Source organism: Malania oleifera, chromosome 4 (genome assembly GCF_029873635.1).
Source record: "Malania oleifera isolate guangnan ecotype guangnan chromosome 4, ASM2987363v1, whole genome shotgun sequence".
Lineage (NCBI taxonomy): Eukaryota > Viridiplantae > Streptophyta > Magnoliopsida > Santalales > Ximeniaceae > Malania > Malania oleifera.
Window position 1 is genome coordinate 116,315,499 of NC_080420.1, and position 72,089 is coordinate 116,387,587.

General features: G+C 35.5%; 3 protein-coding genes across 5 annotated transcripts; 2 read left to right on the forward strand and 1 right to left on the reverse strand.

Moving 5' to 3' along the window:
* The first annotated feature begins 2,353 nt into the window (after positions 1 to 2,353).
* On the forward strand, positions 2,354 to 6,201 carry LOC131154060 (zinc finger protein GAI-ASSOCIATED FACTOR 1-like). Its single transcript, XM_058106555.1, has 3 exons — positions 2,354 to 2,883; positions 3,707 to 4,103; positions 5,021 to 6,201. The coding sequence occupies exons 1-3, from the start codon at positions 2,688 to 2,690 to the stop codon at positions 5,919 to 5,921; spliced, it is 1,494 nt and encodes a 497-aa protein (XP_057962538.1). The 5' UTR covers positions 2,354 to 2,687; the 3' UTR covers positions 5,922 to 6,201.
* A 10,201-nt stretch (positions 6,202 to 16,402) lies between these two features.
* On the forward strand, positions 16,403 to 23,331 carry LOC131154227 (psbP domain-containing protein 7, chloroplastic). The gene is made up of 3 exons (XM_058106862.1): positions 16,403 to 16,806; positions 17,931 to 18,156; positions 22,853 to 23,331. The coding sequence occupies exons 1-3, from the start codon at positions 16,458 to 16,460 to the stop codon at positions 23,163 to 23,165; spliced, it is 888 nt and encodes a 295-aa protein (XP_057962845.1). The 5' UTR covers positions 16,403 to 16,457; the 3' UTR covers positions 23,166 to 23,331.
* A 75-nt stretch (positions 23,332 to 23,406) lies between these two features.
* LOC131154226 (E3 ubiquitin-protein ligase JMJ24) lies at positions 23,407 to 56,543 on the reverse strand. 3 transcript variants are annotated; one of them, XM_058106861.1, is made up of 14 exons: positions 56,195 to 56,543; positions 55,168 to 55,752; positions 36,468 to 36,610; positions 36,288 to 36,387; positions 36,027 to 36,159; positions 33,941 to 33,995; positions 32,881 to 33,571; positions 32,364 to 32,693; positions 31,420 to 31,845; positions 31,255 to 31,327; positions 30,493 to 30,578; positions 24,259 to 24,378; positions 24,024 to 24,094; positions 23,407 to 23,719 (listed from the first exon to the last, which is right to left on the reverse strand). In XM_058106861.1, exons 2-14 carry the CDS (start codon positions 55,699 to 55,701, stop codon positions 23,620 to 23,622), a joined length of 2,862 nt encoding a protein of 953 aa, XP_057962844.1. In that variant the 5' UTR covers positions 55,702 to 55,752; positions 56,195 to 56,543; the 3' UTR covers positions 23,407 to 23,619. The 3 variants fall into 3 exon arrangements, 2 of the variants coding, with proteins under 2 accessions (XP_057962844.1, XP_057962843.1); XM_058106860.1 differs by having other exon boundaries at positions 55,168 to 55,772; positions 56,195 to 56,498; XR_009136393.1 differs by lacking the exons at positions 23,407 to 23,719; positions 24,024 to 24,094 and adding an exon at positions 24,488 to 24,563 and having other exon boundaries at positions 24,260 to 24,378; positions 56,195 to 56,498.
* Positions 56,544 to 72,089: the final 15,546 nt, after the last annotated feature.

Consider the following 72,089-nt stretch of genomic DNA (forward strand, 5'->3'; position numbering starts at 1 on the left):
CCTCTCAATGCGTTAGAGAGCATTTGTCTCATCCAAGTACTTCACTTATGCATGCTAAAAGAGGAAACTTCCTCCAAGTGATGAGCATGAGACTTGAAAAAATTAAAAGGAGTTTTTGTTCATCATAGAAAGGCTAGAAAACCCATAGCTTTTTCCATGTGCACTTGTGCATAAAATTTGTATAGAATACTCTCATAATCCTTTCTTCTTTTTTTTTCTTTTTTTTTTTCTTTTGTAATCTCATTAGGAATTTAAAAAATATTAAGAAAAAAATGAAACTAAGAAGGATTTCACTTTTTCATATTTGGTTAAAAAGGAAAGTGAGAAAATATATACCAAATCAATGAACAGAATTTTAAATTTTGCCCAACCGGATTAGCTCAAGTGGTAAGGGCAACTTATGACTTTCAGAACCCTAAGGTCATGAGTTTGATTCCTGCTTAAGAGTTTATCCTGGTAAATTATTAGGCGTGTGTTAATGGGCAGGTGGCTTTCACCCTCCCCCCTCCCCCCTACGGCGGGATTTGGTGTCGCACCATAGTGTTCATAGTGGCACGATGGTGGTTAGAGTTCTTGAGTTATCAAATAAATAAAGAAATAAATAAACAAGATTTTAATTTTACACATCCTTAACATTTGATTTTTCTTAATTTTTAATGATATTAGAACAATTTTTCATTTTTAATGGTATTTGATGTAGAGAGACAATGTAGTGAAAAATAAATTTCCTTCTTATTTTCCTTTTCTTTCCTTTTCCCAAGTAAAATTCTTGATCCAAACTAACCCTTGGGGTAATAGAAATATGTAATATGTTTGAGAATGAGATTTTGTTTGGTTTGCAAAATAAAATAGATTATGAATATGCAGGTCTTAGTATAGAAATATATATATATATATATATATATATATATATATATATATATATATGTATGTATATGCATATGATATAATATAAAATTTACAAAAAAAAAATATCTCATCTAAATAGAAATTTCAGGTTATCAAAAAAAGTGTTTAAAAGAAATATTATTTTCATTGTAAAGCAAATGTCTATGTAAAAATTTTGTTAATGAATGATATAGAACGGATAACGAAAGACAATTCTTCAATTTCATTAGGCGGTTGATGTTTATTCCTATTTATACTCTATATCGAATGAAAAAGGATAACTTTTTTATATGACTGAATATTTTATAAACATTTTCAACCTATTCTATATTTGTAAACTGAACTTAATCTAATAGAACATGTAGTGATGATTTATAATGTTTAGTACAAGAAATTTAATCCCATCACTAAAATTAGTTTTCATTTTTTTCAAATGAAAAAAAAATACCTTGCCTAGTTTATGTATCATTAATCTCAATCTAAGAATTAATTAGGAAATATTGACCATGATGACTAATAATAAGAAATTAAGAATGAGTTATATTCAAAATTTTCATTTATATGCCCAAACACCATTTCGAAAAGCCCTTTGTATTAATTTATGGACTATCAGAATTTTATTCTCCAAAAATATTTCATACAAATTATTCTTAATTCACCACTTAATTTGCCTGAAAATTTACATTTATTTTATCCAAAAAAAAAATTTTAATATTTTTCTAACACATTCCCCTATGCCAATTGATTAAACTTTTTTATAATTAATGCATGTTTGATGCAATCAAAATATTGGATAGGTTAGTTAGAGGAGACGAGTCCTTAATTAGTCCATGCACATGGATTAGAGCTGGTTGGTTGGATCGAACATCTCTCCTCCCCCGCCAACCCTAGGGACCGAAAGGCCAACTTAATTAATTATGTTGACTAAGGCATCTAATAAGTACAAAAACAAAACAAAAATTAAATTAAATAAAACTCCACTTATTTCTTTATTTGTTTCTTGCAAATGACAGCGATGAAACATAAAAGAGAACACTAGTCAAATACTGTCCAATCCGATCCTATCTTGTAAAATCTTAATAATTTACAAAACAAATATACCCTTTAATCGGAAAAAAAAAACTCTTCTTGAGCTTGTTAAATATATTACATATTATTAGTTTTATCAATACTTTTTTAACAATTGTTTGAGCATTAATTGCAAGTCCTTCTTCCCTAAGTAACCAGCTAGTTAATACAAATGCACACAAACTTATCCTTTCTAAGCTAATTAGTGTATTTTTTTTTTTTTTAAAAAAGCATTAAACCCTGAAGACTTTTGGATCATTAAATATTGCACTTGGAAGAGGGAAAAGAAAATGGCATTCTTTTAGATACCCATCAAAGCAAAGGGCATATAAATCATTTAACACCAACCAAACAGCCCTCTCCAAAGACAAAAGTACTCAAAATAGATATAAAATACAAATTAAGCCAAAGGGGACCAGGCTCTCTAATGTGCTCTTCTTGGGGCAGGAACACATCGACTCTCTCTTCCTTCCTTACCACAAATGAAGGAGAATTTTCTGGTCTTTGTCTTCCTCTAGCTACACCAAACCCCAGCTTTTCTCTTCTTTCTCCACAAAAAATAAAAGAAAAGAAAAGAAGATCCCATTGGGAAAGCAATTAAGCACCCAGAGGCCGCAACCAGCTCCAGAAGAAACAACATTAGAGTACTCTGAAAAGAAGAGAAGTTGAAGAAAGAAAGACAAAAGTCTCTTTATCCTTTTGTATATATCTCTATATAGCTAGCTCCTTCCATGTCAAACATCTCAGGGGATGCTGGCAGCCTCTCCTCAGGCACTACTACTGGTCCAGTAGATGAAGTTCAGCAGAAAATAAATTTGCATCATCATCATCATCATCTTCATCTTCAGTATGGCTTCAATGGATCCAGTACTACTGAGCCTCCACCAGCTACTAATAAGAAGAAGAGAAGTCAACCTGGAACTCCAGGTAATTCAATTTTGGACTCACTTAGCTTCTTCAATTTAATTAATATATAATTTCTAAACTATAGTTATTATTGTTATTATTATTCTTGTTATTGTTCTTATTGTTTCCTCTTTTAAAGTACTTTTTGAGTTGATTTCTTGCATTTAAAATGTTTCCCGGACCGACCGATCGCCTTTGGTTATTCGATCTGATGCATTCCGAGTTAATCCTAGTTAGTTTTTATGTGATTAACTGATCTGGCATTGTTTCGAAAAAATGTGTTTTAGTCATTTTTTTTTTAAGCTTTTTACTCAATGATGGATTTCATTTTTTGTCAATTCTCTTTTTTTTTTTCCCCAACTAATAACCTCTAAATTACTAATAATGGATTACATTGAATTAATGGGTATATGACTTAATTGAATGGACACAAAGCTGATGTTTGATTCAATTCAAGCAACTCTTAGTGAATTTTTCCACTTAAACTTGGTTTTCTAAGAGAAAATCTTTTGAGCCAAAATGGGTTTTTCAAAAGGAGAATTATTGATGTGTAAATTGTTGTGAAGACTCAATTATTGGATGGGATTTACAATAATTGCAGTACTGTCGTAGTACTGTTAGCTTCCCCTATTCCCCCCCCCCCCCTCTCCTACCCTCCCTCTCTTTCTTGTTTTTTAACTATTTGAAGTAATTAAGTATTTCGTAATATACATTAAACTTAATTTGTACTTAAACATTTTCTCGGTCTCTATTTAATCCCATTAATTCATTAAATTAAAATTGTTAATTAGTGTTTTCTCCACATAATGAATATTCATGTGTGTGTATATACATGTATGTACAGATCCAAATGCGGAGGTTATTGCTCTGTCACCGAAAACCCTAATGGCGACAAACCGGTTTGTGTGTGAGATTTGCAACAAAGGATTCCAAAGGGACCAAAACCTACAATTGCACCGGAGAGGCCACAATTTGCCATGGAAGCTGAGGCAAAGGTCAAGCACCGATATCCGGAAGAGAGTGTACGTCTGCCCAGAGCCCTCGTGCGTCCACCACAACCCGGCCCGGGCTCTCGGCGACCTCACCGGAATAAAGAAGCACTTCTGCCGGAAGCACGGGGAGAAGAAGTGGAAATGTGAGAAGTGTTCCAAGAAGTATGCAGTGCAGTCGGATTGGAAAGCTCATGCAAAGACTTGTGGTACTAGGGAATACAAATGTGACTGTGGAACCATCTTCTCCAGGTTCGTACATTACTATAATCAAATAATTATTGTACCTACATTATGATTCAACTTCTTAATTATTCAATCTTTGTAGAATTTTTTTTAACTTGATTAGCTATATAGTACATTCGATCAATTTTATAATTTATACACACACACACACACATATATATATATATATATATACATACATACATATAGACCCACACACACATATAGTCTTGACAGTATTAATTTAAAGAGTATGTAAAAAAGTTACGTACAAATTTAAAAGTGAGAGTTCCGATAACGAAAGTAGTCTTTTTGAATATAAAGGAAATACCATGTACAATAATTTTAGTTATTGTCCTGACTTCTTTTTATTTCGTATCGTTATGTACTAGTTTTGTGTACTGGGTATCGTTACGTATATTTTTAAATTTTTATTTTAAAATTTCTCCAAATTTTAGGGGTTTTTTAATTTTTATTTTAGAAAAAATATTACTTTAGTGGAAAATATTAGGAAACCCATATATTACCATTCCTTGTGGCCCTAGCTAGCTAGCTAGTTTGACTATAAGCTCTTATATGTTAGAATTATAAATAGACCCAATTTGAGTCATGATTATGTGAGAATAATTTATTATTATGGTCATAATAATAATTATTATCTTTCATTATATTTTTATTCACAATGCATTAATTTATTAATCATAGTCTTAAATTAGGTTCAGCCCCAGGACTTATGTTCCTCCTTCACTACCTACGATTCACACACCATAGCGTTCATATGGTCAACTAAAGCACAGTATTATAACTTTAACTTAATTAATCATTTTATTTAATTAATTAATTATATTCTAAGTCCAATTAGAAGATTAATCAAGTCCTTAAGTAGTTAAATATGCTAATTAACCTACTAATTAATTAATCAGTACTGTTTCACCTTTGTGCAGAAGAGATAGCTTCATCACTCACAGAGCCTTCTGTGATGCCCTAGCTGAAGAAAACCACAAAATGAAGCAAGGAATAATCATGGCCAACATGGGACCAAACCCACAATGCCAACCGTCATCCGGGCTGATGCCACTGCCGCCGTCAATGCCTTCTAGCTCGAACATCAACGCCAACGTACCGGCTGGGATGCAGTGGCCGGCCGCATGCTCACTGGGGTTCAGCCACCCAGTCGTCGACACCAAAATCCCCCTCGGTTCCCTCTCCCATGGACTCATGTCATTGCCACCAAAAACCCTAAATCCAGCCGGACACGGCGGCCTGTTCTCCTGCCACTCCGGGACCCTTTTCGGGGCTCCGAGAAGCAACACCGGCAGCGGCTCGCCGCACATGTCAGCCACAGCATTGCTGCAGAAGGCGGCGCAAATGGGTGCAACTGCAAACAGTGGAATGGGCTCAGTACCCTTCATGCAGAAGGGTAATTTTGTGACTGGCATGGCTCCATCAACGTTCAACCCTTGCAGTCTATATGACCAATCCCAGCTGCTCCCGCTCGCAGGCGGAGACACTATGGCCGGAATGTTCCCCATAGTAACATTTAACGACATTATCCAAAACAATGACCTCTTGATGAAAGACCCTAAGCATGATCACATTCTGGATGGAGACAACAGTACTACTATGGTATCGAACCCTCAGCCAGGATTAATCGGTGGGGCGGCGGCAAACGAGAGCGTTGGCGTCGGAAACCGAACAACAGTAGATTTCTTGGGGATTGGGGGAATGAGGGCCAGGGCGAATTTGAATCATGAGCAGAAGCAAGAAATAGGGTTTGAAGGTGAGGTTGGGGAGTGGAGAAATGGAAAATCAGCAATGGAGATGAAACCCATGTGGGAGGTCTGATCGATAAGAAAAAAGATCAGAATCTAGTACTGTTAATGTTAGATTAAAGTTGATTAATGTAATAAAAGAAGGAGGTGTTAATTTTGGGGGGCATGCACAGAAAATAAGCAACGTACTGAGTTAAGATTCTTTTGACTTTAAGATCGAATGATCCGTGCACAGATTCAGTTTTACGTAGAGATATATGTGTGATTATTCAAAAGAATCAGATTGGGTACTTTAATTTTATCAGTGTATATAATTTTGAAGAAGCAAAAATACATATAATAAAGCATTGATCCATGCATGGTTAGTGCATCTTAATATTATTATTTTATTAATTTTCTACCTTGAAATAAGTTATGTATCTATATTTAAATAGGTCATTCATTCATGTATTTCATAAATTCATGAGATTAATTATGTGAGTGTAGCTTAAATCTAGGTGTGTACTTATTCAATATATATACATTTTATTTATTTAGTACATGGAGAATGTAAGGTCATTTTGGGCCTACAAATAAACTCTTAAAGCATTAGCACCATACGCTAATTTCTTTACATTATTCTCATCTTGTCATCCTTCTTTCAAGTCTAAAGAGTTTGACAAACAAAGAAATGTGTTCTTTTTTTTTTTTTTTTTTTTTTTTGCAGCTTTGGGCTCTTCCATTTGTGCAGAATTGGAGAGAATCGTAAGATTTAAATCAGACTATGGTATCGTGGGGGAGACAAGTCTTGAAGAGTTATGTTGTACCGGTTCGTGGACTAAGTCAAAAACCGTAGAGGGCTTGAATCTCTTTAAGGAGAATAAGATATCCATGTCTCAATCTATTTGTGAATTGTATTTATATTTAAATTTTTAGTTGTGTTTAAGTTTGTTTTTTTTATTTTATATTAAAATTCCTATCATTTTTTAAGGAGAATTCAAAATATGGAGCCTATAATTGAGAAACCGAATGAAAATAATGAAAATCTCAACAAGCTTTCTCAGTTTAAAAGAGCTTACTTCAAGAGAAGAAAAGGCAAAGTACTCTTTTACTTTAGTCTCCTCAAAGGTTATTCTTATGATTGGATGTTTAAATTAAGCATTGAGAATAACAATATAGCGTCTTCAAGTTCTGTTTATATGATTTCTTCATTAAATTTTTGGCATGCTTGTTTATGTCATATTAATAGTACATATGTAGGAATCATGAGTGGTTTGGAATTAATTCCAAATGTTGATAAGGATTTTGATAAATGTGAATCATGTAATAAAGCTAAAATAACAAGAGGGTCTCATAAAAGCATTGAAAAAAATACCGAATTATTATACTTTACTCACATATTTGTGTGAATTTGAAGGAATTTTAACTCGTGGAGGAAATAGATATTTTATCACTTTTATTGATTATTTTTCAAAATTTACACATGTTTATTTCTTGAAAAATAAAAGTGATGCTTTTGAAATATTTAAAACTTTCCTCCTGAGTTGAAAATCAATTTGATAGAAAAATTAAGAGAATTAGAAGTGATAAAGATCGTGAGTATGAATCATTGGAATTCAATTTATTTGTAGAATCATTGAGAATTATCCATGAAGTTACTTCATCCTATTCATCCACTTAAAATGACATATCTAAGAGGAAAAATAGAAGTTTAATAAATTTGACTAATGTCATGCTAATAGAATTTCGTGCACCTCCTAATCTTTGGGGAGAAGCAGTTTTAATTGCTTGTCATGTATTAAATAAAGTGTCACACAAAAAGATCAAATTAATTAGTTACGCCTTTTGAACTTTGGAGAGGGCATAAGCCTAATTTAGGTTACCTTTGTAACACCCCGAACCCACCAAGTGGGCTCAAGGTGTTATGTGACCATTCATCCATCTCTGATACCATAAATAACATCCAAGCAACTAAATATAAATAAACATCCTCAAATAAATACCAGAATACTAATTTATACAACCAAAAAGAGTATATCCATTCCACTGTATTACATAACTGGTGCTATAAAACATAAGCAAAATACATCTGGGTTCTACAACCACTCACTCTAAGCTATACTATCACCCCACTCTAAAGCTCGCTAGGCTCGATCACGAGACAATACTAAAAAATGAGTTGTATATTGGGGTGAGACACTTCTCAGTAAGGATAGAATAAATTATTATTAGTATGTGGTAACATAAGTTTTAGTGTATACAAAATATAATCGTTTGTTAATTAACAGCAACAGTAAGGACACTTGTAACTATACGCACACACATTCAACATCAATCATACCACAAAATCTGCATACACATATACCACAGTACATCCATAATTACCATACATTCAATCCACATTCATGCACTCACACCCACAAATGAAAATGCACATTTACTTCATAACCCGTGATTCTCAGGGCACCCTCCTCATCGTCCCCCCCCCCCCCCCCCCGGGACCCCCATGTTCTTACTCACACACTTCCACAGTTACAACACACAAGACCCTATTCATAGTAAAACAGTAAAACGACCTCCTTGTGTCTACCAACATCTTACCCCATCTATATAAATGACAATATAACGACCTCCTCAAATTCTATCAACATTATATTACGATTTATAACAGATACAAAATAACGAACTCCTCACTCCTGCCAACGTTATATTGTCATTTACATGAATAACAGTACAATACCACAATATATTAGTTAAATGCACCACTACAATCACAATCAATTTATTATAAAAAGGTTAATCTCATGCCACACGATTTAAGCATTAAACTACACTTACTAAACTAAGATGATCAACCCTACTCACTTTGATCCCTTACAAAACACTTTTTTTTTTTCAACTAAAGGAGGGCGGCACTTCCAATTATATATTGATATACCCTCACTTTTGGCGGTAGAATACCATGGTTACATGACAAGCATTAGGAGACTGCAGATAAAAAAGACATTAAAGGCCTCCCAAAAATAACACCAACAACTAACCAAAATAGGACTACAAATTCAAACAAAACTAAATAAGAAACAAATCTAAACAGACCTAGAAAAAACAAAAATAATAAAATAAACTAAAATCAAAAAATCTAAAATAACCAAACAAAAATCAAGAGGATGAACTAATGATGAAGGGAAGTGAAACCCAACCTATCCATCCAAAGAATACCCTTCAGAGAACGTGGTAAAAGATGTTGTTCTTCGTAGATAACATTGTTTCCTATTTTTCCTTCTCTAACGAGAAAATCAGTCGCACTATTGTCTTCCCTATATTGATGGATCACCATGAAATTCACTCCTTCTAGTTTCGCCACAAGATCCTCCCAAAAATCCCAAAGATACCACAAGGTATATCTACCTTTCCAAAACCAATCAACTACAATTCTTGAGTCACCTTCAATAATCACATTAAAATAATGAAGTCATTTGCATAAACAAATTCCTTCCAAGATTGCTTTTAATTTCGCACTATTGTTCATACAATTGCTGAAATAGCTTGAAAAACCCGCTTTCATCATGCCATGGTAGTCCCGAATGATTCATCCACCTCTTGAAGTACCCGGATTGCCCCTATAACTCTCGTCACGTACAATTAAGTTTTATCCACCCTGCTGGGGGTTCAACCCACGAAATAATTTTTTCAGGCCTGGCGCAAACTCCCTGATGCTGAATTTGAAACTCTTTCAAAATCGTAATGTTCGATATCTTCAATTTTCGAAAAGAATTAGAACTCTCAGTTAAAAGAACTAACCTAGTATCAAACACTTCTCCACATCTGATCCACACTTTGGTCAACTCCTTCCATTCTTGCTTTTCATATTCGATTCCAAAGGCACCACGTAATCAAACACAGAATCAGACCAATTAAAATACCTTTAATAGATGATTTTTGAGCATAATGGAATTAGTTTGCAATTTTATTTTTTCAGGGAAGGAACCGTTGGAAAGGAATCCTCAACACCACACTAACCCGATGCCAAATCTCTAAAGCCACCTAGCCTAAAGAAAGAATGTGATCAGTGTTTTCTTGGCTTCTCTGCACACAACAATCACAAGTCGAAGTTATCGATATTCCTTTTACCTGAATTCTATCATCTACTGCCGAGCATCTAAATCAGGTTTTTCATAAACACATTGAGATTCTTCTAGGCAATAGAGAATGCCAAAACCACTCATTCCACTCAAAATTATCACTTCTGCTCCTCACTGCCTCCCATGCCATTTTTGTAGAGAAATTGTCGTTAGGGGCAGGCTTTTAGATGAATATATCCTGACCACTTTTACTAGCTGGCACATTATGCAAGATTTCCATTGTTCTGTCGGCCCCCAACCAATTCCATCAATAAATCAGAGTTATAGTTGTTATTCAGCTAGTAATCTTTAATACACAGCTTCTTGTTCAAAATATCCTCAATGCGCACCGCTAACGGGCCTGATGTAAGCCATCTATCGAACCAAAAAGAAGAATTTCCACCTCTCACCAAAATTTTAACATTATCCATAACTTTTAGAATGGTGGCCATCACTAATTTTTAGAACCGAGAATCATTTGGTCTCCCCTTCTTTATTAATAAATGATCATTTCTGCAATATTTAACCCTGAAAAAACCTGACCATAGTTTGTTAGAAGTGAGCAGTCTAAAGGCAAATTTCATGAGAAGCAATTTTTGGACTTCTTTAAGATCTCTCGAGCCCATACCCCCTTCTGAGGTGGGTTTACAAATTTTCTCCCAAGAGTGCCAATGAATCTTTTTTTTACCGTTCACTTCTCTCTATAAAAAATTAGTAAGAAGAGAGTTGATGCGAGAAAATGTGACCTGTGAAACATTAATAACCGACATCAAATGTATCGGCATGCTAGACAACGCATGTCTTAATAAAATCAATCTTCCACCTTGCGAGAGCAACTTAAATTTCCACCCTACAATTTTCTTCCTAATTTTCTCCACAAGAGGCTCCAAGATCCTAGAAGACAATTTTCCAAAAATCAAAGGCGCACCCAAATACGTAATTGGAAATTTACCTTCCATGAAACCTGTAATTCTCAATAACCCATGTTTCCAGGCAGAAGTAATGTATTTCAAAAGGAATAATGCAGACTTTGTCTTACTGACTTTTTGACCCGACCACTTCTCATACATCTCCAAAGTGTAAACCAAATTTCTAATAGACCTTTTTCCCACCATTTGCAAAAATAAGAATATCATCCACATAAAGCAAAATCAAAACCAAAGGGGCCCCAATCGGATGATTAAATTGTCCAATACGACCTGTCTCATAGTTTTTCCTAGACAACCTTATCAAAAACCTCCTCCATTATGATGAATAAATAAGGAGAAAGTGGATCCCCTTGCCTCAAGCCTCTAGTCGATTAAAAAAACTTTTTAAAAGTTTCATTCATCATAATGGAAAACCACAGGGACTCTACACAATTTTTTATGAGCTTGCAAAACCTCTTATAGAAACCAAAAGTCTTAAAAACCTCCAGAAGAAAATTCCAATTCACTCTATCATAAGCCTTAGCCATATCTAGTTTTACCATCACATTGCCGCCAGTCATTTTTTGTGCAAAGAATGAATCATTTCCTGTGCAAGCGTAATATTCTCAAAAATACTATGCCCGGGAATAAAAGCACCTTGCTCATGGGAGACCAACTTATCAACAATCTCAATTAACCTAAAAACAATAATCTTGGAAAAAATTTTGTAAGCCATAGAGCACAAACTAATATGACGAAATTTATCAAAGCTAAAAGGATTGTCCACCTTCGAAATTAAAACAATAAACGAAGAGGAAAAGAACCTGAAAAGAGGAGTGCCCTGAAAAAAATTCTTTGTCGCATCCAAGACATCTTTCTTAACAATGTCCAAGTAAGAAATATAAAATTCAGAGCCAAACCCATCTGGTCCTAGACTGCTTTCTTTGGGAATAGAAAACAGCGTTCTTTTAACTTCTTCTTCTTTTGGATCGGCGTAGAGAAAATTATTATCAGTATCTGAAATATGTCTTTAAATTAACTCGAAAAAATCACAAGGTTCAACCATTGAAGCCTCTGAGAGAAATTTCTAAAAAATAAAAAAACAACGGCTTCATTATGAATTCCTTCCGCACCATCCAAAATCCTCTTGTCTTTCAGAATGATGCAGTCTATACGGCCCTTATTCGACCTCTAATTGATAACTGAATGGAAGAATTTAGAGTTTTGATCCCCCTCAATCAACCATTTTTTTTTTTCGCAATTTGTCCTAGGTGAGATGCTTCCCTATTCTCCCACACCTGAATCTCCAACTTAGTAGTCAAGTAATCGGCTTCGACCTCCTCAGAAAAACCTAATTGCAGCTAATTTTCTAGAGATTCCATCATTTCCTCGAGAGCTTGTAGGTTTTCTTCCACTCTCCCAAAGACATTTTTATTCCATGCAAGTAAAGCAACTTTAGTTCTCTTAAGACAAATAGTAAGTTTCAAAAGACCCAAGGTTGAGTCATTCCTTATCCAAGCATCTTTAACGCACGACAAAAACAAATCATGCGAACTCCACATATTAAGGAACCGAAATGGGGTAAGGTCATACAAAGAGAATGACGTATTCGTATACACCACCATAGGACTATGATCTAAGGACTTTCGACTTAGATATTTGAATTTAGTTGAACCATATAGGATGGAAAAAGATTTATTAATAAGAACTCGATCAAGCTTAGCCCAACTATGAGCCACCCCTTCATAGTCATTGCACCATGACATACGAGAGCCCATGTTTGATAAATCAAAAAGACCACAATGATGTAAACAGTCATTAAACTCCATCATAGGTAAGAGCGGTCTTGGATTTTCACCAATTCTTTCCACATCCGTTCGAATAACATTAAAATCACCCAAGACCAACCAAGGGAAATCCGATTGGCACACCTCCAGTTGCTGCCATAATTCCCTTCTTTCAACATAAGAACATTTGGCATAGACAAAACTCACCAAAATCCTTTGGTCGTTCCTGAAGAACCACCTGGAGACCATCTAAGTCATGATTGAAATCACCTCAAAGGCATTCATATTCTTCCAAAATAGCCATAATTTATCGCCCTAATTTTCATTAGATATAAAATGGTGATAATTCAGAAAATTACCCAGCATTACCATCCGTTCCTCAGTCGTAAAAGGTTTTGAAATAGTAAACAAACCAACATTAAACTTATTGATCAGCATCTTTAACCTACCTATAGACTTTCCCAACCCTCTAATATTCTAAAAAAAAATTGTATCAGTCATAAATTTAATTTATGTGGTCTGATGTGAACCCTCTGAGATCTCCTCACAGATTTTTCCTTTCGATTTTGGTGTTTTCCAAAGTCCATCACTGCCCTGTATGAGAGTCATACATTTTTTTTTTTTCCCATTCAACACTGAAATTTCACCTTCCTCCCTCTTGGACGAATAACCCAGAGCCAATTCCCCCTGATGCAAACCATGGTTCCCACCTTCAGTCTGTTTAATACTGTCTGCATGATCCACTTTCTCTTGAGACATAGGTTTACCAAATGAAACTTGAGCCTCATCATCACACCCAACTTCCTCACACTCCTCTTCATCACTTTTTGTTGAACATTCATTCATATTATTTTCCAAGCCTCTCTATGGTACATCAGATTTTTGAATTGCATAATCCCATTTTTCTTGAGTCGCAGGAATTTTCAGTAATACAGGGCACCTATCCTTGGTCGTCTTCGTCATCGGTACATTACTAGGTCCTGCTTCCTGTTCCACCCTTTTTACCCCTTTATCCACATCAATACTGGTTTCCATTACACCGTCATTCATCTTTGGTTTCCATATCTTTTTTTCTTTATATTTTCCCTCATCCCTTCACTTCTCTCCTACCTTACAAACAATCGAGGTATGTCCTTGTCAGCAACATTTAGAGTAGAAAAAACTCATCTTTTCATATTTGGCCTCTTTCCAAATATATTGTTTCAGAGATAAAACAAGAGGAAATCCCTTAATTGGCTCCATCGTCAGGTCGACTTCCATGCAAATACGTGCCCGTGAGGCTCTCGTACGGTTAATTATTACATTATCAGTCCTGAGATAACAACCAAAACGAGTCGCTATAATTTGAAGAAAATTCGCTCAGTAAAGATGCATTGGTAACCCCGGTACGAAAATCCATTGAGGAGCCAATGAAGATTCTTTTTTGACATCCAAATCCTTCGTCCACTTAAATAGCCGAAATTAATTGTCTTCCATCATTCTACCTTCCATTGCCCACTCATGCACAAAATCAAGTTCATTTTTCCTATGTATAAGCACATAGTAATCATTCATAACACTGATCGTTGGAATTTCCGTCAAGCCCCATGTTTTCACAATCGATAACCAAATTTTATCAATAGATGGTTGATTCCTTAAAAATTTCATAACTAATGCAAAACGAAACTCTTCCTCAACCTTAACCATCTCCGCTTCTGAAAAAAAAATCTCAATTCACCATTAATATTAACTGGCAATCTCATAGGAATTTTGAACGCAGGTATCTCCACTTTTTTATTCATGGCTTGCGCATACGACTGCACTCCGAAACCAACCTGGATGGCCTTCCCTGCTGACGGTGAGGCCATTGGAGGGGGAACGAACCTTCCCAACCACCCAAGGCACCGGCGAGCCGGTGCCGACCTGCAATATTTGAAGATTATACTTAGAGTTTTCCAGATGGGAAAGAGACTGACTTGCATTTGTAATGTTGTTTGGTCCTCCTTCTCCTTGGAGGCACGTAAGAACTCACCGTTCGGAGATAAGAAAAACTTGCGTGCAACATGCGATGGCGTCTAATTAAGACCTGCTGTGACGGCACGAGTGACAAAGTGACGACGACGATGGCGATCTCCTTCTGGCGTGCGGAGATGGCAATCTCCGGTGTTAAAAATAGTAAATATAAATTCTATCTATTACTACATATGACTAGTACTCCAACTATCCATTACTATCAAGAATTGTACTTAATTTTCGCATATACTTATTCTTATTAAGGTAAATGACACTAACGTCTCATAAGATTTGGTAAAAAGAAAATAACCTCCTTTGAGGTTTCAAAAAATTCAGAGGTCTCCCCTGAGATTTTAAAAATCTCAAGGACCTCCCCTGAGGTTTGTCAAAAAGACACAAATTTTTCCTTATATTTTACAAAAAAGCAATTTTTTTTAAAAGAAAGTCTGTGTCTTTTTGGCAAACCTCAAAGGAGGTTTGTGACATTTTTTAAACCTCAGGGAGGTTCTTTGTCTTTTTACCAAACCTCAAGAAAGGTTTTTGTCTTTTTGCCAAATTTTAGGAGAAGTAAGTGTCTTTTGCTCTTCTTATTATTAGAAGCACACCCTTTTTTGCATGTGTGTGACTTTCTTTGTTGGCATCCCCTAGAGTCTCAATTTTAGAGAGGCTTGCACAATAAAAAAAAACTCACTCGAAATTAAAACTTTAAACCGCCATCATAAAAGTCTCCAGCTCTAATAATATAGCCAAGCTCACTTCACATATCTCATATATTTTTTCAGATGACAAATTCAAAAAGGCTATGGGTCTGTTTAGTTGTAGAAAATAGTTTTTTATTTTTTATCTTAATTTTTCAAAAACTATTAGAAAAAAAAGGTAGCTAGCTAATTTTTCATTTTTACAACATTTATATAAATTAAATAAACAAAAAGTTGAAATAGTTTTATTTTTTATTTCTAATTTTTTAAATAATTGTCACTTTGTTATCAATTTTCCAAATTTATATAGAAAATTATGAAAATATCTTTTCACTATTCTTCTACATATCTAGTTCTTATATTTGGCATGGGAGCATGTAATTTGAATTTTGAAATTTAATTTTTGCAGGTTATGTATAGAATTTCTTCTAAATTCACACAAGTCCAAATTGATCAAGTCTTAAAATCTATGATTCTAAACAATGTCTTATATAAATTTTGAAAAATTGAAAAACAAGTTGTCTTTTTTGTGATTATTTTGAAATTTAAAAATACAAAATAAAAAAATAATTTTGCACATTTAAACAAACTCTTTATTTTATGCCTTTTTAATATATATATATATATATATATATATATATATATATATATATGAATCTTGAAAAATTAAAAAATTAATTAAAATTTTTATAATTCTGTTTGGAAACTAAAAATTAAAACTAAAAATATTTTGCATGAAATTATTTTGCACAACTAGTCCTATATTTTTTTCGAATGCTTTTGAAAATTTAACTATTTTCAAAAATGATTGGGCCGGAACCAATGGACTCCAAATTAAAACTAAAACTTGGGCCTAGCCCAAGGGTGGCCGAAATTTGGGCCAGGCTTTGCTTCTGAGGCCTGTCCACTTTGACCAAATTACCCCTCCATTTGATGTTTGTTGGCCACCTTATAAACCACAAACTTGACAACCATCACAAGTGGATAAAAATAAACTCCAGAACCAATCGTAGACTACCACGTTACCATCCCTACAATATTTGACTCAAAAGTTGACCCCATATCTGACATGGCACAATTTGATTGGCTACTCAAACATTCATACTAACCAGAGGTGAAGAAGAATGCAAACTGCAATGGCCTTGCCGCACCACTTTCGTGCATGGGATTCTTTAGGCCACCGCCGGACGTACATGACACAGTCGTCCGGCGACCGGAAAGGGAGCCTGCAGGAGGTGGCACCGCCGCTGGGACGGGACCCGGCGGAAGAATTCTCTCCGTTGGCGGGGGTGTTTAGGCGGCGGCTCCTGGCCGGTGTCGGCTCAGCCTCTTTGGTGGCCGTCGGCGCTAATTTCGGTGGGATTACGAGTTCTCTACTTGGGTTCTCGCCGGAAACTTGCCGGAGTCTTAAGGTTGATGTGCTTTATCCCATCGAAGGGTACAGTCGCTGCATTGACACAAACAAAGGATTTGGTAAGTAATTAAGTCCCGTATATACATGTATACCTTAATTGATTTTGCCCATAATTTTTCGTTCTTCTTGTTTGGCAGCCGAGAAACACTTTTCTTTACTTAGAAAATTTGAAATTGCTTATGAATGAAGCCTTTGTTTATCAATTTTAGCATTTCTATCCTCTTACTAATTTTTGCAAAAGTTTGAACATGTTCACTTTCTAATTATTGTGAAACAATACTCCTTTCATTTTCTTTCAAATAATTATATAAGGATTATAGCCCGGTTGACTTAAGTGTTAAGAACAATTTGTAATTTTAGTAACCCCAAGATCACAGGTTTGATTCCCCCTTGAAAGTTTATTCCGGTAAATTATCAAGGATGCATCAATGGGCGAACGGCTTTTACCCTCAGATTTGGTGTCGCAACATAGTATTCAAAGTAGCGCAATGATAGTTGCAGTCCTGGGTTATCAAAAAAAAAAAAGGAATTATAGCCCGTCATGCGGTGTTGATTAGTGGTAAAGACAGACAAAGAACTAAAAGAGGTCCCAAATTTGATTTTCCACTAGATTATCTCTGAATTATCCAATACTAGTAATGGCAGGCATGGTCACTTCATCCCGAATTTAGAAAGGAAGTAACGGTCCGAAGGACCCGACTAACCCCAATCTCCCAGTCATCAAAAAATCATATAGAAATTATGCCATCTTTTTCAATTTTCTTTGAAAAAGTTATGAGTAAATTTTTATTTTTTGTATACAAACATTTTTTTGGTAATTATTTTTAAAAATTCTTATTGTAATTTACTTAATTTTTTCTCTCATTTGGAAATAAAATAATGAAATTAAAATTAGCTTTACCAAAAACAAGCCTAAAATTCAATATTTGTCATAAATATATAAGTTGATTTTAATTTCAAATAATTGTTTTCAATTCAATTAATTTCAAATAAATATATACTAATTTTCTGCATTCTAGCCGTTATGTATAATTTTTTGGAAACAAAATATTGAAATTAAAATTAGCTTTACCATAAACAAGCCTGGAATTCAATAGTTGTCATAAATATATAAGTTGATTTTAATTTCAAATAATTGTTTTCAATTCAATGATGCATATATGTTTATTGGATGAACAAACAGAATTTATATACCCAGCAAATTGGGTTGGGGATCAAACACTGCTGTATAGAGCTGCTGGAAAGGCAGAATTAGAGAGATCGCTAGACCCACCTCCCCTTAACAATGCAAATTCCGGTGATCGGCGCCGCCAGACCATAAACGAACCAGTTGTTGCATTTGGTCCACCGGGGTCTACCGGCGAGCTCAACGTTAGCATCGTTGTCTCCCCGGTCCCTCTCGATTTCTCGTGAGTACTCTTGCCTTAATTTAGTTTGGTTGCTATATTGAAAAGTGGCAAGTATATAAACATGAATTTAATTTGAAATATGTGAAAAGAAGTCTAATCTTATATTGCACAAGTTTCGTGTTAAGAGAATATGCATATAGATTATGAAATTGAAACGTGAAAGAAAAACGATAATCTTATAAATAAAGCACGAGTTTCATATTAACAGTCGTCGATGCTTAAATCTTTGGTTTTTTAATCAAACGATCCTAAAAATTCTATTCATGAATGTTTGTGTAGTTTTTGAAACAAACTTCTAGTCATTGCATTCAAATTTTGACTTATTATTCAAATGAGGGCTCATACAACAAGTGAACGATAAAGAAAATTACTATAGACCTAAAAAAAGTTGCCTTAATGAGATGACATGTCTGATGCTCAAGTTAGCAGAATTTGAAGGATTAATTGATCAAAAAAATGCAACTGATGATAACCAAAGATTTCGACAATGTGGAACGGACTGTGATATATGATCAACCTACTTTGATCTCAATTTCATCTATCTTCTTTTCAGTCTCGAGCACCACCCCTCTTGTAATTCTTGGTGGAACGAGAGAGTAGATTATTTCTTAAACAAGCCCTTAATTTTGAAATCTTATACAAAGATGAAAATTTTCTAACGAGTTTAGAAATTCTGATCTCTCTCAAGGAAACTCTTTAAAAACACCATTACATCTCATAAAGCTCCAACCAAGCCTCCCAATATTTTCTAAGAAAAATATTCCATCTTTCGATACTTAACTAACAAATAAGTCATCGGTTACAAAAAGGCCTTAGCCACAAGCCCCTCCTCCAGCAATAATGCACGCGCTTCCTATGTCGTTAGATTAAAAGATCAATTGATCCCCTTCAAATATGCTAATTTACTCTATTAAAGCTTTGAATAAAACATCAGACAAGTAAGATTCTAGGTATAATGATAGCTATAACTATTATTCACAAAATTTGCTTTGAAGTGCAAGGAAGATGCTATGGAAATAGTATAGGATCTTAGTCCATTTCAATTTTTATGTGTTGTCGTATACTCTATTTTACCTATCCACATGGAAAACATTAGAAAACTAGCCCATAAATAATTTTGGGAGTAACAAGATTCTATGCACCAAAAGAAGTTCACAAGAAGCACTTTCCCTAAGCCACGAATAGATCTATAAATGTTTCATACATCATAAATATGCCCCAAGTTTATATTAGATGCCTTCTTTGCCCTACCTCTGATCCCAGATGAGGAATATTTTGCTCTCGGGATGCTTAGCCAACTATATAAGTGGCCACATGGCTTAAAGCTTTAGGAAACAATGGGGTGATGTAGCTTCTAATATTTGTAGTTAGCTACCATATAGGGGTGGGTCTTGTTAAGTTTTATTGTATGCTTAAGTTTATTTGTGATTATTTTTATCCGTTTGTTTTAGATGCAATAAAGAAATTACACATAAGAAAAGCAAAGAGCGTGTGTTATTAGCCACTATGGACAATTTTATACAAACCTCTTAGGAGCTTGCACTAACCACTTCTCATAGTTAAAAAAAAATCATCGATTGAAGAAGATTATGTTTTAGTATAACCCCTAGAGTGGATTTAAAAATGAAGGAATGAGAATATTCTGGAGGGGGATATTAAAAGATCTTATTAAGAAGATTGTTCATGAAGCAATATACTTGGTGAGGTTGGTGATGTTTGTTTTAAAGGAAGAGATAAGATCACGTGTACCTATCTATCTAAAGGAAGTTTGGGTGAAGTGAAATACAAATAGAGCCTCCAGAGGTAGCTCGGGTACTACAAGGTGTGTGGGTGTTATAAGGGACAGATTGAGGTTTGACAGGGTAATTTGCTATTAATTAGTAATACTCTTAACTCTTTGTTTGCCAAATACGTGAAATATTTTGAAAGACTTAGAATTGATTTAAGAGATGAGCTATTGGAAAGATGAGATTGCAACTGCCTCAAGTATGATAATTTGGTGTATTATCAATGTCCGATACAATTCACGTCTTTTCTTTTACCATGAACAACTATTGTCGAATGATTTGGAGCATATCATTAGATTCAGCAAGTTTATTATTTGGAAGATAATAGAGTTGGTAGAGTTACCAACTAGATTATGAACTCGTGATTGGTCTTAAGTTGGGCTAGCTACATCCTTTGATAGGCATCCTATATACAAATATAGTTTATTTACTTCTTTAAGATATTTCTAGAGCAACTCTCTTTCAAAATAAGGATGAATGATTGGTAAAAATGTGGTCATTTATATTAAAACAAAAATTATTTAAGATTTGAACTAATATATTTGATTGGTTCATGCAAATTTAACTATTATTTCAATTCAAAAACACTATAAATTAATTAGGATTATTGCACGTAGGACTCAATACATACTATTTTGATACGGAGAATTACAATAAATGACTACATGTTTATTTGCTCCTAAAAATAAAATACTGTATAAATTTAAAATAATTATATCGTGCTTGGTTTGCAGAATACCTATTCTTAAATAGTAATAGGATGGAATATTGCAATGGGAATGTCAAATTTGTGTTGGAATGCAATAAATTAATTAGAAAAAAAAATCATATAAAATATTGTGTTATTCTGTCCAACGTTAAGTAGGAAAGGAATGTCTATCCCAAAATAAAATTTAGAAATAATTATTCTTATTATTTAATATTTATTATATATGGATTCATAAAAAATTTTGAATTGTTATTTATTACACGATAATACAACATGATTATGCCCTTCTTTACTAATAAATAATTATTTTTTTCCTTACAAAAGAATATCATCAAACAAAATAGAGACAAATGATTGGTTGAGCTAGTGGACTTTTTATATTAAACAAAAATATTTAATTTTAAATAAGATACCTAGTTTATTATATAAATTTAATTGTTTTTAGTTTTAAAAATAATAATCAAAATTAATGAAATGTTTTCATTCAAAATTATTTTTTATAGGATGGATAGGTTCATACGCATGCAAGTGCACCCCCATGCGTGGAATGTCGTTTCTTTCGACATTTTGCCAACTAAGCAAGTTTTTATATACCCAAATATTCAAAATAGAATAAAATGTTCAATTAAAAATAATATTTTTAATATATTAAGCTATTAAAGCTAATAATATTCCTAAATTTATTTCTACACAATTCCCTAACTTATAAATATTAATGGCATATTATACAACACACATTACATTTTTTGCCTAAATAAATCATGCACTTATTGTTATAACCGGAGGAGCCCATGGGTGGACTAGTTACACATGAGTGAATACTAACTTGACCCAAAAGTTTAAGTTTATTGGGTTTTGGGTCTAACCATGTGTATAACCATCCATTATTCACTCAATTTTTTTAATGTGGGACAAACTCACAAGTGGAATTCTCAACAATCTCCCCCTTACTTGTGAGTTCCAACTGCTCACCCTTAAACGGAAACCGTCTCCCTTTTAGAAGTAAGCTCAATTTCCCAATAGTTGCTCAAGTGGGCCTGATCACTAGCGCCTACATGCGTTAGATTGCATTCCACGTGCCTCCAAACCAATCCTACCTCTCACGCCTTGACCTTATTCGGATTCATCCCCAGCCTAGATGATCTTTATTGGCCTCGACCACACACTTAGTCCTCCAACTTTTAGCACGTCAGGAAAATTAGTTTCACATCTTGATTTTTTACAATGTCACTCACTCAGAGTTACAAATTATCGTTTCTGATACCGCTTGTTAGTACCGAAGTTTATAGGTGTGCTTGATACACATGGATGAGCACCAATTTGACCAAATGCTTAAGCCTATTGGGTCTTGGGTCAAACTATATATATAACCACCATCCACTCAAATTTTCTATCAACTTTTCTCATTTGACAATTCAACCTATCAACTTTAATTTAATTCAAAAAATTATTAAATGCCTAAATTTAAAGAGTCAATCTATTTTACTACCGGGTTAATTTTATTCTCTTATTAATTATTGATAGCCAATTTTATAACATGAATTTTTTGGCAAACAATCGACACTAACCATCCATTATATTTGATAAAAAATGCAAACTACTGTGAGATTTTAAGAATTCCACAAAATAAATTTTATTCTTAGTGCCCTTGACACATGAAATAGCATAATAATGAACTATCGTTAGAAATACATTTCTAACATTGATGAAATGCACCTTTTCTTGGCGGATGAATTATATTTTTTTTGTATTTAATTGAAAGAAACTTATGTTCAATGACTGAGTTTGCACTTTTTTGGTAGGGGTATTACATATTTTTTGGATATTTGAGCTATACTTAAAACTACATTTGAGAGCATAAATTTTGAACTTTGATTTATATTTATATGGATTTAAACAAATTTTAATACAATTTTATATTACATTTTATATAAATCTAATACAGCTTTAAATTCAATGTCTATTAGGTTATTTCACATGTATCAAAGGCCCAGAAAAGGATGAAAGAGTCAATTTATTGCAATTTTGCTTGGCTGCTTGACAATAATTGAAATACAATGGCAGTAAAGCTTAAATCTCGCTCTCACGTGATCAAGATTTCCTACATGATTGCCCCAATTTTTAATTAGGTATTTGCTTCAAAATAGTACAAATCAAAGACTTGATGAATTTACAACTATTATCTCACATTTCATCGCAGAATCGAGACTTTCGGAGGCCCCAAGGAAGTGGGAGAAGCTGTAATTCGAACGATTGCCAGGTCCAGCCAACGGCCAGAGGTGAGGGGAGCCCTAATAGAAGCAAGGCTGAGGGAAGATCCTCAGAGGAATGCGAAATACTATGAACTTGAATTCAGAGTGGAAAGCTCTTTGTTTCGAAGACATAATGTAGCTGTTTGTTGTGCTCAAAGAGGAAGATTATTCACCTTAAACGCTCAGGCACCGGAGACAGCTTGGCCCAAGGTTAAATCTGCATTCTATAAAATTGCTGATTCTTTCAGACTCGCTTCCTAATGACATGTAGAGAGAGAACAATGCAGCTCCTATTTCCATGGCAAATTGATCATGTAGAACAACCCAAGGGAAATACCGATGATTTCCCCCAAATCACAAAATTACATTTGTTTCTGTAATAAAATATGAAAATGAACAGCAACAGACGATAGTCTGAAGTGAAAAAGTCTTGTGGCAGATTTTTTGGCGAGTATCCATTCCCAAGGATTATGGGTTTTTACCCAACACAGAAGCTAGCATATGTTAACTAGAAAAATTACCCAGAATTACTTCTTTCACATGCTCTGGACCATGTAACAAGCATTGCAATGTACCATGAAAGCCTTGCATCGGACCATGGGCATAGAAGATTACACATAAATACAATTATGCAGGGCATTATAGCCACTGCATCCAAAATTGAATTTCCTATATCCCAACGACTACAAGCCGTCTATACACTAACTAAACCAATTCAAACACAAGCAATCTGGCGTCGCTTAAGCATTTTCTCCAAGTTGTCAGAAACCATTGCTGTTAAATTAGGATCCTCAAACCCGAGCTCTGCACCAAGTCTGTACCAGAAACATAAACCCAAAAAGCTTTATCAACAAAACAAAGGATGGCAAGTTGAGAGAGAGAGAGAGAGAGAGATTGCAGGCTGCAAGCCTAGCCATGAGTTAACCTCCAGGATCAAGTCCCAAATCCTATTTAGGTACTAGCAGGAGTGCAGGACTTGAGACTCAAACCTGGACTCCCTGTTGAGTTAGCCGATACCACTAGGCTAATTGTCCTTCTAACGAGAAGGATAGGAATTTCCAAATTTAAAATGCAAACATCAACGCAAGAAAAAGAAATAGCAAAACTTAATTTTCTTACTTCGGATCAAGCACCAACTTCTGAACATCTTTTATAGCTGAACTGGCTGCATACAGTGACATCTTTCCCACCTGTGCCAGAACCCAATAGAAATTTCTTTAAAAAAAATATAAACAAAAGAATATTCTTCTATGCAATAAACAGCCCCCAAGGCATTCTATCATTTCACTGGGGACGAGAAGGGAAGGAGTGAGACAAAGAAAAATGAATGGTAAAGAGAAGTTTCTTAGCCCACCTCCAACATTTGAAGCTTAGCTTCATGCTCATTGGGAAGACAGCGGATTTCTTCAGCCAATCTTACAGCCTCCCCAAGGCTTTCAGGTGACAAAAAGTCAAGGCCCAACTGAACTGTGGACTGGAAAAAAAAAGTGAAAAAAAATAAAAACATAAACCAAGCTAAATAAAAACATTAAATCATTAAAAAAATATTGCATTTCACTTGAATAACAATAAAGGCTTCCTACTCGCAGAATGTCTACAGTAGTTCCACGATCCATCAGAGGGAAGCATCTCATGACAAAGCACCTTCTATGGGAGCATCTTGAATAAAAATGGAGATTTCGTGAGTCCTTCTAATGGACCAAAAGCACTTCCATGCATTATAATAAAATTTCATACTTTCCCAGGGTTTTCCTATTTTAGCCTTCTCTTGCTCCTTTGTGGAGTTTGGCGCCATGCATCATTAGCAATTAGTTAAGCTCAAACAGAACTTATTTAACACGTGGAAAAAATAAAATGGGTTATTTAAATAACTAACCGATATTTGCAATATTATGATAGGATACTCCAAGCATTTTAAAAGATTTTCATTACTTTTTGGGATAGACAAAATCTGAGATCTCTCAAAACATGAATAACAAACACAGCCACCACCAAGAAATTTGAAAAATAAATAATACGAAATACAGAAAAAGGTCTCTAACAAAATGCTCAAGATTAAGGGACAGTAGCCCATATTATAAGGTTTCCACTTTTGGCATGAATAAAGCTTCCTAAAAGCTACCTCAACATCTTGCTATCTTACCAAAAAGGAAAACTCATGCACAAGAAATCATAAAATGTATTGCATCTCACATATAAAAGGTCATAAAATCTATGGCAACAGTTGGAAGTATAATTAAATGGATAAAATGTTTATGAGTCTACCAGCAGCAGTTAAAGAAGACACCAAACAAACATATAAAGGCAAACATTTCAGAAAATTAACATCAGCAGCAACAGTTCTAGCATTGCTGGCCATTAAGATGATTCTAGCAGCATCATTCTAATTATTATCGTTACCTGCCAACTCGCAAACTAAAGGATTCATTCTAATGAGGCATAATTGGATATGAAGTGTGGCAAACAACCGTGAGAGGTTGGATGGGTGGAGCCGTGGTTGTTTTTCTTTAGATGATCCGGTTACTTTGTATTCTTATTGTCTTTCTAGTATTTCCATTTAGTTTTTTGTCTCTTATTTTTTAGGATTCCTGATAAAATCGCTGGGAGTTTGGGAAGTTGAAGAGAGATTTTCTTCAGAATGGAGAAGTGTAGCAACATTCAAACACGCTCCCTTCTGTTCCCGCTCCTCTTTCATTGGGTTCATGGTGTGCATGTTAGAGCATGGCTCCTGCTCGCCATGAGAGAAGGTGGCACTCATCAGACTGTCCAGATATGCAACTAGAGAGTAGGGAAGGTAGCTTCATTTTGTTGTTTGAAAGTCTTTGCAATTGTTGGGTTACAGTTTCTTCAGCAACAGTGCAGAGGGAGCTGGCTTCTGACCTTCAACACAGGCAGCCAGGGTTTTCCCGGAGGCTACCCGGGGCCAGGGGTCGGAGATGCAGTGGTCTGGGCCTGTATCTCAAATTATCGTCTTAGATCTTGGCCTTTGTTGGGTAATATGGTTTCTTCAGGTTATCGCCCGGATTGGTCTCCGGTATCAGCTCAGTTCAGAGTTAATGAGGGCCAATGTGCACAAGATAATATAGAGTTAATTGGGCCTCCATTTCAGGCCCAACTATCTGAGCCGTGTCAAGTTTCTCAGTCCTGCCTTTGAAAGGGCTATCCAAAGCAGGCCTGATGTTCATCTTAGGCCCAGAAAGTTGGACCTGGTAGCATTCAGGCCCAAAGTTCAAGTTACAATTTAAAGGGCGGCCTTTGGATTCTTTCTGCTGCAAAGCAGGCCCAAGTCCCACCTTCTGCTTTGCAGCTGGAGAAAAAGCAGGGAGCTACCTTCTCTTCATTGGAAATAGACTTCAGTCCAATTAGGCTTTGAAGGGCAAGAGATGGTAAAAGCTAGACCTGAACCAATTAATTCTGGATGTATGATTGATGCTGTTGCACCTTGGGCAGAGAGCAATCTTGTGTAGAGAAGAGAATTTCAAGTGAATCTCCAGTGATGGCTGTTGAGAAGGAGAGGCATTACAAAGGATTTAGAAGCTGGTGTGGACCAGACTAATTGGAAAAATGATGGTTCGAGGGGAAAATCCTTTGGTAAATCTGACAAATTTAGGAGTCAAATGGTTTAAGCTTGTCAGAAGGCGGTTTAGATGGGTGTGAAAATGAGGAAAAGATTTGAAGAGAACCAAGAGCATCCTGGTGAGACAGTGCCAAAGACCTTAATGAGAGATACCAAAGGAGAGTTATGTATTGTGGGAGATCCATATGTTAAGAAGGGTGTAACAGAAAGGAGAAGACAAAATGGGGGGGAATCTCTCGGACAATGATAGCGAGGACCTTGTGAGTTTGATGTGATGGGGGGTTGCTTTTCGATGAGATTTGGGAAAAATAAGGATATGGTTCTGATTCTTTTACTTACTTGGGTGCTTATTGTACATGCATCCATCTTTGATGGAAGGATTAGAAGGGGTTTCTATTTTTGAGGAGGATGATTTGGTTAATAATCAAAAGTGTAAGAATGGAATTCTGTCTACCCAGAAGAACCTAAAAGCTAATGGATAAGAAGGGTTTAAAGCTGTCTGAACCTGGAGGGAAATGAATGTCTCGATGGTGGTAAAAGTAAGGCAAAGAAGAGCCAAAGAGAACTAGCTAATTTGAAGTGCTTGGTGAACTACAATTGAAAAGGATTAGAGGGGTTTTATTTCACAGTTTTTGTTCTCTCTCTTTTTATTTTGATTCTGTATCTATTGGAGGATTTCCTGTCCCCACGTAGGCTGTAATTTCTCTTTTCTCTATCTAATACATCTTTTACTGTTCAAAAAATTCTTTGGAATGGGATGGGGGAGGAAATGAGGGATCATTTAGTGAGTTGGGACAAGGTAAGGATACCTAAATCTAAAGGAGGTCCGGGGATATAAAATTTGGTGTTTAAGAACATCTCTTTAAGGGGGAAAAGAGGTTGCAGTCTTTTCCTTTAGTAGGTCGAATCCCTTTGGCATAAGGTAATTTAAACTAAATATGGCTCCATGGGAATGATTGGGATGGAATTTGGTATAAAACGTGGCAAAAATGCAAAAACAGAGATAACTTTGAAAAATATAAGGAGACAAGAAAAGATGCAAAAAAGGCCATTAGTGAAGCTAAATATAGATCATTTAATGTTTGTATGATAAATTAGGTACAAAAGAAGGGGAAAGAGATATATTTAAACTTGCTAAAGCTAGAGAAAGGAAGAATAAGGACTTAGGAAATGTGATATGTATAAAAAGTGAGGATGATATTGTCTTAGTTAAGGACAAAGACATTAAAGAAAGATGGCGAAGTTACTTTAGTAAGTTGTTTAATGAAAACTAAATAAAAGAATTAAACTTGGAATTGTCAAATGATAAAAAGATTAAAAATATGACATTTATTAACAAAATTAGAGTTAACAAAGTTAAGTTTGCACTAAGAAAGATGGAAAATGGGAAAGCTATGGGACCAGATAACATCCTAATTGAAGTTTGGAAATGCTTAAGTGATAACGGAATTATATGGTTAACTAATTTATTTAATACAATTGTAAAACTAAGAAAATGTCAGATGAATGGAGGAAAAGCACTTTAATACCTATATACAAAAATAAAGGAAATATTTAAAATTGTAATAACTATCGTGGAATTAAACTTATGAGTCATACGATAAAACTATGGGAAAGGGTAGTTGAACAAAGATTAAGGTTAAAAACGAAGGTCTTAAAAAATCAATTTGGTTTTATGCCTGGGAGATCTACCATAGAAGCTATTTATCTTTCAAGAAGATTAATGAAAAAGTTTAGGGAAAAGAAGAGGGACTTACATATGATATTTATTGACCTTGAGAAAGCATATGATAGGATACATAAGGAAGTTCTATGGTGAGTTTTAGAAAAAAAGGGTGTATGTAGTAGGTATACCAATGTCATTAAGGATATGTACGATGGAGTAATGACTAATGTAAGGACTTTAAATGGAGAAACTAGAGAATTTCCAATCACCATAGGTGTACATCAAGGATCTGCTTTGAGTCCTTATCTTTTTGCTTTAGTGATGGACCAATTGACTAAGAGTATTCAAAAGGAGTTTCTATGGTGTATGTTGTTTGCAAATGATATTGTATTAATTGACGAAACTAGGGACGGAGTAGAGGCTAAGTTAGAATTATGGAGAGAAGCTTTGGAATCTAAAGGCTATTAGGATAAGTAGAAATAAGACAGAATATGTGAAATGTAATTTTAGTAATGATAGGAGGAATATTAGAGACAAAGTTAAACTTGATGATGACGAAATAAATGGCACTTGTAGATTTCGATACCTTATGCAAGCTGAAAGAGAAGGTGAAGAAGATGTAATGCATAGAGTTAAAGCAAGTTGGGTAAAATGGAGAAGTGCTTCAAGTGTGTTTTGTGATCATAGAATACCCTTAAAATTGAAAGGGAAGTTTTATAGGCAGCTATAAGACCAGCTATGCTATATGGAACGGAATGTTGGGCGATGAAAAAACATAATATCCAAAAAGTAAAAGTTTCCGAAATAAGAATGCTTAAATGGATGAGTGATATAACATTGAAAGTTAAATTAAGGAATGAACATATTCGTGGTAAGTTAGGTGTAACTCCTATAGAAGATAAGATAAAGGAGAGGCAACTCAGATGCTATGGACACTTGCAACTGAGACCACATAGTGCACCTGTGAGAAAGAGTGACTTAGTTACTGTGGGGGGCAGTAAAAGGGGTAGAGGTAGACATAAAATAACTTAGGAGGAGATAGGAAGGATTTAATATCCTTGAATCTATCAAAAGAAATGGTTCATGATCGCATAAATTGGCAGAAAAGGATTCATATAGCCGACCCCACCTAGTGGAACTAAGGCTTGGTTTTGTTGTTGTTGTTGTTGTTGGGAATGATTGGGATGCTAAGGTAGGAGGAGGATTTCTCATGCAAGTCAATGAAATTTCTATCTCAAATTTATCCTACTTTCATTTCTTCAACTCACTACAGCGTGGGGGTGGCTCTAGAGTTCATTTTTGGGAGGAAGTGTGGATAGGGGGATGGGCCCTTTATGATGCTCTCCCTTGTTTATACAATATTTTCAACGTTCATAATGTTCCTATTTTATATTTCTATAATCAAGTTGACACTAATGTTTATTATAATCATTTTTTCTCTTGTAATCTAAATGATGGGGAAGCGGACGAGCTTAGTTCCACTTGGTTCTTTGAGTTCAATTCTCGATGATCATCAATTTCACCCTTCTCAGGTTAAAAGAATTTAGGGTTTCGATAGTCAATAGTATTTCTTTTTCTCTTGTACATCCTTTCATTCTTAACTAGTTTAGTCCCCAAATATCATCCTTTCCACTAGAATAATTTTGCTTGGAATGCCAGGTTCCTTTTAAGGCTAAGAATTTTATTTGGCTCATGATTTTGAATAAGATAAATGGTAATGACTGTTTCAGAGAGAGGGCCAGGAGGCCTAATAAGGCTTTATCACCTGATCTTTGTGTGTTGGTCAAGCAGCTCACTTTTTTCTTGCATGATTTTTTTACTTGGAAAATGTGAAATTATCTTTTTGACATTGTAGAGGAAGAAGTGTGTTAGTACAGGCACTTTGGAAGAGACGTTTCTTATTAGATTTCAAAGCTTTGGCAGAAGGATGCTAGAATTTGTGGAGATGTGCTTTTATAGCCTGGCTGTGGGGCATTTGGTTTTGGAGGAACTCGAGAATTTTCCTGCATAAAGTTCTACCAGGGTATTTGCTTTAGGGGAGGGTGGCCTTCTACGGCCCTCTATACACGTCAACGGCACATGCTTTTCCAGAAGTTTCACTCTCTCATATTCAGAGTGATCGGTGATCTTTATTACACTGATCGTTATGTTATGTTCTTACTTCTCTGCTTTGATTTCCCTCCTCTAATAAAATTTCTTTTATTATTAAAAAAAAAAAATTCGGATGATCTTCATGAAAGCATCTTACAGTCCGAGCAGCATATATAAAAAAATAAACACCATATGTTTGGGATTGATTTGCAGGGTTACGCAAACATGAAGCCTATCAATCACGCTGAACTCACCTGAAGATTCCTTACTTGGAAAGGGCAACCAGCAGGGATGAATACAGCTTGCCCCAAATGCTGTTCAAAAGACCATGGTTCCACACCTGAGAGAAAATGGGAATATTTATTGTTCTAGACAATCATTCAGTAAATTTCAAGAGGAAATTTCTGGCACAATTTTTATTTTCAACACGAAAGGCAATGAAAAAATTGGGATACAAGCTATTACAGTGAGAGGCAAATTAAAAACAATAGTAACCTGGTAAAGTACACAAGTCAGTTCAAAAATTATGCACACCAATGAGATTCCCCAGCAGCCATTAAAAACACCTTCAACAAAGGTGATCCAAATTTGAAAAGTCCATCCAGTAACAAAGGCAGAGCCTCGTTGGATTTGTTAACAGAAACAGCAGTTGCCTAACTTTACCCCCCCCCCCCCCCCAAAAAAAACAAAAACACAAAACCCAGGAAAAGAAAACATGAAAGAGGGAAACAACTATATCTGCACTTGCAACATAAGTAAATAAATTGTGTGAACTATGGACAATTTTGGAACCACAGGTAGCTCCGACGGCACAAATCCGCGCAAATAGTTTTTCTGCTGAAATCCCCATTGTGGGGACCCAATGAATGAATGAATAGTCAACACAATCTCTGAATGCGTATATTGCTCATGGCAGTGACAGCCAGATTACATCCTCCCAAAGTAATTGCACACATGAGAGAGAGAGAGAGAGAGAGAGAGAGAGAGAGTAGGAAGAGATAGGTATTTGCCCCTACCAAATTCTTCCTTCAATTTTCTTTTATGATGCTTGTTCAAGTACATTGCTCCGTCATAGAGAGGACGAGTCATCTGGCATCCGAAAACCCACAATAAGCAGCATGTACTAAATTCAAATCAGTAATACAGACTTACAAGCATGTAGAATCAGAAAATAAACTTACAGAATCACTTATTACACCATAAACCATCCCAAATTCCTTCCAATGCTGTCTCAGATACTCACTCAGCTTTGGAACATCCTGCCGACGAAAGACATCCCAAAGAGCACCAGGACAAGTCTTTTTTGAGATATCTTCACCTTCTCTGTTTGACTCTTCACAATCTACCATTTTCTCTTCACTAATAGTAGTTGTTTCAATCCCTTGATCCCCCATTTTCTCATCCTTACTCGCATCCAAATCTGTCCCTTGTTCATTATGTGCACTATGTCCCAGTGATGAATCAAGCAATCTTCCCTCCAAACTCATCTGTGGATGTCCAGACAAGCCACCTACCTCCACTTCCTTGAAGGTTTTTTGTATCTTTTCAATTGTTGACCGCTGCCAACCTTTAAGCTTTACTTCAGATGTATGCACCAATAGGTATACCTTAATATACCTCAGGAAATGTTAGTCTAAATTATTCAATTATTCTGTAGAAGTTATTTAAGAATGCCAAAAATAATCCAAATATTTGATGGTTGCAAGGTGCACATGCCACTAGTAGGAGTGGAATCAATGCAACCATATGTACTGCTGTTATGTAGGAAGTCGACCAATGCAAAGTCTGTGTGTTTTTTATTTTTTTTTTTTTTTTTTTGGGGGGGGGGGGGGGGGAGAGGGCAATGCTGAAAAGAAAGAAATTGAGAATACATAAGGGAGAGAATATATGATGATGCATTTAACAGTGCGAGAACTTATTTTTATGGAATTATTCTTTTACCCTTAAAATTATGTTTAAGGTCAAGAGTACATTAGAGCTTAAAACATAAGGTTTTATTACTTATAAGTAGGAAACCCTGTTTTCTCTCAACAATAATTAAACTTCCTTATCCAGTACAGTTTCAAGACACGGATTAGAAATAAATATGCTATAGTTTAACAAGAAACATGAATGAGGTTCTTACCATGTCCCGCATATTCAAATGGACATTGGTGACTGAATCACCTCGACCAAGCTCCTCATATGTGCCATAGGAAATTAAGATTTTAGGTCCCACGTCATTCTGCAAGGAGTAATGAGGCAGCTTTGCAGCAACATTTAGAAGACCCCACTTCGAATGGATATACTCAAGTAAAGGCAGTTTACTGATAAATTCAGGTCTCTCACACAGTAAGAACTCTTCAGAAGCACTAGGAGAAGGCCAATCCTTCAACTTCAACATTTCAGGCCAACCATTTTCATGGATTCGTCCCTCTGAGTATCCTTTGATGAATTGACCAATTTCAATATCGACCTGCCATGTGAAGTCACATTTAGCTCAGGGAAAACAAAAAATGGCAGGGCATTTCTGGACATTAATAACCATCCAGCACCTTACAAGTTCCAACAACCCATCAAAAAAAACCCAGGAGCATAAAAGGAAAGTAAAATTTATTAAGTTTATCTATCTTCAAGCAACAGTTTAAATTTGTTAAGTTTACCTCAGACCAGCTTAAGCAATCTACAGCCTTCATTGTTCTATAGTCATCTTTCATTTTCTCAACTGATGTCTCCCGAATGCCTCTCCATATGACCATCGGATCCCAGCTTGAAATTGAAAAACTATCACACACCTGCTTAACAATGACAGGTTCACCCCTGATCCAATGCTTCCTGAAATCACTAATCCCTTCAATTTTTATATCTTGAGCAGCAGGGCAGTATAAGAAATTATCATCACTGTCCTCTCTCTGTGCAAACTGGCAGTGTTTGGTGTTGCTTAATGCAAAATTTTGTGGAATGCCATCGTCATAAGCCTTACAACCGCTAACCATTTCCTCCACATTTTTTGCCAGTTTAGCAACCCAATTCATCTTGAAAATGCGTCTTAGGGTTAAAGATAAGCAACCACAGCCACCATATTTCTTTGGGGGGCATGGGATACTGCCGTCACTATTGGCTCTCCAATCAGTAAACTTGTCTAGAGAAGATAATTTTAAGCTGGAATTTTTCAATCGCTCCAACACAGTTTCAGTGTCTTGACTTCTATCAGCATTCTGGTTTTCAATCATTTCTTCATCAACCCCAAGCCTAGCTGCTTCCCGAAGATCATGACAGCAACTGAGGCATAGATCATATGAGCAATTTGCACAGTGCCGATGATAATCAATAATGGGTATCCGACAGAAATCACTGCAAGAAAGCACATCGCAATGAATTATAACACGTCAAAATATGACGCATAAATGCACATAAAACACCCACACCATCCAATCAATAAGCACCAACTAGAGAAGCATGAGTAGAGATTTAATGACCTGATCACAATGCCTAGTTTTTCCTTTACCAAAAAAAGTGTAATAATAAGCCCAAATCACATTTATAAAAGATATTGATTATGAAAAAAAAACAATATATGGTTTGGGCCATTAGAAGCATCAACCAAATACTGGAAAATCACAACAAATGGGCATTTGTTGACAATATTGTTTTCTACAAATCCAATTATACATAAAACATATAAAATTAAAGCAAATAGCTCGTTGGTGTTCTTTAATGTACCAGCACATCTGCTCGTCTGCATTCAATTTTGTCCTGCCAAGATCTGTTACGGTTCCTGGAAAAATATACAAAATAATTACACAATTATAACTGTCATTTTCAAAAAGCATCAATTCCAATACATAGCTGGGACATCAAAAGTAAATCTGAGAACTGGTGAGACTGGACAGCCATCCATATATACAACGGCATTGGGACCTTAGTTTTGGGTAAACTGACCCAAATATAAATAAAAATTATTGAAACAACAAAAATTTATAAATAGTTAGAAGTTAGAACTAGTCATTTTTCCTCACATGCATCATAAGTGAATAGCTGCTATAAAATTCTAAAATAATGGTCTCAGATGAAAAACAAGAAAATTTTGGATGTATAGAAGCATATCTATGGGAATGTCTTAAGATTTTGCAAGGGATGGTCCTAGGTGCAGATTGATATAAGTTATAAATATATTGATTTTCAAGAACCAGTTTGAGTTTGTTATGTGATTATTTTTTACGACTTCAAAGTAAAATTAGTTTTAGAACAAAAACACTAAGGATAATATACAATAAGTTAGGGTAGAAAGTGATCTTTACTCTAAAAACCAATTTGGAAGACATTTTTGACAACCAACTTCAGGCCACAAAGATTTAAGGTCTAAAAACACTTCTAACTCCATGATTAATTTATTTACTAACCAGATTATTGAACAATAATCTAAAAATAAGTTAACACTAAAATTAACTCCAACAAACTGTCCAAAACAACCACCATGCAGTATAGGGACATTTGGTATCACTATCAAAAACTAAGAAAAAAAAAACCAAAAACGAATATTGAAAAAACAAAACTTAAAAATCAGTAACCTGACTTGTTAATATTTACAAAACAACTACAAATTAAAAACATGATTGGGAAAATGCTCATTTTTGTCCAAGAACCAAATAACAATTAGATTTGATTTAAACAATAAAAATATAAAACTAAAATTTAAAAATATTATAAGAAAAATAAAAATTATTATAATTATTTTACTTAATTATTATATTCGAAGACTCACTTTTAGTACTACAAGAACAATCTAATTGTACATGAAATTGAAAAATGGTAAGAACTTTTTTTAAAATGACTTACTACTTTTTTTCTAAATTTTTAGAAATGTTATAGGTATTTGTATTTTAATTATATTTTAAATTCACAAATTCATTTTATGTTAATTTTAATTAAAAAAATTATGCATATAATGAATGATTTAATTCATAAAAGTTAATTCTGCAGATTAAAGCATTATGGTGTTGCCCATAAAAATTTGGTTTTTAGTTTTTCTGAAAAGAACGGCAAACCGACAACAGAAACCAAAAACTAGCAACATAAACAAGTTGTCATAATCTGTTTTTTCACTTTACAGAAACAAAAAATAGAAAACAAAAATGATACCAAACAACTGGGAGCTAACATAAGGTATAAATTATTATTTCTAAAATAGAGTGCAACGATTTAGCTAGAAAATTATCAGCATTCTAACATCAACTTCAGAGAAAATTTTGACAATCAATTTTGGGTTATAAAGTTATGCTTAAGATATCATACATAAACCCATACATGTGCATATATTTACACATGCACATCCACATGAACATCAGCATACAAGCACAAATATCACATGATATACATACATACATACATATAGTACACACACGTTATTATATGTCTATATTAATTTTTAAATGCTCTGTCCCAAGTTTGGAAGCCTAGAGTTTGGGCCTCCTATTTGCATTTGCATAGATATGGATAAAATGTAATATGAAATTGTACTGCATTTCACCCAAATCCACACAAATCCAAATCCAAGGGCTCTCATCCATGCTCCCAGACACAACCTAAATGTAATGTTATGTAATTTTTTTAATGTAATTTTTTAAAGAATGTTTGGTCATATTTTTTAAAGATCAGAACATTTTTTTGTCCACGAAATGATAATTACAAGACTATGTGCTTTTGTTGTAGCCAAGCCAGTCCTCAAACCTTTGCCAGCCGGCCCACTTGTCGAACCATGCCTTTGGGCTGCCCAGCCAATGCTCAAATATTTTCAAATGTAACTTACCACAAAGTCGCTTTTCTAGCTCTACTTCAGCACACTGTTCATAGTGGATACGCGTAACTACAGGAAGCACTGCAGATAGGAGGCAGTGGAGAAATTCCAATTTGTCTTGGACAGGTATCTCCCTTATTCTTACCTGCAACTCAGAACAATCAAGTTTCAAACAAGAGCATCATATATAAGGAAAGGAATACAACATTAACAAGACTAGAAAATTCAAGAACTTCATAGATACGATGCCCTTTCATTTCAGACAAGGAGTACCTTTATCAAATTGTCTCCACGTAAGCACACCCTGCAATTACAAGTACCACGACATGCAGGACAAATCCTCTGGATCTCTTCCAATGGGATATCAGAATACCTAAAAAGGAGTTGCATGGTCAATAAATACAAACTTGTTAAAGTGGAAATATATCATTTTGACTAAAAAATAGGGCTCACCATGTAGAGATGCAACTACCACAGTATCCTCTCCTATCACATTTAAGACACCACAAAACACTGCCTTTGTCATTCCTCCGACATTGATGGCAAGTTTGCCCACCAGTCTCTTCAGAAGAATCTGTGCTTCTTTCAGATGATTCCTAAAAGCAACATGTGCATTTTAGTAAACCAGATATTACAAGTAGAAAAGCATGGTATGCCCCGCAAACAAGGTATCCTTCGGCAAATGAAAGACAATCCAGTACCTGACTATTTTAAAGATTAAAATAACACTACAATTCTTCTATCCAACAATTTTGGAGCACATAATCTTCCACGTAGGTTGGAAGGCTGTCCTTGATTCCTAATATTATGTTGTACAACAACAATAACCATGCCTTAAGTCCCACTAGGTGGGGTCAACTAAATGAATCCTTTTTCAGCCAATTTGCACTATATTGGGCAATATCCTATGACGAATCGAGGTAGGTTATTTTTTTTTAGCCAGCAAAGAGAAACTAATATTGACAAAACATAAAGGGGATGCCAACCCAAGGTACAAAACTTCAACCACTCTGTAGAGTGTCGCAAACGTCAAGGATGACATAATGATCATTAACAATTTTCCCACTAAGCCAGCTGGAGCTTCAATCCATTAGTCTTTGCAAATCTGAAGCAAAGTAGTTGAACCTTTGAAGCCTCTCTTATTTCTTTCTTTCCAAGCACACCAAAAGATGGCAAGAGTGATGAGGTTCAAATCCTTTCACTTCTCCTTGGTGGCTTTGATGCCTTTCCAAGCCCAAATCTCCCATCCAACTGAATTTGCCGTAACCCACTACTGTCCAGTCAAGGAAAGAGTCAAATTCCACAAGTTCCTTGTCCAGGGGCAGTGGAGAAGAATGTGGCTAACAGATTCTGCATCAGCCATACAAAGAAAACACCTATTTGTGACTGTAAGCCCTCTTTTCTGCAAATTGTCAAGGGTTAAATTATTTCCATGTACAGACTCCCAAACAAAAAAGGTGACTTTTGAAGGGGCTGTCGTCCTCCAAATGTGAATCCAAGGGGAGTTGTAGCAATTTGTTCCCAACAATGAGAGCTTCTTGTAGAACGATCTAACAGCGAAAACATCATTTTCGTTCAAAGCCCATTTTGGTTCATCGAGAATGTTTTGGTGATGGTTGTAGAGAAATCTGTAAAAGTCAGCAAGCGCATGAAGTTCCAAATCTGCCATGTTCCTAGTACAAGGAAAATCCCAAAAATTCCATGATTGGTGATTTGGAGAAGATGACTGATAAGGGCATTTTTGTCACAAGACAAGGTGTAGATGGAACGAAAGCCAAGATTACTATTCTCACGCCACACATCATGCCAAAAGTAGACATTGGCCCCATTCCCCACTTGAAATGTAACAAATTGGAAAAAATCATCCTTCCTTTGCTGATGAATTTCCATACTCTTGCTCCATAGAGACCCATTCTATTGTGAATTGTCCATTCATTGTGCTCAAGCCCATATTTAGAAAAAATAGTATCCCACCAAAAGTGGTTTTTCTCCTTAATGAACCTCCATAACCACTTCCTAAGGAGGGCTTTATTGAAAGTGAGGGGGGATTTCAACCCCAAACCTCCCAAACAAATGGGTTGCTTGACCATTCCTTATCTAACAAGGTGATATTTAAACTCCTCTCCTAAGCTACCCCAAAGAAATCTTCTCTGAATTCCCTCCGATCCCTTTGCGACTAAGGCCAGTAAGGGAAGGAGAGACATGAAGTAAATTGGAAGATTCATCAAAAACTCCTTCGAGGGTGAGTTTGCCTCATTTTGATAAGAAATTTATTTTCTATCTTGCTAATCTCCTTTCACACTTTTCAATAGTAGGGTCCCGGACTCCTTTGTCTTTGAATTTGGCTTCGAGGGGGAGACACCAAGGTAAAGAATGAGAAAGGTTCCAATCTTACAACCCAAAAGACCAGCAAGGAAGGTCCCCCTATGTTCTCTCCAATTGGAATAAACTTACTTTTTACCAAGTTTCACTTTCAGGCCTAAGACAACCTCAAACCCTAACAAAATGCACCAGAAGTTGAGGATATGAAGGGGGTCATCTTCACAAAAAATGATAGTATCATCTACAAAATGAAGATAAGAAACTTCTGTAAGCCTTTCATTTCTACCCACCTTGAGACCTCTTAAGATCCCTCCTTTAGTAGCTTTCATCAGCATAAGGCTAAGCACCTCCATAACCAAAATAAACAGAAAAGGTGAGAAGGGGTCTTCTTGTATCAAGCCTCTCGAGGAATCACTAAGAAGCTTGGGGTTTTGATGCATTGAGCAATCCAACTACACCATAGCTAGTTTGCACACTATTTCCCTTTTCCCTCCTTCATATAGGCACCCACCACCTTATTAACAATAAGGGAAGCATCTATAATATGTCTTCCAGCCACAAAAGCATGCTGATACTAACCAATGACTTCCGATATTGCTTTTTTGAACCTTTGAGGTAGTACTTTGGCAATGACTTTATAAATGCTTCCCACCAAGCTAATAGGTAGAAAATCATTGATGTTAGCAAACCCAACTTTCTTTGGAACAAGAGTGACAAAAGTGGTATTGATGCAATTGACGAATTTTATTGATCTATGGAACTCATCGAACATGTTTTGTAGAGACCCAAACCCAAAAAATAAAATAAAAATAAATAAAAGAAAAGAGAAATAGATAAAAAGAAAAGAAAAGAAAAGAAAAAGAAAGAAAAGGGGTTTGGAACAGGCCAAACCGTCGACGGTTTCAGGAGGCTCAGGAAAAACCGTCAACGGTTTTAGCAGGGCACGGTTTGGCAAGACCAAACTATCGACGGTTTCAAAAATCTCAGGAAAACCGTTGACGGTTTAAACTACCGAGAGCTTGTATAATGGAACCACAGGGCCAAACCATTGACGGTTTCGTACGGGCCAGCTTGCCTATAAATAGAAGTTAGGTTTTTTTTTTTTTAGAAATTTTATTTCCTCTCTAAAATTGGGGTTTCGGTTTGCTCTCTCTCTCTCACATCCCTCACGCATCTCTCTCTCTCCTAAGCCATCCGGAGTCCGCTCTCGCTCCCCGATCGACTCTCTCTCCTCTCTCGGCTTGCCGGCTTACTTCCCACAGCGGTTTCAAAAAGCTAGGGTTTCCGTCTTCCGAGTGAAATAGGCATATTTTCAGGAACAGGTAAGGGAATAGATTATGTCAGCTTGATTTCGAAATTGAACCGATTAAACTATAGTATATGGATATATGATTATTATGATAGTTGTATTTCAAAATCCAACCAGTTAAAGTTGAGTAAAAGTAAAGGGAATAGATTATATCATGTTATTTTGGAAACCCAACCGTTTAAAACGGAGTATGTGATTACAAGAATACTATGAATGATTTTCAGAACGAATCAGGTATTTGAAATGAGGGTTTAGGCATTATACTAGTATTTTGGGAAAATATAAAGGGAATAGGGTTGATCATCCCCATTTTCATTAGTAATATATCTTTGTTGAATTAAATTGGGGAGATGATCATACCCGTATTTTCAGCAGAATATACAAGTATATTATGATATCCTTTTCTACAGTTAATTTATGAAAGTATGAATTAATATCCAAATCATGTGGCATGAGATTAATTTATGTTATAAAGTCTATGGTGATTTTTATGATGCTGTACTAGAAATGTATAGTATTATACTAATTTTACTAGAATTGCTACAAAGAATCCACGAATAATGAAATGATAAATGATTACAGTGAAAGCTCGGTACCGAAGCTACTAGAAGAAGCATAGTGCAGCCACCTTGTAAGGTGAAAGTGTTGGTATGGGATAGTCGACTTGACCAGAGAAGAGTAGTGTTCTCTCCCTGTATACGCGGGTCAGCATGAGATTGTATCCTCTTGGTATACAGGTCAGCATGAGGATGTACCCTCTCGTATACAGGTTAGCATGGGGTTGGCAAGTCATACTTACAGATAGGACTTAATTGACTTAGCTTTGGGTTGATCACCAGACTAAGTCCAGCCTTCGGGCCGCACAACCCAATCATGTGGGGTGAATACATGATGTTATTGGATTGACAGACAAAAAAGTTCTTCTATGAATAATTATAGAATTATATTATGAATGAAATGAAAGTATATGATAGAATTTTGTTATGAATGAAATGGATAGTATGTTTACCTATTTATATAGGCGTGAGTTACAGTTTTAAATGCAGTGTTGTTTCTTAAAGTTAAAGAAAAGGTTATATTTTGTCTACACTGAAACTTATGTTAGCCACACACTGATGCTAATATATTCTTTCTTACTGAGAGGTGTCTCACCCCAATGAATGATTAAATTTTTTAGGACATGCAGGAGACCGAGCTTAGAGAGTTTTGGGAAGGGTGTAGTTATTGTAGCCATAGTAAGTGGTTGTGGAATATGGAACTTTTATGTTTTATTTTTAAATATTTGGCCTATAATAACGGTATTTGGAAAATACTTATATTGTGATGGTTCAGAACTCTAGTAATGCATCTGAGGTGTTTGAATTATTTTCGCTACTTGCATGTATCAGAGACTGTAGTATAGAGAAACAACACCCTGGACCCGACTTCCGGGTTCGGGGGCGTTACAAGACATGTCATACTTGAGGAGGCTACAATTAGCCTGAAATAAAGCCAAGGAGAACCATCTAGTCCAGATGCTTTATCCCCATTTCAATTTTTAATAGCTTGGGGGACTTCTGCTTCTTCAGAGGGTTTCTTAAGTCACGCTAACAAGGAAAGAACTGAGAGATCTAAAATTGATGCCATCCACTGTAGATCACCAAGACTCGGGTTCACTGTAAAGGTTTTATAAATATTACAAATACCCGTCCTAAAATCCTCTTCCCTAGTTAAAATGATTTCCTCAATTTCAATGTTGGATAAGGTGTTACTTCTTCGATGAGTGTTTGTTGTCTGATGAAAGAATTTTGTATTATGGACAACCTCTTTGAGCTATAAAGCTCTAGATTTTTGCATCCAAGATATATCTTCAAGATTAATAACCTCGTTCAATTCCTTCTTAAGCACAACTCTTTTGGCTCTCTGTTCATCATCAAGACGCTAGATTATAACCTGCTCATCCAGCCTTTTGGTGCCATTAAGGATAACAATCTTCTTTGCTTCGACATTTCCAAAGGTGTTTTTGTTCTATATCTTTAGATTTTCTTTTATTCCTTTCAACTTTAAGAAAAGCACAAAACTAGCCTTCCTCGTGACCAAAATAGATGACCACCAAGTTACCACTAACTCTTCGAAACCATCATGCTTTAACCACATGTTCTCTAAGTAAAAAGGAATTGGCCCCTATTTAACCACCCCCCCTAATCAAAGGCTTTGAGACAAACACAAAATTAACCTTCCCTATGACCAAAATAGATGACCAAGTTACCACTAACTCTTCGAAACCATCATGTTTTAACCACATATTCTCAAAGCGAAAAGGAATTGGCCCCTATTTAACTCCCCCCACCCTCGGTCAAGGGAGACGAGGAAGTGATATGCGATGGGCCTAGGAAGTAGACTCCGGATCACGTGAGGAAAATGAAGTTCCAACTCAACCAAGATTAGGAACCTATCGATCCTTGAAAAGTAAGGCAACTCCATGGAGTTTGACCAAGTGAAGTTGCTACCAATGAGAGGGAGACCAATAAGGGCATTTGTTGATAAATTCAAGGAATTCTCTCATGCTACTAGTCTCAAGGCTACCTGACTTCTTTCATGCAGATATGCAATGATGTAGGGGCAGCATCAAGGTTCTACAGCCATGGAGAAATTAGAGAGGAGGAGGAAGGGGAAGGGAGGAGAGAGGAGATACCAGGGGGGAACTCACGTTCACTTCAACTCACATTCATCAACAACCACCAATGACATGGGTTTCATACACCTTTATAAGAAAGTCTCTTTACATGAAATTACACATAAACCCCTAAAACTACATCACATTACAAATGTACCCCTACTTTACACAAAGATTACAAACCACCACCAAATACACATAATTCTATACTAACTAATACTAAAGAAACATAATAAACTACAAACTTAAACCCACAATTCCTTAACCCAACTCTTCTTAATTATTTTCCAGCAAGGATCTAACTTAGGTCTTACTTATTGTTCTACATCAACTCTCCCCCAGCTAGAAAAAATTCAGCCTCAAATTTTGAAATGTTGGAGAATCAAAAGGGAGAAGCAAACTTGGATTCTTTGAAAGCCAGCACTTGAGTGATACAAGAAACCACGATCCTTTGGCAGCATCATAGACTTGAATTGAAAGTTGGCATCAATAAGCACATCGGGAATGACAAACTCAACAATTGGAATGTCTGAAGGACTTTGGATGTCTTCCACATTCATTTCCTTCCTTCTAGTGTCTTTAAGTTGAGTAATTATGACTGATTTTTTTGTCTTGGTTCATTGGTAGAGCCTTCAAAACGATTTTCTTCCCATTATAGTGAAAGACATTTGTGTTCTCATGTCCTTGAGTCACACCTAAATCATCCCACCAAGGAGAACCAAGAATTACATAGCCAATCTTCATAGGTAGGATATCACACCAAACATTAGCCAAATATTCACAAGTTTGGATAGGAACCAAACATCTTTCATAAACATGTATAGTAGAGTTATCAACCCAAGATATCACATAAGGCTTGCGGTGAGGTTGTGGATGAAGCTGCATTCGAGTAATTCCATTTATGGAAACCACATTCATCGGACATCTTCCATCAATAATGACTTTGCAAACCTTTTCTCCGCATTTGAGAAAGCTGTTGAAGTGCTTGAAATTGTGCCTAAGGTATGAAAAATGACATTCCTTTGTCCTATAATGCATCACCATGTTGCTGAATTTATGCATATATATTATATGCTGCAGCAATATATCACAACCCTTCAACACAATTTCCCACAAGCCTTACTCCCAATTTCACAAAAACAATCTTCAATACACCTTTGATTCATTGACTGTCCAACTGAAATGAAACAAATTCACAAAGAAAACCCACCAATTACAGCAACAAAACCACATTTTTGACGCTGACAGTGACAATTTCTAGGGTTTTGTGCCAAATTATTGCGCTTGCTTACAATATATAGTGTCCACGACCAAAATATCAAGCTGCAGATCAAATTATCATGGAGAAACTCAAATATCGTGGCTGAACAATTTCTCGTGAGACTGGAAACAGGAGATGCTGGCAGACACTCTCACTCACAATCGCTTGTGCGTGGGTTGCGTGGGCCCGTTCCAATGATCAGAAGGCAATGAAATTATAGGGGAAGAGGTGTCGGGGTGTTCTGCCTTTGATGGCGTGAGTGGTGTTGCAGAAGGGTGGCTGGAACATAGTGTTTGAAGAAATGGGGACACTGCTGGAATTTTCTGAGAAGTTCAAAAACCGCAGAACTGCTCTTCAGTTTAAAAAAAAAAAAACTGAAATTTAGAGAGAGAGATAGAGAGAGAGAATTAAGAAACTGAAGGAGGGAAAAGAATAAGATGAGAGGTTGGAGGAGTAGCTGGACAGAAACTGCCAAGAGACAGCCACAGAATTCAGAAATGAGAAAGAGACTAGAGAGAGTTATGGGAGAGAATTAGAGAGAAGAGGAAGAAGAGGAGAAGAGAAACAGAGAAGAAGAAGAGGGCAGACTGCCGCTGGGCAGCAGGCAATTGGACACAACAGGAGAGTAGGAACAGAGAAGAAAGAAGAAGCAGCAGCAGAGAGGGAGCAGGAGTTACAGAATAAAGGAGTGAAGGAAAGAGGAAGAGAGGAGGAGAAGAAGGAAAGAAGAAGTTGCAGCAGAGGGTGATAGAAGTTGCAGAACAGTGGGGGAAGGAGGAAGAGAAGAATAGGGGGAAGAAGAAGATTGAAAGGAAAAAACGGGGGAATTGAGATGGAAGAAAGAGATCATGGTTGGGCTCCGATACCAAAAGATGCAGGGGCAGCATCAAGGTTCTGCAGCCATGTGAAATTACAAGAGGGGAAGGAAGGGGAAGGGGGGATAGATGAGATACCCAGAGGGAGGGGGGGGGAGGAACTCACATTCACTTCAATTCACATTCATCAACAACCGCCTACAACATGGCTTTCATACACTGTTTATAAGAAAGCCTCTTTACATGAAATTACACATAAACCGCTAAAACTAAATTACGTTACAAATGCACCCCTACTTTACACCAATATTACAAACAACCTCCAAATAAACATAATCCTATACTAATTAATACTGAACACACATAATAAACTACTAACTTAACCCCACAATTCCTTAACCCAACTCTTCTTAAATATTTTCCAGCAAGGATCTTCCTTAGGTCTTACTTCTTGTCCTACATCATGCAATCATATTGTAAACACTTCCAATAATCCAAGGAGCACCCCATTTACTCCAAATCTTGAATAACTCATTGCAAAAAAGAGACCTGGGGGGTCCTTCACCTGGGCCATAAACCCCAGTGAAAACCCACGGAAAGTTATCATTCATGCTTTTGAACAAACAAGAGACTGAAAAGGAGTTGATGGAGTAATCCAACAATTCCACAACACTAGGCTTCCACAAGACTAGTATATCCCTCAAGTTGCCTACTGCTCCAAGGTATACCCAATCACAGGCGCCTTGTCCCCAGAAGTCATTGATCAAGAGCTCCTCCATCATCTCCACCTTAGTTTCTTCCAAGCACACCACATCATCCCTCCAATCCTTAAGAAAGGACTTGATTACACTCCTCTTGGATTTGTCGTTAAGACCCCTCATATTCCAGGAAATGATTTTCTTAACATGATTTAACACAAGGGCTTTGGCTACTGCATGCCTTTATCATTTTTTAGCATCCTCCTGTTTTTCCATAGTTCGTTACGCATTCCAAGTGCTTTAATTCTCTATTAGTATTCAAGTTTCTAATACTACTCGAAGGTTTTACTGTGATTACTTCCCATCTCCTCTCCTCTTTCTTTCAATATCCTCAAACAATTGTAAGGTTCTGTCCTCAAACCCTTCAAAGGACACGCCTATGATTTTGCTCACCAATTTCAACTTCTGAAGAACCCAAACAGATAAATAATTCTTGAAGTGACCACCATTTGGTTCCAAGTCATTCAAAGTATCAAATTGGGTGTATCAATCAAATCCTCAAGGTTGAGATTGACACACAAAGTGTCATAGCCAGTACTAGGGGCTGAACAAGGGCTTATCTTCCAGTATCATTTGGAGAATTAAAAGGTTCCTACTCCAGAACAGTCTCCTCTTCAATTGCAGCTGCCTGCGAGGGGTGGCTCTATAAGGGGGCAACCTTCCAGAAGTGGACTAACTTTTTGGAGCTTCAAAGGACCATCAAGTAGCTTAAAAGGAGAAAAAGAGTTGGGATTGGACATTGAGACTTAAGTAGTCAAGCGAGATTACAACAACAAAACCAAGCCTTAGTCCCACTAAGTGGGGTCGGCTATATGAATCCTTTTCTGCCAATTTATGCGATCATGGACCATTTTTTTTAATAGATTCAAGGATATTAAATCCTTACTCACTATCTCCTCCCGAGTTACTTTAGGTCTACCCCTACCCCTTTTACGTCCCCCCACAATAACTAAGTCACTCTTCCTCACAGATGGCACTATATGGCCTATGTTGCAAGTGTCCATACTATCAGAGTCGTCCCTCCCTTATCTTATCTTCTATAGGAGTTAACACCTAACTTACCATGAATATGTTCATTCCTTAATTTATTTTTCAATGTTATACCACTCATCCATCTAAGCATTCTCATCTCGGCAACTTTTACTTTTTGGATATTATGTTTCTTCGTCGCCCAACATTCCGATCCATATAGCATAGCTAGTCTTATAGCTGTCCTATAAAACTTACCTTTCAATTTTAAGGGTATCCTACGATCACATAGCACACTTGAAGCACTTTTCCATTTTACCCAACCTACTTTAACTCTATGCATTACATCATCTTCAATTTCTCCTTCAGCTTGCATAATAGATCCAAGGTATCAAAATCTACAAGTGCTATTTATTTCTTCATCATCAAGTTTAACTTTGTCTCCAATATTCCTCCTATCATTACTAAAATTACATTTCATATATTCTGTTTTATTTCTACTTATCCTAAAGCCTCTAGATTCCAAAACTTCTCTACATAATTCTAACTTAGCCTCAACTCCGTCCCTAGTTTCATCAATTAATACAATATCATCTGCAAACAACATACACCATGGAACCTCCTTTTGAATACTCTTAGTCAATTGGTCCATCACTAAAACAAAAAAATAAGGACTCAAAGCAAATCCTTGATGTACACCTATGGTAATTGGAAATTCTCTAGTTTCTCCATCTATAATCCTTACACTAGTCATTACCCCATCGTACATTTCCATAATGACATCAGTATACCTACAACATACACCCTTTTTTTCTAAAACCCACCATAGAACTTCCCTAGGTATCCTATCATATGTTTTCTCAAGGTCAATAAATATCATATGCAAGTCCCTTTTCCTTTCCCTAAACTTTTCCATTAATCTTCTTAAAAGATAAATAGCTTCTGTGGTAGATCTTCCAGGCATAAAACCAAATTGATTTTCTGAGATCTTCGTTTCTAACCTTAATCTTTGTTCAACTATCCTTTCCCATTGTTTCATTGTATGACTCATAAGTTTCATTCCACAATAGTTATTACAATTTTGAATATCTCCTTTATTTTTGTATATAGGTATTAAAGTGTTTTTCCTCCATTTATCTAGCATTTTCTTAATTTTACAATTGTATTAAATAAATTAGTTAACCATATAATTCCGTTATCACCCAAGCATTTCCAAACTTCAATTGGGATGTTATCTGGTCCCATAGTTTTCCCATTTTTCATCTTTTTTAGTGCAAACTTAACTTCGTTAACTCTAATTTTGCGAATAAATCTTATATTTTTAGTCTTTTCCTCATTTGAAAATTCTAAGTTTAAGTCTTCTATTTGATTTTCGTTAAACAACTTACTAAAGTAACTTCGCCATCTTTCTTTAATATCTTCGTCCTTAACCAAGACAATATCATCCTCACTTTTTATACATTTTACATTTCCTAAGTCCATGCTCTTCCTTTCTCTAACTTTAGCAAGTTTAAATATATCTCTTTCCCCTTCTTTTGTACCTAATCTATCATACAAACTATTAAATGATCTATATTTAGCTTCACTAACGACCCTTTTTGCATCTTTTCTTGCCTCCTTATATTTTTCAAAGTTACCTCTATTTCTACATTTTTGTCACATTTTATACCAAATTCTTTTTGTCTTTATGATTTTTGGTACATCTTTATCCCACCACCAACTCTCTTTGCTATTCGAGAATCTTCCCCTTGATTCACCTAAAATCTCTTTTGCTATCTTTTTAATAGAGCTAGTTAATCTATTCCAAAGAGTATTTGTATCTATCCCATCCTCTATGGTCCAATCCCCATCTTTGATCATTTTATCTTTAAATTTTATTACATTTTCTCCTTCTAGGTTTCACCATCTAGCTCTCCTACACTAGTTTATTGTATCCTTTTTCTTCCATTTTTTAATACATATATCTAACACTAAGACTCTATGTTGTGTGATTAGGCTTTCACCTGGAATAACTTGACAATCCTTGCATGATAAACGATCTACCCTCCTAGTTAAAAAAAAAAATCTATTTGACTTCTATTTTGTCCACTTTTAAAGGTTATTAAATGTTATTCTCTCTTCTTAAAGCAAGTATTCATTATACTAAAATCATATGACATAGCAAAGTCTAAAATCATCTCCCTAGACTCATTTTTGTCTCCATATCCATATCCTCTATGTATCCTCTCATAATTTTTATTATCTCTTCCAACGTGTCCATTCAGATCTCCTCCTATAAATATTTTCTCAATCCCTAGTATGCCTTGTATAATACTATCCATGTCTTCCCAAAATTGTCTCTTAAGATTTTCTGCTAAGCCAACTTGAGGAGCATAAGTACTAATGATATTTATTATCTCTTGTCCTAATGTCATCTTGATTTTTATAATTCTATCCCTTACTCTAGTTACATCCACAGCGATTTCTTTTAAGTTTTTGTCTACGCCTACTCCATTCTTATGTTTTTCTTTTCCAGTGTACCAAAGTTTAAATCCTGATTTATTGATTTCTCTAGCTTTCTCCGCCACCCACTTAGTTTCTTGAAGGCAAATTATATTAATTCTTCTTCTAATCATTGTATCCACAATTTCCATGCTTTTACCCTAAGTGTCCCTATATTCCAAGTTGCTAATCTGATCCTAATTTCCTGAACTAACGTCTTTACCCACCCACATCCAAAATGCAAGGCCAAAAAAGATCCCTATATCTGTAGCTAAGGCCCAAGTTAAGGCCCATCAAACATCCTCAAACGAGACAATGGCTTTGGGCTGGCCTTTATCCTGCTTATAGAAGCACTGCTCTTCTCCCCCACAACGCTCACGAAGGATCGCATGAGCTTACACATCTTCCCCACCACCTGTGAGTTGGATGTCAAGCCACCACTCAACAATAGACTCAAAGGCTTACCACAATGAGAGCAAGCGCACAAGGGATCTGATCTATTGGGAATTCAGTTGAAATCCACTAGGGAGGTCGTCGGCTTCTTCTCCACCTGCTGAACGACCGAACATGTTGAGCCTTTCTTTGTGGAAGAAAATAGACGGCAGCCTAGCTCGGCTGCGGAGGAGGAGATCCTCATCCATCCCTTGGATTCAAACCCCTCTGGAAATGCAAGGGTTCTCCAACCACCATGGTTGGTCTCCAATAAAGGAAAGGTAGTTCCCAAACTTGTTCAAGTTCAGCTTCAAAGTGAGGGTTCTATCCTTGTTCCTTGCTCAACTAAACCAAGAATTTTCCAGGGTTAAGGATTTTTTCAGAGCCCAGAATTCTTCCCAAGATTCAAGAAACCATCTGAATTCTACCATCTCTAAGAAGATGGAGAAACTGCTTCCCCTGCAGTATTCCGTGATTCTAAGAAAATCATAACTCCCCCCTTCTAAGACTAGGTCAAAGGACTTCCTTTCAACCACCACAGTGCACTTCACATCCCTCAGCATCACGTCAAAACAAAAAACAAACAGAGAACCAAGCCTACAAGAGAGTGGAAGGATCACAAGAGAAAAAGGCCTTCCAGCAAATAGCTAGAGGCCAGCTTCAAACAGGAGGAGCTTGCGGTCATCAAAAAGCAGAGTATGCGAGCCAGTAACAAAATCGACCAAGAAGCAAGCAAGCACTAAAAATTCAGAGAGAAAGGTCAAGAAAACAGTTGGACAGGAAGGCCCAGTGTGTGATGAACAACAACGAAGAGGAATGCTCGAACAAGAGGGAAGTCGAGGTCGAATGGATTAGGTCAAGGAAACAGTAAAAGAGGGAGCCCCAGAGTGTCATGAACGACAATGAAGAGAACTGCTCAAATTAGGGCGTGCAGCAAGAGGACAAGAAGAGGACTGCACAAGCAAGAGAGGAGTCAAGGTTGAAGGGTTCCCCAGTTCAGTGTAAAACACATAAAAGAACCTCCATTGTTGTCGACGAAGGGAGATGGAGAAGGGAAGCAGCAGGGGAAGTCAGCGAGGGGGTTCAGCATACTATCTCATTCCAAGTTATTCTAGGTCTACTCCTACCCCTTCTATCACTACTAACATTAACTACCACACTCCTCCTCACTAGTACGTTAGCCTATGGTTCCTATCTTTTAGAGTTATAAGTCACAACACATCCACCATAGCGTTCTTATTCCAACAACATTTATTTTACAGCTGTCTTATAGAATTTTCCTTTTAATTTTAAGGGTACTCTACTATCACACAACCTGTTTTTTACTCTATGTATTACATCTTCTCAATTTTCTCACCAAGTATTGAAATCTAAAAGTGCTAATAGTTTCTTAAAAATCAAAGTTAATCTTTTCTCCAGTATTCTTTCAGCCATGACTAAAATTATGTTTCATATATTCTGTCTTAGTTTTACTTATCTTAAAACACGTAGATAGATTCCAAAGCTTCTGTCTACAAAACCAACTTCAATTCTACTCACCTCTAGTTTTATCAATAAAAATATTCAAAATAATATCATCTAAAAAATAACATACACCATAGAACCTCATTTTGGATACTCTAATTAAGCTCATCCATCACTAATTCAAAAAGATAACGACTCAAACCAAGTAGTGTACACTAATAGAGAATTTCATAAACTCTCCTGATGCTAGTCATTATTCTATCATACATATCCTTAATGACATTAATACAGCTACTGCAGTCACCTTTTTTTCTAGAACCTACCAAAACGTCCCTAGGCACCCTTTGCCATCATAGGCTTTTCTCTAGGTTAATAGCAAGTCTCTTTTCATTTCCCTAAACTTTTCCATTTATCTTCTAAATAGATATGTCGCTTCTATAGTTCAATCTCCAAGCACAAAACGAAACTGATTTTTTAAAACCTTCATTATGACTTCAAACTTTATTAATTACCGTTTCCCAAAGTTCCAAGTATGACTCATCAGTTTAATTCCACGATAGCTATTATAATTTTGAATATCTCCTTTATTCTTATATATAATTATTAGAGTGTTCTTTCTCAATTCATCTAGTATCTTCTTAGTTATTATAGTTGTGTTAAACAAATCAATTAACCAAATAATTCCATTATTGCTTAGGCATTTCCACACTTTAATTGGGATGTCATTTGGTCCTAAAACATCTTTTTTTTAAAGCAAATTTAACAACATTATCACTAATTTTGCAGATAAACCTCAAATTTTAGTATTTTCATCATTTGTCAATTCTATGTTTTAAGCCTTCTACTTGGTTTTCATTAAATAACTTATTAAAGACTTTTTTCTAGAATCAAAACACTACTATCCCCATTTTTTATGCATGTGATATTGCTTGAGTCCCTACTCTTGAATCATCCTCTAGATTCACCTAAAGCCACTTTTGTGTCTTTTCTATTTCTAATAGAGCTATCCTACTCCAAAGTGTGTCTACCCTCTCTCTTTTCATCCAAATCATTTTATCTTTAAATTTTTTTATATTTTCTCCTTATAGGTTCCACCACGGCACCACCTAGTTCTCTTACACTGATCTATCTTACCCTTTCTCTTCAATTTTTTTACTGCATATACCTACTCTATTTTGTGTATTTAAACTTTACAATCCTTGCATGATAAACAATCTATGCTCCCAGTTGAGAAAAAAATCAATTTGTTTTCTACTTTGTCCACTCTTGAAAGGTTTTTTAAAAGCATCAATTCATTGTAATAAGACCATATGGCATGCAAAACCTAAGATCATGTCATCCGACTCATTCCTGTCTCCACATTCATATCCTCTCATAACCTCTATTGTCCTTTCCAAAGCGAGCATTCAAATTATGCTTAAATTATTTTCTCAATTCTCAATATCCCTTTGATAATATTATCTAATTCCAAAATTGTCTTTTGAGGTTTCTGCAGAGCCTACACTAATGACATTACTATCTCTAGTCCTAAGACCATATTGATTTTTATGATCCTATCTCCTACTCTTTTAACATCTACTACACTATCTCTTAGGTCATTGTCTACAATGATTCTTATCCCATTCATATGTTTTCCTTTCCCAATACCAAAGTCTCTTTTCTTTATTTAGTAAGAGAAGAAACAAATAGAATGCAATAATAAATTAACAAACTAAGCTGAAGCTGCCCTCTGATCTCATCGAAGGAAAGATAGAGGCAGCCCCCATAAACAACCAAAAGAAAGAGCCCACAGAAACACCAAAACACCAATGTATCCCATAATGAGGCAGAAGATCTAGAACGACCCTTGAAAGTTTTAGCATTCCTCTCAAGCCAAAGGATCCCAAAAGTCGTTCAATTTCCCAGCATACAAAGTTAAAGTCCAGATTTTCAATTTCTCCAGCTTTTTTTCTCCTACCTACTTAGTTTTTGAAGGCAGATTATGTTAATTTCCTTCAAATCATTGTATCAAGTACCAACTACCTCCATTCTTTTACCAATAAGTGTGCCTGTGTTTCAAGTTGCCAATCTAACCCTAGCATACAGAACTAGCTTCATCACCCGCACACGACCAAAATGATGCAAATCCCATATTTGACACCATACCCGGGCAATGAAAAAGTCGCATCACTTCAAGGCAATACCCATTTTTTGCTACACATGGATGGTACCATTGCAAAGTGTTAAGGGACGCCCAACAAGTAATCAATAAGGATTCATGTCTAATGCAACCCTCCTTTACCCAATTTTGGGACCAGATCTATGTGAAAAGAATTAAGACACTAAGAGCAGCACATTCAGAGTTTTTAGGTTGTCTTTATCAAATTACTTTATATCATAACAAAAAAATTAATCCACCAAATTTTGTGAAGAAGTGTAAAGGAAAAAAATAAGGTTGTCTTGATCTTCTGGTAGTAGTTAGGTTAAGAGTAAGGACTATCATGCCATTCGCCAAACAGATATGCAAATGCAATCAAGTGACATCAAAAGACGAGTAGTAGTCCTTTTAGCCCCACTTGTTTGCTAGTTTGCATGCTTATAGGGTCCTCTTCTATGTGCTTCATATTTTTTAACAAATTGTGCATATGCTTATGAAATTTTTTAAACATGGCTTTGCCTTTGACTTGCATGCAATAATTTACCTTTTTGATTATGAGTTACAACAGAGGGAAATGTTTGATCAAAAAGAAATAATTCTTAGGGGAGAAGTTTATGAGAGTTTTATCAAATGATGCTGCTTTGATTACTTTAGATAAGGAGAGAAAGTTAGTTCTTATTCGTCTGGATATAATTTTCTTTTGAGTAGGAACATTGCATTATCATAAAAATAAAAATAAAAAAAGGAAGATCAAAAGATTGATTTTGATATTTGATGATAAAAAAACTTATATTTTGCTATCTAATGAAATTGATTTGCACAAACTCTTTATTGAATGAAATTTGGCAAGTTTTTAAACTTTATGAGTATGTTAAACTTTTTTTTTGAATGCGAACCAATGTGAGCCACCTCACCTTTTATGAGTTGCCCCACTTTTTACATGAGTCGTGCCATTTAGAGTGACTAGCATTTCAAATTTTAGCTATAATTATATGTGAGCCAATACACATAGATCATAGATGTGAGTCGTCACACATTTTGATGGAACATTCCATCCACAAGCTTCTTAGTTTCTAGTAATTTATAACCTTGTTTGTCCCCATCTTAACTGTAACTTTTTTAAAAACAGAGATATTTTCTGTTAAATGTTTAAGCAGGAGAGATTTGGTTGTTAAAGAAACATTTCAAACTTAAAAAAATAAATTCTTAGATGTCTATGACTTTAAACACAATGACCTGCATATCTATGCGGTTCGAATTTATATGGATTTAGTTTGATTTTTTTGTTTATTGAAGGAATTCTTTCAAGCTTTAACTGAAATACACAATGTTTTAAAAGGCTCAATCGAGACTAGCCTCAAGGCAACGCATGTCTAAAACACCTTGAGACTCAATCTAAAATGCCAAATTCCAACACGGCTAATGCATTGCATGTCAAGGCTTACATATTTGTAAAAAAAGCACGCCTTTTGCTCCTTTCTAGATGACACTTACACATTTTGAGCGTGTGATTCTCAAGTTAGATCTAGTTAGAAAATTTTGACTCCATGTTTAGATAAAGGAACATCATAATATGAGTTGATTTCTAAAACTCTTGAACCTCCACCTTTCCAAAATAATTGAGAATTGTATCTTAGATCTTGAAAATAATTTGAACTTTTCTATGTTATAGCTATCTCTTGTCATGTTTTATGTAATGAATTCAAGTTAGCAATTTTTGAATGGCCAACAAGTATTTTGTGAATTGTATTTGATTTTTTTATATTATATTTGCGATTTTCTTAATTTTCATTTATTTTAAAAATATATGCAATTTATTTAAATATTTTTCTCTAAAAAAAATTCTCAAAAGGCTTATGCCCAAACGCCTTAATGCTTACACCTCACCTGACCTCACCTCCCCTCTTAAGGGTTAGAGCACATCAACTTGTGCTCATTGGCACACAAAGAACCTTAAACTACATCAGGCCGTGAATGTGAGCTAAGTCATTCTATTTCGAGGCACAGACCAAAATTGAGAACATTTTGCCTCATTCTCTCTAGTTTCCACCATAATGTATCATCATTTGAGTGAGAATTTGAGTGAAGAATATTTGTGCTTACATTCTTTTCTTTGTGAAATAGTTGAAAAGGAGTTAACCTCATTATTGTGTGGGTCGAGTTCCTCAAGAGAAGTGTGTGAGGATCATGAACCTTGTGAGAGCGCTGGATGCAGCACTCATAATTGGTTTGCAAATTGTGGAATGGAATGCTCAAGATGGGATGTTGTGGAGTGGGCATAAGGACAGTTGGTAGGTAACCATTATAATAAAAAGTGCTTGCCACTCTCTTCTCTTGTCTCTTTACTTTTAATTGTTATATTGTTGATTGTTCTAGTGTTAATTGCTTCTCTGCAATTAGTATAGCCTTTTTCAATCGCTTAAAATTTTGTTCACCCCATCCCCAACCCCTTTCTTAAATGCCCGGGACTATAAGAATTCTAACAACAACAACAAAACCAACAAATATAATAACAACAAGGCAATAAAATATGTCACAGTTCAACTCACCTCAGTATCATCATCAATGCTCCTCTGTGATCTGTTCCTGGATGAGTCCATGGCAGAAGGGGGCATTGTCTTGTAGGACCTCCGATTTTCTTCCAATTGCGCCATATCTCTTTGTGATTCATCATTCGACTTCAAAGAATTGCGTACAGACAAACTCCTGGCTCGAGGTGTCCCGGATGAATAGCGAGCCTTACTTTTTTTTACCTTCTCCTTATTCTTTTTCCCTGACCCCGAAACAGAGTAATCCCCAACTTTTGTGTTCACATATGACGTATCCATATCATCATTCTTACTTTCCAAGAAAACTTCACTTTCACCTAAAGATTTCCTCTTAGCTTTCTTTAGACTGGCTCTTAGTGCAGAATTTGCTGCCCTCTTCTTTGCCTGGATGTAGTGTTTTTCACATACTGTTTTATCGGGCATAGACATAGCACTGCATCTCCATTGTTTCCCATCAGATCTCTTGCAACGCAAATCCTCCGGAATCCCAACATTGTCCTCTCCATTACCAGAAGTGGACCGTAGATGATCCATTATAATTATTTTATAATGAATTCAACAGTAATAAAACACGCACGGTTCCACCTGCAAATAGGGTTCCCACACTTACATCAATGAAAAAGTATGATATCGTCAGAGATGGGCACAAGCAGAAAGCCAACAGAACTGAAAATTTGCAACAGAACAAACCCTCAAAATAGAACAAAAGCAAGAGCACAGGCTGTTGGGTCATAATATAGCCATAGCACAATAAACTAGCGTGCCGCATGCAAACAGTGGGCTGTGGGGAACAGAAGATTGAGCAGTATGAGATTGGTCAATGGCCAGTATTTGTGGCCTAGTAGCTCAATCCTTAACCCACCCCCCCCACAGAAAAGGAAGGCAAGGTTTAGACTCGTCGTATGCATCAAAATCAATTTCGAATTTAGGAAAACCCAGAACCCTAATTTTACTAGATAATTAATTCTTCAAAGAATTACAAACCCTAGGATTGCGAACGAAGCTCCATTGAATTGAAAACTCTCACCTTTGTGATTGAGAATCGATGGAAAAAGGTCCGTAATCTTCAATCCGTATCGGCGAGGGTAAGGCATTGCCTGCAAGCATAGGTCCACACACGCACCGAGGAGAGAGAGAGAGAGATTGAAGGGCTCTTATGGAGATACGACGGTCATACTCACTGTGCTGACTGGTGAGTTCCGAGCACGGCAGTCGAAATGACGCCGTTTTGTTTCGCGCAGGCCAGATGGCATGGGGGCAACGGCTCCTAGGGGTACCGGGAAACCGGAAAAGGCCTGTAATACGTCCTCTCTTTTCGCTTTTGGTCGTTTCCTGATCGTCTACCTTGACTATGGCATGTTTGGATCATTCCTTTCCTTGAGTTTTTTTTTTTACCCCTCTTTCTCAAAAAATATATCATCAAAAAATGCATATTAGACATTGATCGCTCTAAAATTTGATTTTAAAAAATGCAAAGTGTTCCAAAATTTTCATAACTCTCTTTGGAGTTTGAAAAAAAATATACAAAAAATTATAAATATTTAACTTTTAAGATACATAAAATCCTTGCATAAGTTTAATAGTAAATTACGTATTAAAAATCAAATACTCCCAAGAGATTTTTGTCAAACTTCAAAAGAAATTACACCATATTTGATTTTTGAAATGGAATAAAGTAGGAAATAAATGAAATGAAAATTTAAATAGAGAGTACGACAAAATTAAATGATAAATTCAATCTTATGCCTACTAATTCCATTTCATTTATACGCTATGGCAGGTAAATTTTTTAAAATTTTAATAACGGTCCATTTTTTTAACCAAAATTTATATAATGTCAATATTCTTTGCTATTACCTAAGAAAAAATATTTTTTTTTATTATTTTTATAAGTTATTTTTAGTAATGAATGATACGTTAATAAATTAATTACCTACTCTAATTACTATAGTTCCCCACCTGTTCACCGCATGCGCTTAGGTGGACAATCTTCTGTATCTTCCCCTAAGCTTGTTAATTAAGTGATATTTTCATATAATATGTATTTTTTTATTTAGTATTTTTCATACATTCCCCCCTTGCTTTTAAAAACAAAAAATAAAGCTCCCAAATTTTTTGATATTTGAAAAATTAACAAGATGAAATAATTTTTACCCTTTTCAAGTTTTTAATTAACCTTAGAACAATTTCATTTGACATCCCTTTAGAAGCATGGTTACTTTTTGTATTAATAATGAATGTAAATATAGTATCCTTAATTTTGTGCTTGCAGAATAAAAATATTTTTAATTTATATTATTATACAAGTTTTTGAACAAGATTTATGTTTTGCTCTTATAAATTGCAAATTATGTGTCAAGCTTTTAGCTACAACTACTATAAATTATAAGAAATTAATATAAATCATTAAATAATTATCTTATCTTTTAGTGCGTAAAGAATTTGAGTTGGTCGTATATACAATCGAAACTTGTAATTTTCATAATTTTTATTATTGTGTTAATCATTTATAACACAAAGCCAATAACTTAAAAAAGGGACATCTTAGTCGTCTCATGAAATAATTGGATTCTCAACAAGAACGAGTTTAAACTCTCGATTGAGAAGTTTGCAATTTTCATCAGTGGACCTCGAAGTGGTTGAGAAAACAACTTTATAGCCAAAGTTTATGCCACGTGATTGGTTAATCAAGTAAAGCAACAACCTGCTATTATTAGCATGCATGGAGGAGGATGAGATTTTCTTTTAAATGCTAATCTAAGGAAAATTCAAGTCCTTCAATTATGATCCTAATATTAGTCTCTCCGTCCAAATAACAAGTTGAAGAGGCCTTAGTGGACAATGGTAGCTTAAATATATGCTCAACCCCGCCATATAAAAAACAATGAATGTCGTGAAAGAATACCCTAAAATCAATAAATGCCTCTTAGTTAGTTTTTAAGGAGAATGGATGGAATCCTATTGAGAGTTCCACTTGTGAGTTTGTCTCATGTTGGAAAAATATAACAGAGGATTGGTGCATATATAAATGGTTGAACTCAATATCTAATGGCTTAAACTTTTGAGTCAAATTGCTGCTCATCCATATATATCAAACTTGCATGTGAAGCCTCCCTAATCCTAACAAGTAGTATCAAAGCCAATGGTTTTAATTGAGCTCGAGTGTTCATGCATGATTCTTGTGGATGTTGATCTCATAAATGAGGAGTGATGGTTCCTACTGATGCTAATCCCCTAGTTAAGTAATGACTCCTTGTTGGTTGTCGACAAGTAATGACTTCCATTCAAGTTAGAGCGGTTGGAACGCATAAGTGAGGGGAGGGAGGGGATTGTTGAAAGTTTCGTTTTTGAGTTTGTTCCACATTAGAAAAATATAGTGGAAGATGTGTGCTAATATATATAGTTGAACCCAAAATCTAATCGCTTAAACTTTTGGATCAAGTTGGTGTTCACCTATATATATATAAAACTTGCACATGTAGATTACCTCAATTCTAACAAGTGGTAGGGTGAGAGGACAATTCAAGTACTTGAGGATATGCTGCGAGCATATGTCTTGGATTTCGGGGGTAGCTGGACCTAGTATTTGCTGCTGGTTGAATTTGCCTACAATAATAGCTATTAGGCCAGCATCAGCATGACACCTTACGAGGCGCTTTATGTTAGGAGGTGTCGTTCTCCTTTATACTAGAATGAGGTAGGTGAGAGGCGAGTTTTGGAGCCAGAAATAGTGCAGTAGGCGTACGATAAAGTTCGACTTATTAGAGAAAGAATCAGTGCAGCTTAGAGTCGGCAGAAAAATTACCTAGATAATCTTCGCCGGGAATTGAAATTTGAAGTGGGTGATCACGTATTCTTAAAAATAGCACCACTAAAGGGTGTCATGAGGTTTGAGAGGAAGGGTAAGTCAAGCCTTAGGTTTATTGGCCCATTTGAGATACTTGAAAATGTTGGGCCAGTTGCCTATCAGCTAGCTTTACCACCAGTTTTATTCATAATACATGACGTATTTCATGTTTCTATGTTAAGAAAATACGTTTCCAATCTCTCTCGTATCATTAGTTATGCAAAATTGGAACTTAGTGATGCTTTAGCATATGAGGAAACTCCAGTACAGATTTTAGACATGAAGGAATAGAAATTGCGCAGTAAGAAAATTCGGCTAGTAAAAGTCCTGTGAAAAAATCATGCCATGGAAGAAACTTCATGGGAGCTTGAGAAAGAAATCAGATAGAAATACCCACACCTGTTTAGTGGGGTACAGTAGTGATTTGTATATTCAAATAATGACAGTTTTATTTTGTTTAGTACAGAGTGACAAATGTGTAATTGTAATTTAGAATATAGGATAGATAGTGTTTTTGGTTTTGAGAGAATTTTCTTTTATGAGTATATTTGTAATCTCCCAGAATTGCTTATGTAACCACGGTATTCCTCCGCCATAAGCGAGGGTTAGTAATAAAATAAGTAGCCATTTTTCTTTAAGGTCCGGTTCAATACAGATAGTAAATTTCGAGGACGAAATTTTTATAAGGAGGGAAGAATGTAGAAACCCAAAGAACTATAGTAATTAAATAATAAAAGAAAGAAGAAAAAAAAAGAATTATTCAAAAGGGATTTAAGTAGGGTCTCATCGACGAGTGAAGAAGTGCTCGTTGACAAGCAGGGCTCCTCGACTCGTCGACGGGAACTCATGCCTTGTCGACGAGAAATTACCGAGAGGACCGCTTCTAGAACCCGAAACTCGTCGATGAGGAGAAGGTGTTTGCCGACGAACTCCCTTTATTGACTCGCCGATAAGGCGACGTGTCTTGTCGATGAGTCCACATGGACAAGTTTTCTATAAAGGGCCGAAAATCATTTTTCTGTGGAAATTTCAGGCTCAACTTTTTTCTCTCTCTCTCATTCTCTCTCTAGAAAACGCATTCTCTGAATTCTCTTTAGGTTTCCGGCTCTGTTTCTCCCCGGTTCGACGATCAAAAGCTACCACGGTGATCTTGGGGAGATTATCTACAACATAACCAGAGTAAAATGTTGATTTGAGAAGTGTGGGAACCATCCCAAAACCAAGGTAAGTAGATTATTTGGGTATTGTCAGTATTACCAAGTTTATTTGAGCCTAGATTTTGTATTATATGAGAATATACTGGAGTTTTGTGAAGTAAAATTAGGGTATTATATTCTCAAGGTTAGGGTGTTTTGGGACCTTGCAGGAATGGGTTAAGGACCCTAGTGGAAATCTTTTCAGAAGTCCAGGTAAATAATGAATAGTTTATAATTGGGTATTTAGTTGATTGACAAGATATATATGTATAATATTTTCAGGGTTGTGGAATTATAAATGTCAGAGTTGCAATTTAGAACGTTAGTAAGTGAGCTTAATTACAAGGTAAGGGAAATATGCTATGCTAGGAAATTTTAGTATGATTATTAGTAAAAATTATACGTTTTACCAGATGATTATTCAGACCATTAAATATTAGTATAACAAAAAATACAGATTTCAGAGCATGTGAATCTAATTATTTAATTGTGTGGCATGAGTTCGTAACAGATTAGTACAGTACTTATACAGTTTACAAATACCATATTTTACAATATATTAGCAGAAAATATCATGGAATATACATGTTCTATAAAATGATGAATTTTCATTATACATACAAATAGAAAATTTATAGAATATTCAGAAACATGATTTATAGTATTTCCAAGATACCTTGATTTACAATATACGTACAGTAACATATATTTTTAGCATTTTCATAATACCATGATTTTAGAACCATAATACCCAGATACTCAAATATTCAGATAGATATTCAGATATACAGATACTAAATATTTAGTCAGTTATTCAGATTTTCAGATTATTCAGATCAATTTTACAGTGTTATGGTTACTTCAAAACCATGGTAAAATAGTAATATAGAAATATCAGTTACATATATATAGTATCGGACCCTGATGGACTAGATTCAGTCAACAGAGCATGGTACCGTAGCTATTATCAATTCACAGTGCAACCACATAACTCATATAGTATGTGGATTTTCAGCAATCGATCGTGCCTATGTTGTAGATAGGCTCCCCGTTAGTTAGGGTTGAGGAGGCTGATCTAACTTTAGAGTTCAGTTGACTTATCCTGGTCAGCCAGAAAATGATAGGTTCTGCCTATGGGCCGCACAACCCTATCATGAGGGGTTTAAAATCATGACTTTCAGTTATCCATCCAGGGAAATTTTCTTAGTTATTATATATATATCCAGATTTTTCGAAACTGTAGATATACCTATGAATATTATTAGAAGTATTATGAATAGAATATTCAGAAAAACAGTTTATGTTAAGCAACATACGTATGAGCTATATTATGTATTAATTATACGTGTTTTCTCATACTCAATTATTTACGGTACTTCTCAATCAGATTTTACAATTATGTAAACTCATTTTCCACACACTAGCAATAGCATATTTTGTCTTATCGAGCGTTGTCTCATCCTAATGATTTAACATTTTTTAGGTGATCCAGCTAGACTCGCAGATAAAGGGGACTACAGTAATGCCCTGTTTGTAGGGTGAGTATTTTTGGGAGGTCCCTTTTTTATTAGTCCCTAGGTCCAGGTGAGGGCATTTTTTGAATAACTACGTATGCATATTTTGGAAAATACTAACACTCTGGTATTGTATATATGGACGTGGTTATATGTATTCTGTTTTTCGCTGCATAGGTAATTTATTGAGTTCTAGATTCCATGGTCCTTATCTGGTCCATGATGATAGTTTGATTTATATTAGAAGGTATCAAAGCAGTGAAATTTTATAATTAATATATGTGGAAAAAAAAATAGCATGAAAAATCAGGTCGTTACAGATAGGGCTAAGGAAATTAGCTCTGCACTTACTAATCACATCAAAATTAGATCTAAGCAATTTCATTCCACTAAGAAAGTGAAGGAAAAGATGAGAAGTGTTTCATATGTTTCAACAATTGGAAATTTGATGTATGCAATGGTTTGTATAAGGTGAGACATAGCTTATGCAGTTGGTGTTATTAGTAGAATTCTCTTCAATATTGGTAACGAGCATTGGCATGTTATGTTAGGTATCTCCGAGGTCCCTCCTCCTTATATTTTTACTTTGGGAATGGAAACCATTATTGGTTGGTTATATTGATGCAAACATGGTTGGAGATGTTGACACTAGAAAGTCTAAATCAGGGTTCTTGATTTATTTCTTCGTTAGAGTTATGGCTTGACAGTCAAAGTTACAAAAATGTATTGCTTTTTCTACTAATGAAGCAAAATTCATTGCAACTACTCAAGCTTGCAAATAAATATCGTGGATGAAAGATTTTTTAGGAGCTCAAATTCAAGTAAAAGAGATATGTGTTGCATTGTGATAGAGTGTTATTCATCTTTGTAAGAATCACACTTTTAATTCCTGATCTAAACGCGTTAATGTGAAATACCATAAGATTAAAGATGTATTGGGTTCAAGTTTATTAGAAATTGAAAAGATTCATACCATAGTTCAAATATGATGACAAAATCCCTATAAAGGGAGAAATGTAAATCTTGTTGCATAGTTGCCAATATGGTGAATTCATCCATATAGTTAGGAGGGGGGGATTTTTTGGGTTTCCCTTCTATGTGGAGGATGGCCTACCTATCTGATTGGTCCATTTTGATGTCTTGGCCAATGCCCAAGTAAAATCCATGCCTAAATGGAAGAAAACAAATTTTTATGGTTTGGAATAGCCCACTTACGTGTCATGGAAGATTGATTCATTAAATAATTAATTATGATTTGCTCGGAAGGTGATTGATCTTTTTTGATAAATTAAAGATAACAAATAAAGGAGAATTATGACTGAGAGTTACTACAACTTTCGTGCATTATTGTGACAATCAAGAAGGGAGAAGAAAGAAAAAATGAGAGAGAAAAAACTTCATGAGAGTTAAGGTTAGAGGTGTTTACACAGTCAGATTGATCATTATTATCAAATAGTGATTTATCAGTTTATTAAGCTAAATTTTTAAAGTGTGATTTGTTTTTCTTCAATGCACTAATTTGATCGTCATTTGGAGGTTTTTTGCATTGGTTTTTATGGCTTGGATTGCAACCTTTGTTTTTTTGTAAGACCTCTTCATTTTTCTTAAAGTTTGATTCAACCTTTTGGTGGTGATAACTTATGTTGATTTATATGTCAAAATTTTCTTGTTCTTGATGAATTTAGTTTATGTATGCCTCCAGTTTTAACTAGAGAAGACCTATTGTAACCTACTAATTGACATAGTGCAAGATTGGAAGCATTTTCCCCTTCACATCAAAGGTTTTCCTTATAAATTTGGTGTTCCCTTTGTGATTATGTGGTTTGATTTATTATTATTTTTTGATTGCTAACTATTTCAAATTTTTGGGTAATTAATCATTCTGCTCAATGTCAATTGGACTAGGGGAATGCCTGTCATGGAATTTTGTGTTTTGACCATCACCTCTTTACCTCCCCTTCCCCAATAAATCCAAGGGTTTAATAACTCATTTGGTTACAAGATATAATTTGACGGTAGTTGTGAAGATGATGGACTTCTTTATGGTTGACAACCTAATCACTCGCAACATCGGCATAGGTGACCAACATGAAAATAAATTTTTAAACTGCTCCTAACTTGGAATTATTATTATTGTGAAGAATAAATGGCACAATTATAAATTAGTCAACTGCTATAATTAATGTAGTTCCCCACCTATCCACCGCATGTAGGTAGACAGAAGGAGCTTAGGGGGACAATCTCTCGTCTCTTCCCCTAGGTTTTGTTAATTAGGTGATATGTTCATATAATATGTAATTTTTTATTTAGTATTTTACATACATTTCCCTATGCTTTTAAAAATAAAAAATAGAGCTCCCTCTTTCCTTTTTTTGAAATTTGAAAAATTAACAAGATGAAGTTATTTTTACCCTTTCAAGTTTTTAATTAATCTTAAAACAGTTTCATAAGAAAGATATTTTAATTTATATTTTTGTATGAATATTTTAACAAGGCTTATGTTTTGCTCTTTTGAAGTCCAAATTACATGTTGAGCTTTTAGCTACAACTACTAAGAATTATAAAAAGTTACTATAAGTCATTAAATAATTATCTTAATTTTTGGTGCATGAAATTTTTGAATTTTTCATGAGCCATTTATATAATTGAAACTTGTAATTTTTGTAATTTATTATTGAACACAAAGTCAAGACCTTAAAAAAGAGGCATCTTAGTCGCCTTATGAAATTATTGGATTCTCATACTTATGAACTAGGGCAAGTTTAAACTTCTGATAACAATCTTATTATTGAGGAGATTGCAATTTCCCTAAAAGGACCTCAATGTGGTTGAGAAAACAACTTTACAACAAAAGCTTATGCCACATGATTGGTTAGTCAAGTAAAACAACAACCTACTAATATGGCATGCATGGAAGAGGATGAGATTTTCTTTTAAACGTCGACGTAAGGGAAATTAAGGTCATTCATTCATGATCCTTGATATTACTCTCCACATTCAAATAACTTAGTTGAAGGAGTCTTACTAGGCTACAGTAGCTTAAATAAAATCTCATCCCAGCCAAATCAAAGACAACGAATATCGTGAGAGGATACCATAAAATCAATAAATGCCTCCTAGTTAGTTTTTAATGAGAACAAATGGAATCCAAGGGCTTAATAACTCATTTTTCCGTAGGATAAAATTTGATGGTAGCTATGAAGATGGTGGACTTCTTTGTGGTTGACAATCCTATTACTTACAACATCAACATAGATGACCAACATGAAAATAATTTTAAGAGATTCACCCAAACTTGGGATTATTGCAAACTTTCATACTTTTATGTTATAGCCCACTTGGATATGTCTAATGAAGACAAATGAGTCACCAGAATTGTAAAGTTAGGACTAGCTTGGTGAAATAATTTTATGATATCCCAATGTTATAACCTTAACGACATTTGTGATAGTTAAAAAGTTATAAAAAAAAAATGATGTATTTTCCCCTTTTGCGATACATTTGTTATATATACAATGTATAAAGGGCCAACCAAATAAATGTGATATACTATAACATAATGTAATATGTCATAAAGTGCCCACAGAGTATATTGAAAATAGTAGGTTCTAAGGTTGCCTTTTTGTAAGGATCATGCATGATATTTAACATTCCTTTCAATATGCTATATGACAAATGACTTGTGATTCCTAAAGGGACTGCATTGATAATGTAATACATAAGTTAGCAATAAACTATGAGGTCGAAACATTACAAATGTTGTGGCATGACCTGTGAGGATTGCAAATGAATGTTAGCAAGATATACTGTATGAAAATACAACCATGTATACATACCTATATTGTATGAATTAACCCACGTGACCTATATGCCTACGTTATATGAATTAACCCATGTGATACATGTGTGTAAATACTTATCTTTTATGCACTAGCCCATTTGATCCATATGTGTAAGTACATTGTATAAATTGAGCACTTTGGTGCCGAGAAAATATACTTTAATTTTTTCTTTCTTTCCAAAATATGTTTAGTTATCATGAAGTATGGATAATAATGCAATTGCTTAGTTGTCAACATTAAAAAAAAAAAAAAATGTAACATGTGGGCAATGCATAAATGTGTAAAAATGACAATGAAGTGGTAGTAATAAGAACTAAAAATTACCAATTTGTCATTCAGACCATTAATTTTCAAAATTGTAAGTACACATTGCCAACAACACACTACCACATTATCACCACTAGCCATTAACAGTCCTCCGCAACGGCAAGTGCTCCCCACATTGTTGTTTGTCATTGTCAGTCCTCTGTCATCACTGGCACTCCATTACTAGAGAGATCTCCCATTATCCTCATGATCTCTCATATGACTATCACCCCATGCACACTAACACCACCTCTCTTACATCCCTGTTAACACTGCTTACACATGTCATCCTAACTCCTTGTTCCACTCTCCTTACTCAAATTTTCTCCTAACTTCTTGCTCATGTCTCCATGTTCATATATGGTCCCATTTCCTTGCTCATACCATTCCTACCTCCTTGCTCACCTCTTTAGGTTTAGATCAGCTTGTGACAACTCGAATAATAATGGGATTTAAATAATAAAGAGGAAGGGAAATGGAAACAGTAATAGAAGGAGGAAGTCGACGACATTGTACTTTGGAAGGAATAACCGAGGGGAAACATTAGGGATTCATCGACGAGGGTTTTAGAGAATTCGTCGACGAATACAAGGAATTTGTCGACGAAGGTTTAAGAGAATTCGTCGACGAATACTGAATTTCGTCGAAGAAGAAATACAGAGAGAGGTTTTGAACCAACTGAATTTCGTCGACAAGGACTGAATTTCGTCGAATTTCGTTGATGAAATTATTGAAGGACTCGTCAACAAATGACGTGGCTTGTCGACGAATCCAGTTCTATAAGTATCTAAAATCCAAATTTTTACTTCTAAATTAAGCAAACTCTCTCCTCTCTCTCCTCCCTTCGGTCCTCTCTCTCTCTCTCTTTGTTCGATTTTGGCCCAAATTTACGCCGGTTCGAAGTTCTGAAGTCACCACGACGCTCCTGGGGAAGTTCTCTCCAAATCTTCCAGAGCGGATCGTTGGTGAAAGCAAGTTGGAAATCATTCCTGAGTTGAGGTAAGGCTTTTTAAGCCAAATTTGGTCTTATGGTAGTTATAGGAAATGATGTACATATGGAAATACTGAAGTTTAATATTGGAAGTTTTCAGTTTCAGGGTATTGATCAGGAAATCCTACGGGGGGGGTAGACCAGGATATTTTAGGGGCTTTCTCAATAGCCAAGTAAGGGAATAAACTAAAACAGTTATTTTTCCACACGTATTAGTATTATTATCAGCAAAGAAATGTTCAGTAAATATGTATGATTCTTGTATACTATTGAGAAAATGTGTATTACTGGAAAATACTATTGTTGTACGAGAACTGGGATTTAAAAATGAAAATACATTATTTACCCAACTTGTGTGGCATGAATATTATTTTTCATGAAAAATATTATGATATGAAAGATTTTACGAGTAAAACATGTTTTCAGGGATTACATAATAATGCAGTAAATGAAAATTTTGAAATACATGATAAATGATTTATTTTCAGAATGATATGTAGATATGTTCGGCACGAGGCCGTAATTATGATATGTTCGGCACGAGGCCGCAATTATGATTTGTTCGGCACGAGGCCGTAATGATGCTATATATGATCATGTATTATATGTTATCAAAACCCGAATGTTAGTTTAGTTCAGTTCGGGGGCTCAGTACCGTAGCTTAAAGATCAGATGTTTATGATCAGATTAGTGCTAACCACCCCACGAGGGGGTGGGAGATGGATAGTCCATGTGGCTTTCAGTAGAGTGTGGACGTCCACCTCGCAATCCGGACCAGGGTGTGGCAGGCCCATTGTACTTATAGATATATTTGACTCGGCAGTGGTCCGCCAGCCATTGTCGGGTCCCGCCTTCGGGCTGCACAACCCATCATGGGGGGTAATACATGACACCAGCTAGCTATTCATCCTGGTATGTTTTTAGTATTATCAGTATAACAGATGTTTACGTACGATATGATTTATCAGCAATTATGAAAGTATATGATTATTCAATATGTTATGATAAATGTTTACAGATATATGAAATGTACTGTATATGTATAATTATGTTAAATATTCATGTTGCCACACAACTGTATTTTGTTTATTTTTCCTTACTGAGAAGTGTCTCACCCCCGAACATTAAATGATTTTCAAGAAACCTAGAGGGACCGATGAGTCAGGGCTGTCGTTGAGTGATTGGAGCTTCCCTACTATAAGGGTAAGCGTTGAACTAGGATCGAGAGATTTTTGTTATATGATCCTAGTGTTATTTTGACTTTTTGGAGGTTGTATATAGTGATAGTATTTTGATGATATAGTAAACTCTGGTATTATGTTTTATGATGGATGTTTGAGATTTTATACTTACTGCTGCTTAGAGTTCCGCTGTGATTGACAGGTGTCTCTGTTACCCATGGATTCAGGTCGACTTTTTCATTTAATTTGTTACATTATATATTGAGAATTTGAGGTCGTTACACAGCTCCTAACTCAAATTGCTTTCCTCTTTGGCCTTTTATCTGCTCAAAGCTCTCTAATTTTGTATGCATCTTTCCAACCTCAAATTTGTGGACTACCATGACTACACTCTACTTTGCGCTATTGCTTCCTAAGTCGATCTCACTTCATTGAATAACTGGTTGATATATCCACTAAAGCGCCCTATCCTAGTAATTTTCAACACTTAGTTTTCAAACTCAAGTTGGTCTCTTTACCTTCTTGAGTTTGAGGTGGGTGTTAATAAGATACAATTGTCTATGAATACAACCATGTAGATATACTTACCTTGTATGAATTATTCCATGTGACTTATATACCTACCTTATATGAATTAACCAATGTAATTCATGTATGAAGTACCTACTTTTTATGGACTACATGTTGTATAAATGGAACCTTGTGGGGCTTGGAGAAGATATAATCATTCATTCATTAATTGCAAATTATGTTTAATTAACATGAAATAAGGATAATAATGCAACTACTAAGCTATATAATGTGTGTGCAATGCACATGAGTGTAAAAATGACAATGAAGTGAGTGAATACAAAAAAAAAAAAAAGTTACTAATTTGTCATTCAATCTACTAATTTTCAATATTCCAAATGGTGTTACGAGTAGGTGAACACTGAATGCATGGCTCGCTATGATTTTTTTTTTTTAATAAAAACTCCTTGTTTTCATTAAAATTTTGAATTCTAAAAAACATGATTTTATAGGCAAGAAATGACGTGGGTTCATTTTCAACTGTCACAAGATCTTTAAACTAAATAATTCAAATACTAGGCATCTTAGGGTAGACCACAACTTCTATCTCACTTAATTTGAATAATATGATTTTTTTTTAAAAAGGTATCAAACACAGATTATCAACACTTATAAGCATCCATAGGTAAGAGTCTTAATGGACCATAAATCATTCCTCCACCATGAAACTTGATGGCATCTGTAACGCCCCAGTCCTTTATACGAACCCAAAGTGCTACTAGACATACGGAATACTTGTATCTAATAAACATACGTAAACCATTCGCCCTAAATAGGCACAAACAGGCGTATCTCAAACGTATCTGTAATCATACACAACGGAAAACATAAACATTCTCATTTGGGGTTCTATTAGACATATACTAGAGTTCTATCTGTATTTTTCAGTACATAAGATCCATGTTTTAAATATAAACATATTACATCCTCCTACATTCTACCAGGCTAACAACCCAGTACTAATATAAAAACTTACGTCCACTGACAAGACTATACGTGCCAAAGTCCCTCTAGAAGAACTAGGACCGATGTCCTGTAGGACCTGAAACAAAGGTTGTAAGATTGTGGTGAGACACTTCTCGGTAAGATGGAAGATATTACAACAGCACGTGACTACATGAGTTTATTCCAGTTAAAAACAGTTGCACAGTATTACATACACAGTACAGTACTATCAGAGATATATAAACATAATACGACATCATTACAAGTGAGAGTCCTCGAGGTCAGGGTAGGGTATAGGCCCATGCACTGTATGATTCCCTCCACACGGTACTCAACCCTATAACTTTACCCATTTTTGTTTTTAAATCATGTATATGAAAATTTAGGACAATGACCAGCTTTGGAACTTGCATAAATATGCCTAACTACCCCGTGGCACAGGTTGTACACTGATAACTCTAACAGAGCCCTTTTCGTGCAGACACTGTTAAACATCACAGATATAGTCCGACTGCCCCGCCTGGTCTATTATTTCACCAGTGGCCCCATACACTCTTGCAAGCTGACTATCTCGATACCCACACTGATTCACATGTGTGGTTGCATTGTACCTCAATCAGTAACAGAATCGCGCCTCTAGCTATTTAAAGCCTCAGATAACCTGGAGTATCTTTCAACTCCTTCGGAGTGTCTTTCAACTCCTTTAGTAACAAGTTGTGGTCTCAATCAATCATATATATAATTTACAATAAAACATAACAACCTGTGCAGTTCTAGTATTTTCACAACCCTAATCATGCAATCTTTCATGCATTTTTCTTTTTTGTTAGTCAGTGGTGTTAATCGGCACAAATGCTCTCAATTCAACCTTCTTTTACACTTTAAAGCTCGGTGATTAACCGGCACCTGTTTTCCACATTTTTAGATAACATAATGGAATTTTAGTTTTCACTGTTTATTCACAAATATAACAGTTCAGCATGTTCCAGTTCATATCACATGTCACGTTCGTTTCGTAAAAAACCGCATTAATTAGTGTATAATTCGAAAAAATACCATTTGGACCACAAACATGGGTATCAAGCAGTTCCTACCTTAGTTTTAAAGCAGTTAAAGTAGTTTTGAAAAATTTAGAGTTCATATGCCAAAACCCCTATTTTTGCCAAAAATTGTAAAACCGTAAAATCGTAAGAAACAATATTTATACCCAGTAAAATTTTGCAGATAAGCAGTCAAAATGTGTAGTAAGACATAAGCTATCTTTCTTGCGGTTCAGTTTTCTAAAAATATTGATGTAAATGAATCCCCTTACCTTAATCCCGAAAATAGAAATACAAACGGATCGGTCCAAAATAATGACCCGGGATCCCTAAAACCTAAAAACAGAAGAACATTACTTCACTATGATCAAGACTACTACTTATATACCGAATTAGAAACATAATCAGATCCTTACCTCGATTTTAGGGAAAAAACTGAAAATCCTCAGATTGAAAATCTAATTCGCTATAACTGTAGAGATTCTCCTCCTAATCCACGTAGTGATGTCGAATTGTTGATTCCGGCAACAAAAGACACGGAATCCTAGAGAGAGAGAGTGTTGGTTCATGTTCTAGAGAGAGAGAGAAAGAAAAAATGGAATAACTTAGTAAAGAAGAAAAGGATATTCTACTTATAACTAGGTTGACCTGGCCAACCTCGTCAACAAGTCGGAGTTCTCGTCGACGAGCCGAAGAAGGTCACTCATGGCAGACTAAGTGACCTCGTTGACGAACCTGAGATTTCAGAATCTCTGAAAATCCCTCGGTATCTCCTCGTTGACAGGTCTTTGCGTCTCGTCGCTGAGCAATAGAAGAGACTTCGTCAACGAGAAATGGAGCCTTGTCGATGAGCTCTGCTGTTTTATCCTTTTTAATTTTTCTTCTCTTTTCTTTATTTATTTTTCGGATTTGGGTCCCTACAATCTCCCCTCTTTATAAGAATTCCGTCCCCAAAATTCACCAATTGATACCAAACTCACTCTACCTTACATCATAGATCTACAGAAGAGTCAACAACTACCCATAAAGCAGCTTCGGCCCGAATTTATTACCTACCCTCACTTATGGCAGACAAATACCATGGTTACAACGTCAAGCTTCGGGAGCTTACAATATACATACAAAACTCTCCCAAAGATCATATCTACTTACTAAACACACTAACAAGTACACATTTACTAACTTGACTAGCTTAACCGTCTCTGAACAACTGAGGATACTTCTAACGTATTTCCCTAGTTCATAACTGTTGAACTTTCCAATCTAACACCTACACTGGTACCTCCTCATTTGATAAAGCATCACTAATTTCTAGAGGTTCGTAACTTCGCACATGTGATGGATCTGACACGTACCTCAGCACTGACACGTGGAACATGTCATGGACTCTGTATAGTGTTGGGGGTAAAGCCACCCGATAAGCTATCGATCCTATCCTTTCTAGGATCTCGAAAGGCTCGATATACTGAGGACTTAACTTTCCATTCTTT

Bases quoted from the DNA above. Each gene is read 5' to 3' on its own strand.
- LOC131154060 (XM_058106555.1), top strand. From the start codon at position 2,688: ATGTCAAACATCTCAGGGGATGCTGGCAGCCTCTCCTCAGGCACTACT. The intron at 2,884-3,706 runs GTAATTCAATTT...ATGTATGTACAG, and splicing joins AAGTCAACCTGGAACTCCAG to ATCCAAATGCGGAGGTTATT. The intron at 4,104-5,020 runs GTTCGTACATTA...ACCTTTGTGCAG, and splicing joins TGTGGAACCATCTTCTCCAG to AAGAGATAGCTTCATCACTC.
- LOC131154226 (XM_058106861.1), bottom strand. From the start codon at position 55,701: ATGGATCATCTACGGTCCACTTCTGGTAATGGAGAGGACAATGTTGGG. The intron at 36,611-55,167 runs GTGAGTTGAACT...TGTTGCTTTTAG, and splicing joins GCATTGATGATGATACTGAG to GAATCATCTGAAAGAAGCAC. The intron at 23,720-24,023 runs GTAAGAAAATTA...TTTCTGGTACAG, and splicing joins AAGTTGGTGCTTGATCCGAA to ACTTGGTGCAGAGCTCGGGT.
- LOC131154227 (XM_058106862.1), top strand. From the start codon at position 16,458: ATGCAAACTGCAATGGCCTTGCCGCACCACTTTCGTGCATGGGATTCT. The intron at 16,807-17,930 runs GTAAGTAATTAA...ATGAACAAACAG, and splicing joins TGACACAAACAAAGGATTTG to AATTTATATACCCAGCAAAT. The intron at 18,157-22,852 runs GTGAGTACTCTT...ATTTCATCGCAG, and splicing joins CCGGTCCCTCTCGATTTCTC to AATCGAGACTTTCGGAGGCC.